Here is a 72,089-nt window from a genome sequence, read left to right as displayed (position 1 = left end):
TTTTTTACTTAGAAAATTCATCATAAGACTAAAAGCTCATGCATGGTACTTTGTTAGGAAAACTTCTTGAAAACTAGCTCAATAGTAAACCATGCGAGAGTTAGAGATTTACTGTGATGCGTCCAGACAAGGTCTAGGATGTGTATTGATGCAAGAAGGAAAAGTGGTAGCCTATGCTTCTAAACAGTTATAGAAGCATGAGTGCAACTATCTTACTCATGATCTGGAGTTGGCAGCGGTAGTGTTGCCCCTAAAAATATGAAGATATTATCTTTTTGGTGAGCGATACCACATATTTACTGATGATAAAAGTTTGAAATATGTCTTTAACCAGAAGGAGTTAAACTTCAGATAAAGAAGGTGGTTAGAGTTGATCAAAGACTATGACTGTACTATTGAATACCACCTAGGGAAAGCAAATGTAGTAGCTGATGCACTGAGTAGGAAGACGGGATCAATTAAAGCTACTCTTCATGAAGTTCGAGGGATATTGATATAGGAACTGAAAAGTAGTGACGTTTCTTTGGCAGTTGGCCAAGAAGGGAGTTTGATAGCTTCTTTTTAGGTTCGACCTAATTTATTAGATGATATTCTTCGAGAACAACTGGGAGACCTTAATCTCTAGAAGTTAATTGAGGAAGTGAGTAAGAATTGGAGGTCGGACTATGAGCTGAGATCAGACGGAGCCTTACTTAAAGAGGGAAGAGTTTATGTACCTAATGTTCTGACATTAAGAAATGCTATTCTAGAAGAAGCACATAATTTAACCTATGTTATGCATCCAAGCAGTACTAAAATGTTTAGAGCGTTAAGGAAATCTTATTGGTGGCTTGGAATGAAGTAGGAAATCCTATTGGTGGCTTGGAATGTAGTAGGAAATCACAGAAATTGAGACTGATGTTTGATATTCAATGGGTTAAGCCTGAATGTCAGAGGCCTGTGGAACTACTTAATCTACTTCAGTGTTGAAGTTGAGGTGGAAGCATGTCGCGATGGGTTTCTTATTTGGCTTACCCAGAACACCCACTAGTTACGATGATATTTCGGTGATCGTCGACAGGCTGACTAAAACAGCTAAATTTTTACCAGTTGAAATCACTTTTACCCTGGATAAATTATCTAAGTTATACATTGAAAAGATAGTGAGATAGTATGGAGCTTTTGTATCTATAGTATTTGACATGGATCAGAGGTTTACTTTGAAGTTCTGACCTAGTCTACAGAAAGCCCTATGTACTAAGTTACATTTTAGTACAACTTTTCTTTCCCAGACAGGTGACCAATCAAAATGAACGATTCAGGTGTTAGAAAATATGTTGAAAGTGTGTATTACAGCTTAAAGGTAGTTGGGATACGCACTTGCCATTGATAAAATTTACATATAATAATAGTTATCATTCTAGCATTAGAATGGCTCTATACGAAGCACTGTATAGAAGACCATGCAGAACGCCAGTATGTTGGATTGAAGTTAGAGAAAGAAAGCTGATATGGCCAGAATTGGTACAACTGACCTCAAATAGTGTTAAGCTTATCAGAGAAAATCTGAAAAATTGCTCGAGATAGACTGAAGACTTATGTAGATAAATGAAGAACAGAGTTCGGGTTTGAGGTTGAAGATCGAGTATTTCTTAGATAAACACCTTAGAAAGGAATGCCCATGTTTGGCAGGAAAGGTAAGTTGAGCCCAAGATATATAGAACCATATGAGATAGTAGAACAGGTCGGGCTAGCAGCTTATAGACTAGCACTACCATCAGAACTATCTAAGACACATGATATTTTCCATGTATCTATCCCGAGGATGTATGTACTAGATCCATCACATGCTCTACAAGAGCAACCAGTGCAATTAAAGGAAGATTTGACTAATGAGGAAAAGTCGTTCGGTGCAAATTCTCGATAGGAAGGCACAAGTGCTAAGGAATAAAACAATACGATTAGTAAAGGTATTATGGAGAAACCATGAGGTAGAAGAGGCTACCTGGGTAACTGAAGAACAAATGAAGAACAGATACCCCCACTTATTTGTTTATTTTAATTTGAAGCAAATTTCGAGGACAAATTTTTTCTAAGGGGAAGGTCAACTGTAAACCTTAAGCTTTATTTTCATATGTAAGCAAGTTTAAGTTAATGTATTGATGTGTGCTTAATTCTACTATATGAATGTTGTTTTTAGGAAAAGGGCTTAGAAGTTTTAAAGGGAAAATGTCCTAAGTATGGAAGCCTAGGCTCTCAAGTACAAAGGGTTGCAAGATGATGCCTAATAGCAAGAGGGAAAAATGGCTAAGTGTGAGGTTTTCATTGAGAGCCATGATGAGCCTGGTGAAGGCCAAGGTGTGGGGGACGCGACAGCCTAACTTACCTAAAGAGGCGCAGAAGGCACCAAGGCCATGGTTCGGCGGGCCGCAAGAAGCAAGGTATGTGCTGGTTAAGGGGTCGAGTCTGGGTGTGGGCTTGTGAAGTGATGATCGAGAGAGTGAGGCTCAAGCAGCAGGCACTAACTTGTGCATTAGTTAAGGGGACGCTTGTCACACCCCTTCCCAAATTACCCTCTTAATCTGGAAAGAGATGTGACGGTAGCAGTTACTAGCCCTACTGCTAGCACTTACCACCTAAGCCTTCTAACCTAAACACCAACCTGTTAAACATTATTAATGTACGCATACAGCATGCCTCCATAAGGTTCTACATAGGTTTAGAAAGTCACATGCAAACAGTCATGACACAACATCTATAGGTAAAATATTTACAGTTGGGCCCAAACATCACTAACAAAGCCCTAGTCCCTCTCAAAACATGTGTACATAGACAGACCATCAACCTAAGTTCTTTTTGACAAGCCGGGCCTTTCAGTGGTAAGCAGTAACAGGATCAACCTTGAGGAATCTAACCGCTACCTGGAAAAGGAAAACATAGAAAATCTGTGAGCTAGTAGCCCAGTGAGTAACTATAAAATCATATTACACCATGCATTACATCACTGTAAACATGTAAATATACCGATGAGCATCTCAAGCAACTTTCTTTAAACATAAACATTGATAACTACTCTTAAACATCATTATTCCTTAGTTGAGAACGAGCATACATCGCTCTAGCTCCCAACATCTGTTACCGATCAAGAGACCCACACTTCGGCCTTCCTTTCTTGGTATATGGCCTAAGAGACCCATACTTTGGCCTCTCATTCAGAACTACCAACGTGCACGTGGAGTTTTCTAAGTACCGTTAACTCTTTAGGTACTATTACCCAGATACCTTCTCTGTGTCCTTCCGTACTGGGTTATTTCCTAGCATCAAATTAAGTTTCATTGCATGCCATTTACACAAAGACTCATTCCATCATAGCCTTCCTCCAGAAAGCATGCTTCAACATAGGAACTTAACTTTTGTAATGAATTCTCAACATACCTTGGCATGCATTAAAACATATACAAGATGGAGAGGATACGCCATGCTATTCATTAAACATTTGTTGCTTGAGGAAGTATAAATTTATCATCCATATCACTGTAACTTACATGGTTTTTTATGCATAAGTATTGAAAGCATTAAGTTCATTCTAGTCACTCACAGCTTGTCGGTGCTCTTAACGGTTTATATGCTTCTCCTAGCTCTTCTTGGCCTGAAAAGACATAATTCCTGGTTAGATTCCTTAGAATTCTCAACAAAATGCATCAGATAGTTTGTTTACTAATGAAACTTTTGTCAATAAAATCAGCATTACTAGCGAGATGATCATCATGAGCGAGATTTACCATTCCCAGCGATATTTGGCACTTTCCAGCAAGATTCAGTGCAAAACCAGCGAGATTTTTGTCCTTAGCGAGATCCACCTCTCGCTCATTCTCTTATCTCACTCTTGTTCTCGCTCATTTTCCTATCTCGCTCTCGCTCTCGCTCTTGTTCTCTATAGTGAGCTGCCTGCTTAATCTTCCTAAGCAGCTGCTTGTTAACGCATAAATTTCCTATTTTAACTTCAAAAATTCATAACTCAAAATCCAGAACTCTTTTTAAGAAACTTACTTCTAAAAACTTGTTTAGAATTGAGCTAACTTTCTTACCTTAAAATAGTAGCCAAAAATTCCATGTAGTTTGGCCTGGAGCTTCCAATCTTCACCCTGGGCCTTGATTAGTTCGAGAATCTATCCCTTCTAAAAATTCTTCACTTTTAGTTATTCTCCTTCTGAGATCTCTCTTCGACAAAACAACCTCGAAAACTAGATTCTCCCCGCTTTCAAATGGCATCAATCTCACTTAATTTGCTCATGTCATTTGCCAAAATCGAGCTTCCGAAGTTCTGCTTTCTTTTATTCTTCTTGCCACCTCCCATGTTCATGGTCAAGTCGCCACCTCATCCCGCACTTAGTGTTTCCGACCAATTCCAATTAGTGAGCTTCTACAATTAATTTGTTTTTCCTTCCCTTCCTTTATAACCTCTGTAAGTAACCATGGATCTCCATTTATCAAATAATTAATATAACATTCCTTTGGCTAAACATGCTTATATAGGAAAATTAGAGTTTGGGGTTACAACGCTGAAGGGTGTAGTAGAGGCTTGGAAGTTGTTGATGGGCGACGAGTGTCAATGCAAGGGCTTAAACCGTGAAGTTAGGAACCAAAGGGTTGGAGTCGCATTGGCCGAGAGAGGGGTCAATGCGTTACAAACTAGCCTATGCGATGGTGTTGCAACTTATGCGTTGGTGAAGGATGGAATAGTTCAATTTAATCACCGAGCTTATGCGCTAGGTGTCATGTTTAGAACCTTTAACTATGTTTGGTGGGCTAGTTGTCACCCTAAGCAATAAGTTGAACATGCAGTCACAAGTATATAAGTGAGGAAAGAAAAAGAGAACGGTTTGACCAAAGCAATTATGCTAAGGGAGAAGGATTGCTGTGGAATTGAAGCTTAATTGATGCTGAAGAAGAGTTGAAGCTACTGAGTGGAATTATCCATGAATTCGGGTTGAAGCTTGAAGAATTTCCCAAGTGTTACAAGCTTCCAGATGTGCTCGGGTAGGATAGGAAGATTGGTGAATTCTAAGCTTGATAGGAGGAATCTGAGGGATAAGCAAGTAGCTGGCAGTCAAGACTAGACGTTGGCGAGCGCGCATGAGTATGCATGGGTGAGCACAAGGCGTTGACTGTGGGTGTGCAGGAGTGAATGCACAACTACAAAGGAGGAAGCCATTGGCTAAAGACGCTAAGGGACGCATAGGCGAGTGCACGGCGCATTGGCATTTGTGAGCGTATCCTGGCGCATATGTAAGCGTTTGTGGCCGCATACCACCCACTAACAAATTACAAGGTAATTTTGATAAAATATAGGATGTGTTGTGGTAGGTGATGCGATGATGAGTGTGGGAGATGTCCTAAGTTTGCTATTAAGCTTTATTGTTTAAGTTAAGCTCAAAAGGGAGCTAGAGGTATTAACCAAAAGTATTTTTCAATGTCACAAGGAAAACGCCAATAGGAGAAGCCTATCATTCATGAGAAAAAAGCCCAAGACTATGAGTGACAACGATTATAAATTATTTCCCTTATGAGTTGTTAACGCATGGTTTACTATTGAGCTAGTTTTCAAGATGTTTTCCTAACAAAATACCATGCATGAGCTTTTAGTCTTATGATGAATTTTCTAAGAAAAACATGATTTTTTTTAAAGCTCTACTTGACACATGCTCCAATATTAGAATAGATGTGTGGAAACGTGGCCTAATCTTTGCTTAAAACATTGAGGTTATGAGGCATGCGTTAACCAACATTCCTTCATTAATGCTAATCTTTATGATAAACATGTTAAAAACTTATTTTATTGGAATGCTTAATGTTAAAAGTTGAGTTATGATGATATAATGAGGAAAATCCAATACTAAAGGACTAGGAGAAGGTATTTAGGCCCTCTGGTACCTAAGGTATGACGGTATTCAGGGCATTACCACGTGCACGTAGGTATCATACTATCGACATTGATTGATTACTCTATATTAGCTAAGGATTGACGTTGAAGGATCAAGCAAAAAGGCTCTCTCTCAACTAAGGTTGAATGTTAATGATTTCCAAGGGAAATGTAGATATTTGAGTTTTAGGGTTGCATGTTACATGTTTTAATATATGAGTTTAATTGTTTTAAACCCTGGACCTTTTAAAGAGATTGATGTTTACTTGGTGCTCTATAAATATTATTTAAAATGGTCACTCACTCGGCTAGTAACTCACACTTTTCGATGTTTTTTTTTCTAGTAGCGGTTAACTCCCCAGAGGATAGTTGTTCTGCTAGTATGCCACTTGAGGTGTTAGTTGAAGTTAAAGGGAAAGGGAGGAAAAGTAGGTGGTTAAGTAGACTTGTTTATATTTTGGATATCATATACATATTAGGAACTAAGGGGGAAAACTATCGAGATCCATTGTCCTGTGTATATGTAGATAAGTTGCTATATATGTATAAACCTGCACACTTATTTAAATTCTTGTAGTTATGTGATGTCTGTGGAAAAGAATGTATCTTTATGTTTATCATGTACCAAAGGCTATTTATAAAAACGATGGAAATGGGGTTAGGTAGTTGTTGCCATAAGATGGTTGGTAACTGATGTCTTTACATCGTCTACTAGGATAGAAAGTATTCTAGGAGAGGGTGTGACAGAAATCAGTAGTATTTAAGGAGCTAGATATAACTGTAAAGGTAAAATGGTATTTTGACCCAGCTGTAGTTATGAGCATTTGTGAAAGATCATCATTCTGTTGATTGGTTATATCTATGGACACAGAAATATATCTACAATGTGAAGAGTGCAGCTATCGGTCTTTATTGAATTGATTGGTAGTTAATGAATATTTGATTCATTGGATTAAAAGAGTTTAATCAATTAATTTCATATCATTTGAGCTTCTAATCTGTAAGTCTATAAGGTCCCCTTATTAATTCACTAAAGGATAGTAATGAGAAATGATTTAAATTACTCAAATCAAATTTGGGAATTTTATATTAATGAGATTTCTTATTATGATGCATAAATGTTTTTGTTCCATAAATTTCAATTCTGTGTAAAATTGTAAAATTAGGACGATCCCTTTTTGCTACGAAACTTCACCGTTCCTTTAATTGGTATCAAAGCTAGATTTTTTGTTTTCCAATTATTAATTTTCCATAATTGCTTTAAATTTGGTGGGTTGCATTCTGTAAATTATTCATATGATGATGGATTTGTGAATGGTTTGCAATTTTTGGATGTTTCGAGATTGAACTTTTTAGATTTTTGCTTTAATTTTTGCAAATTGGTTTATAAGGGCCCATTGTTTGGGGCATTAATTATTGCAATAGAGTATGTAATTCATTGTTAGTGTCGTTCGTGATGTTTTTGATGACATACTGGTGAAAATGAGGCTCAAATCGGAGAAGAAACTATGCAGATCGCAACTGTACAGTGGCTAATGTATAGTAACGTTGCAACGCTGTGAAGGGTGGACAAAATAAAATTTTCCATAGCATTGCAACGCTGTCTGACACGGAAAAAATCGATCGGTTCATGAACAGTTCAGTTCTGGCTCAGCTGGTTTGCGTTTAGTTTGCTTGGTTCAAGCGATTCATGGACGGTTCAGATGCTGGACGATCCGGTTCGTGCGATTCAAGATCCGGTTCACCTATTTTAAACCGGTTTGACTTTTTTTATTATATTAGTTAATCTTTTGTTTAATTAATGGTTTAGGAGTCCAATTCTGGTCCATAAATTGCTTTTTAAATTATGCATTTGATATATGGTTTAATTTTATTATATATGTCATAATGTATGTCATATAGTAAAATCCCACCATAGGTTATGCATTTTTCGTGCATCATTTATATTATAAATGTTATAATACATAGTTGCATGATTTTATTTTATAGCATGATCATGCATCATATAATATAAGTGTTATACTATATGTTTGCACGCATTAATAACATGGTCATGCATCATTTATATTATAAGAGTTATAATATATAGTTTGGATGTATGGATATATGTATGTTATTAATTATTTCATTACTTTAATATATAAGTGTTATGTATGTTTTATAATGAAATGAGAATTGCATGATGCATGACACTACTTTAGATAATCTTGTAGTTGTTATAATTTTATTAAATATGACATTCAATGCAATGAATGGTTTTAATTTGTTTCATTTATTGTATAATCATTATAATTAAATGAAATTAGAAATTAAAATCAATAATTCAGAATGTCATGCAAACTTAGGTAAAATCATTTTTTTAAAATAGTTTTAAAATATTATTCACATTGAACTAAGATCACAAATTTATAATGAGATTAGAAATTAGTTTAATCTTTTTAATCAATATAATAGGATTAAATTGGTTTTATTAAAAGTTTAAATTTGTAGCAAAAGTATCTATAAGGGACCTTTTGTCTAAGACTAGTTCTGTCTAGGCTAGGGTATTTAAGCTGACGGAAACGGAACACCTTTACCTAGGAACTGACCAAAAAAGGTGAATTTGATAGATTTGCTACAAGTATGCAATTGTTGATTAAAGTTTGTTAAAGTGTTTCATGAACATTAATCAAAATTTTTTTAACTATTCAAGGTAAGTGTTACTGTTGGGCAAACTTAAATAATTATTTAGTAAAAATAAATAGTCGTATTTTTCGCAAGTTAATTAAACCTTATGTTTTTTAAAATACTCAGTGGGAGGAAAAAGATGTATACGATACGTCATATTTTCTCTCGTGTTTCTCTCTTAATGTTCACACTGTGAGACTCACACTTGGTCTCGAGGTGCCTTAGGAGCATCCCCCTTCGGATGGTGTTTGCATGGGTCAGTATCAAAGTAAATGGAGGTAGTGTTTATAGTAAGTGAGAAAGAGATGTGTGTCAACATGTCCTACGATCTCTTTCATCAGTTTGCAACATGAAATCCTTTTGCATGGCCTCGAGGCATCCTAGAAACGTTCCCCTTCAGATGGTTTGTGCATTAGGTCAATATCAAGGCAAACACCAGAAATGGATAGGATTGCTTTAGTTTTTTCCCCAATCTATTTTCCCCTTCGGTTGGCTCATTGGGCCAGAACTCTAGGGTCTAAAATGAAGGGTCACACTTACGAGAAATTGTTAAGCTAGTTAATGATTTCTTGACCAAAACAATAATGACTGATGGTTATAGAAATAAAAGTTATTCTGGTATAATAATTAGTTGAGAGCGACTCAGTTCAGTGAAGGGACAACTGACTACTCTTTGGTGGCTTTTGTCCTAAATCACTAAAGCATCATTGCAAAAGTCATATGTTAAATGGGATTCATTCAATTTTTGTTGAATTGGACTGGATGTTTTAGAGTTATGCTAAAATATAATGTAGATCAATTTGTTTCTTTTTCAGCAAAAATGTCAAATTATATTTTTCCGTTATTTACCTCTACTTGTTTGACCAATTTTATTTATACGATTTGGAAAGATTCAATTAAAACTTTTTCCGTGGTTAACGACCTCAACATCGTCTTGATTGAGGATTTTTCTCAAGTCCCAACCCTTGATGCAACACGAAATGTTCACTAGATTTTGGCAAAGGCTAATGATAAGGCCCGAATTTATATTTTGGCAAGCATACCTGATGTCTTAGCCAAAAGATTTGAGAGCATGGTCACTGTACATCATATCATGCAATCAATGCAAGAATTGTTTAAGCGAAAGTTCTCACAATTCATGCAAAGTGTGTTTAGTGACGATGAAATCAGTAATGTCAGCTCCCTCGATAAACGCCAGTCCGTATTGAATGTCAAGGGACAAATAAAGAAAGAGAATGTTGTCGAATCTAACGAAGTTAATCAACGAGGATTGTCCTCTGAGATGAAACATGGAGTTTATGATATGGGTTATGGAGCTGATCCCACTACTTTCCAGAAAAGGAAGAACTCCGAAGAAAATAAATCTGATTTATTTATCTTGGAGATGTACCTAGTAGAAAATGATAATTTTGTCTGGATAGTTGATTTAGGAGCTACTAATCACGTATGTTCTTTCTATCAAGGATTTAATTCCTGGAGACAATTGGTAGCTAGAGAGATGACTCTTAGAGTCGGTACTGGTGAGATCGTCTCAGTAGTTGTCGTAGGTAGGCTTAAGTTATTGGATGACGTATATGTAGTTCCTAATATCAAGAGTAACTTAATTTATGTTTCTTTTCTGATTAAACAAAAGTATTATCTATCCTTCTTTGAAAATAAAGTGTTTATTTTTAAGAATGGAATGAAGTTAGGCTTTGGTTCAATGGAAATTAACTTGTATGTACTAAGATCGTTAGTTACAAAAATCATGCTAAATATTGAAATGTTCAAAACAGAACTACAGTTAAAAGTGTTAAAAGACCGAGAATTTCTCCTAAAGAAAATGCCTACCTTTGGCATCTAAGGTTAGGTCACATTAATCTCAATATGATTGAGAGATTGGTGGAAAATGGACTTCTAAATCATTTAGAAGAAAACTCTTTACCTGTATGTGAGTCATGCCTTGAAGGCAAAATGACAAAACAACATCTTACTAAAAAAGATTATAGAGCCAAAGAGAGCTTGAAGCTTATACATTCAGATCTTTGTTGTCCGATGAATGTAAAAGCACGAGGAGGGTATGAATATTGCATCTCTTTCATAGATGATTATTCTAGATATGGGTATCTATACCTAATGCAACATAAGTCTGAAGCGCTTGAAAAGTTCAGGAAATACAAGACTGAGGTTGAAAACTTGTTAGGTAAAAAGATAAAAACACTACGATTTGATCGTGATGGAGAGTATATGGACTTAAGATTCCAGAACTATATGATAGAACATGGAACTACGTCCCAACTTTTAGCCCAGGTACACCTCAACAAAATGATGTATCGAAAAGGAGAAACATAACCTATGATGAGTTATGCTCAACTTCTTGACTCGTTTTGGGAGTATGCAGTAGAGACTTCTATTTACATTTTGAATGACATTCCCTCAAAAAGTGTTTGTGAAACACCTTTTGAGTTATGGAGATTTTGTAAAGGTAGTTTATGCCACTTCAGAACTTGGGGATGTCCAACCCATGTGCAAATGATAAATCCCAAAAAATTGGAACCTCGTTCAAAAGTATGCCTATTTATAGGTTACCCCAAGGAAACGAGAGGTAGGTACTTCTTTGATCTAAGTTAGAATAAAGTGGTTGTATCGACAAACGCTACCTTTTTGGAAGAAGACCACATGAGGGATCATAAACCATGAAGTAAAATTGTTTTAAGTGAAATTTCTAATGAAACTATTGAGACTTCAACAAGGGTTGTTGAATAGGTTGATACTGTTGGGGTTTGTGCCATAAAGTCTCATGTCCTGTAGTTTGTAAATAACTTTGTAAAAATGCTTGTGATGTATAATATATATGATATTTACTTCACTTCTTAACTTTACATATTTAGATGTTTTTTATTTTACCACAAACCAATAAACTTAATATCCTTGGTTGTCTTTATGTAACTTAAGCATGTATATAGTAACATACAAGTGGATTATGTCTTAAATGACAACAAAAATGGTTTGTAGTATATGGATATAGGAAGAAAACCTTATCCTAGTAACACTACGAACGCGGCCTGCTTTGTGGAATTGTTACAAGTGTTGTAACTTGTCACAGATGGTCTGATCCTGATCATTCGTGTAGGGGACATGCGAGTGGGGGTGTCCTATACAAAGAGTTTGTATAAGACCTGACCTCAAAGTATTAATGTTTTGCCATATAACTCTGTTCATGACTGAGACTTCACTTCACTAAGATGATCATTGGTAACATGACCTCAATCCTGAGTGAGTAAGGAACTTCTGCCATTGAGGGCGGTCCTTTGATTTGCATGGGTGCGAGTGGCCAGAGCGCTAACTCAAAGCTACCACTTTGAGGATTCGTCTGATTTGGGAGCTGGGAACTCAGCTTCACAAGATGGAGTTCACTCCTTCCCCGAAGTAGGGGTAAGTAGATAGATTGCTTTCTTAAGAGCTAATCCTAGGGCTTGAACAATTTGGCACCACACACCTTCTCATGGCCCGAGAGGTGTTCACACATAATAGGACTATGTTTTATTGTTCATTGGCCTGTTGTAATTACGAGCATCTGTGAAGGGTCATCGTATTAATGATTGGTTATATCCAATGGACATAGAAATATATCTATGGTAAGAAGAGTTCAATTGTCGGTCTTTAGTGGAATGTTTGGCAGTTAACGGATGGTGGATATCATGGCTAAAGAGTTTAGTCAGCTATACACATACCGTTGGAGCTTCGAGCCATAGGTTCATAAGGTCCCCTTGGTAGCTTGGATACAAGTTGAGAGTCAGTTTTTGGGTCAATTTGAAATGTTCAAATTGACAAGAGGGAGTTCGATTATATATGATAAAATTGAACTAGTTAATTATATATGATAATCAACTTTATGTATAAGATACATTAATTTGGAGGAAATTTGATATAAATATGATTTATATCTAATGGAGGAAAAATAGTATGATCAATATATGATATTAATTCATAAGTTATGAATATGATGCGATGATATTCATTGTCTATTAATTGGACGGTTAAAGGGGTAATAGGACGGCATCTCTTCTATTTTCATAACGGATGAGTAAGTTGAAAAATCACTTTGAGACGCTTAAATAGCTCACTGTGTGTTAAGCATGGTATGTGTGGACATTGTGTTGAAGAGTGTCATCGCTTAGAAAAACCTGTGCCTATACGATAATACTTGAACGATCGCTTGCCTATACGATAGTGTTGAGCAATCGCTAACGATTACAACCGCGCGTGCTATTTACTAAATGATCGTTTACCTTTTCCTAAGCGATCATTTAGCTCCTGATATTTACTAAACGATTGTATAGACGATCGCTTAGTTTTTCCTATACGATCGTTTAGACGATCGCTTACCTTTTCCTACACAATCGTATACTTTCACCTAAACGATCAAGTATTTTTCTATATGATAAACGAGCCTATCTCCCACTTGCTTGATCATTGTATACGATCTTCCTTCCTCCTTCCCTCTTCCAAATTCAAACAAAGCCCACCCTTTGGATTCTCACTCCAAGAATACTGAGGGCCCTGAGTGGTGGTGTCATCCTCATTTTCTTCTGTTCGTGTGGAGACTGTTCGAGATTGACGATTGAATTTTGCTTAGCAATAGCTTAACGTCTCAGCAAAAGCGAGATTTACTGTAAAGAATAAGTCTTCAACTGGTATGATCTCTCGATAGCTTATTTATTTTTCTTTTAAGCATGTTAATAATTTAGCATTATGAATGCATATTAGTATGTTTGAATGTATATGTAGAAATTTTGTCACAATAAATTGGAAAGATCTGCTTCCGCTCGTAGGTACTCTTGAATAAGAGTTCCTTTAGATACATCAACAAGAGTTGTTGATGTCGATTCATCTAGTCATTTACATCCATCTCAAGAGTTGAGATTGCCTCGACATAGTGGGAGGGTTATGAACCTACCTATACGTTACATGGGTTTCACAGAAGCCCAAGACATCATAGTTGATGATGGTGTTGAGGATCCATTGTCTTATAAACAAACAATAGAAGATGTTGATACGGATGAATGGATTAGAGCCATGAATCAAGAAATGGAGTCTATGTACTTCAATTCTGTTTGGGAGCTTGTAGTCAACCTGATGGGGTAAAACCTATAGGTTGTAAGTGGATCTACAAGAGAAAAAAAAAGTATAGATGGAAAGGTACAGATCTTTAAAGCTACACTTGTGGCAAAGGGTTATACCAAAGTTGAAGGAGTGGATTATGATGAAACTTTCTCACCTATTGTCATGTTAAAGTCTATTAGAATTTTCTTGTCCATAGCCACATACTATGACTATGAAATATGGCAAATAGACATCTAGACTATCTTTTTGAATGGTAATCTTGAAGAGATCATCTACATAAATCAACTAGAAGGATTTATTGAACAAGATCAAGAGCAAAAGGTTTGCAAGCTTAATTGGTCAATTTATGGGCTGAAACAAGCATTTCGATCTTGGAATATAAAATTTGATACTGCAATAAAATCCTATGGCTTTGATTAGAATGTTGATGAGCCTTGTGTTTACAAGAAAATCATCAACTCAATAGCTTTCCTCATGTTGTATTTGGATGATATTTTACTTATTAGGAATAATGTAGGTCTTCTGACTGATGTAAAGAAATGGTTGGTTGCCCAATTCCAAATGAAATATTTAGGAGAGATGCAGTTTATTCTAGGGATTGTAAGAATAAAAGATTGGCCTTGTCTCAAGCATCGTATATTGACAAGATGCTTGTCAGCTATTTGATGCACATTTCCAAGAAGAGCTTATTACCTTTCAAGAATGGAATTGTATCGTCTAAGGAGCAGTGTCCTAAGACTCCTCAAGAGGTTGAGGCAATGAGAAGAATTACCTATGCATCGACTGATAGTAGCCTTATGAATGTTATGGACCAGATTTGACATTTGCTATACAGTAGGGATTGTTAGTCGATATCAATCCAGTCTAGGATTAGATCACTAGACAACGGTAAAAAATAATCCTCAAGTACCTTTGGAGAACGAGGGACTATATGCTTGGGTGTGGAGATAAAGATTTGATCCTTACAAGATACATGGACTCTAACTTTCAAACTGATTAGGATTCTGGGAAATCCACATCAGGATTAGTGTTTACTCTAAATAGAGGAGCTATAGTTTGGCGAAACATCAAGTAAGGTTGCATCATAGACTCCACTATAGAAGTCGAATACGTAGCTACTTGTGAAGTTGTTCCAAATATGTCTTTACCCGTCACACTTTATTGTGATAACAATAGTGTTGTGAAAAAAATCTAAAGAACCTAGGAGTCATCAAAGAGGCAAACACATAGAGAGGAAATATCATATTCAGGAGATTGTGCATCGAGGTGATATGATTGTCATGAAGATTTCTTTGGAGCAAACATTGTTGATCCGTTTACAAAGGCTCTCACGACTTAAGTGTTCAATGGTCATCTAGAAAGTCTAGGTCTATGGGATATTGATGCTTGATTTTATGAAGTGGAAATGTGGATGCTATGCATTGATGGAATTGCGTTGTGCACTCAAGTTTCCCCAGCGGAATCCAAATGTAAATTTCTCTAAGTTTCCTGGTAAGTCCAGGGTCGAACACAGGGACTTTTGAAAACAAATTGTGTTGGTAATTTTTATGAAGAACTTTGCGGTAACTGGATAAATAATTTGTTGGTTTGTTGTTGATTGCGTTGATGAGAAAATAAATAAATGCGGCGGCTTTGAGAAAAGGCAGTTGTGTGATAGATGTAATGAGTATGCGATGAATGGGTTAAGAAAATCTTTAGCTAGCGTTACTTGGGAATGCGTCAGACTATGCGATCATGTTACAACCATACACAGAAAGTCATTTTCCAATGTAAATGCGATGCTCCTAAGTCTAGGACGCATGTGTTGAATGCAAAAGTTTCCATAGAGCTTATTCCTAAGTCTCTACTTTTGTCCTATGCGATGATGCAAAATGCATAAAGGCAAGCTGACTGCATACAATCATATCCTATCTTTAGGATGCATGCGATGCGTTAATAACAAATAATGCTCATTCCTAAGCGCATTCTCTTGTATTATGTGTTCTAATCTGACTCTCCCGAGCCTAGATTATAACTTGATCTTTCCAAGTCTAGATCCTGTCCTTAGACTACCCTCCCGAGCATCTCTAATGGACGAATGAAGCATGCATAATACAAGATAATCGCAAAGAATGAAGATTCCTTAGTTGTGCTAGCTAAATGCTTCTACACCCATTCAACTGATTTAGCTACTCATACGTGAATAACAGAGAGTGAACAGATATAGAGAAGGAAATTCCATTTTTATAAATGAGTTGAGTACAAAATGACAATGGAAGTTAAAGGTAGAGAGCCTGGTATCAATTCCTTGTTGACCGAGGCTTTTACACTGAAATCTCTATTCTGTTCTAAAGATGTTCCCGCTTCCGCAGGCATCGGCCCTCTATCTTTGAAGCTTCTGGCGCTCTCCCAAGCTTACCGGAACGATCTGTTGGTACAACTTCTTCCCTCGCGCCAGCCTTAAAATGAAAGAAAACTAAAAACAAAAGCGTGCGAACTGAAGTAAGAAATCTCTAACTGCTGAACCGGTTACCCCTTCTCTGAAGAATGCCCTTGGTATTTATAAAGTATCCATGGTGAAAGGCGGCTTCTCTCTCTTCATGGGATGGTATTAATTCCTGACTTATGTGCCAAATAATTGCCACCAAAAAGCTGAATGTACTTTGTGACCGTTATCGGCTGTCAATTTAATTCGGATGTGACTATCATCAGCTTTCTGTCCCATCGCGATTGATTAGCCTTTCACCCGGATGTGTCCACCATATTGCGCTGACCAAGTTGCGGCGATTCTTCTTAGGCGAGTGTTTGCGAGCTCGATCAACGTAAAGCCTTGCAATGAAGTTGCGCTCGATCAATGATTTCTTATGATCACAATTTTTGCATTGCGTTAACGCATATTCTACACAAAAATACAAAAATCAACGGTTCTAATATGATGAATGCATGTGACCGCAATATTATGAAAATGATGCTTAATGGACGCAAGTTAACATATTTCATCAACGCAATCCAACATTGTTTAAGAACTTAGCACAATGATAACGTGCATTTCTTCCTGTTATCAGATATGCAGCATATTGTCTAGGGCAAGTGGAAGATATTACTGAGGTATAGTGTATGCCCTAGTTTATTGTATTTTGTACATTTGTCTCCTTAAGCGCTTTAGGACAAGTGGGAGATTTTTGTGATTAGTGTCCTAAATCTCTCTTGTATTCTCGTAGTTTGTAAACTCTATATAAACAAATTGTTATTAATAAAATAATTGTTATTTTATGAGATACTCACAATCTAATGAACTAAGATCCTAGGTTATTTTATGTAATTTAAACATGTATCTAGAGACATACAAGCGGATCATGTTTAAATGATAACCTAAACAGTCTGTAGTAGATGGATAAGGATGGGCACCTTACCTTGGTGACACTATGGATACGGTCCACTTTGTAGATGTTACAAGTGTTGTAAAGTGCTACAAATGACATGTGAGCGGAGGTATCCAATACAAAGAATTTGTATAAGACGGTACCACAAAATATTTAGTCTCATTGTATAACGTCGTTAATCGTAGAGACTTACTTTTCACCAGGATGACCATAGGTGACTATTGGGATTGGTGTCCTAATTCTCCCAGAGTCTCGTTGTTTTATAAAGATACATATTGATTAATGAATAAAATAAGTGTTATTTAATTCTAGCATTTACTCATATCCAATAAACAAAGCTCTTTGGTTATCTTATGTGAACTTAAGCATGTATATGTGATATACAAGTGGATCATGCCTTAAGTGATAACCTAAATAGGTCTGTAGTATAAAAATTAAGGTGGGATACCTGATCTGAACAAAATCTGATTCAAGATTTCAGTGAGCAGCGGAAAAAAGATAATTCCAAATTACAATCATGAATGAAAAATACGTTTACAGTCGACTTAAACAAGCGGTTATATGATTCTTACAGAAATTACAGCATGAAAAACTACAAATGCTCAAAGGGAAAATTGTACGAACATTTGTAGATGCGTCTCCACGCTCCGTTGCGCAACTGCTCGAACAACAGCAACTTCGAACACTCGATCTACATGACCGCAACACAGCAACGAACACAGCACGAACACTTCGTGCTCGTCCTCAACGATCGCCTCGATCACGGACTCCTCATTGACACAAACGGCCTCCACAGAACCTCGATGGTGTCGAGTTGAGTCTGACACCACCAACAAGGCTACCTTGGTATTCTCGGTGTGAGAATCCAAAGGGTGGGCTTTGTTCGGACTTGGTATGAGACAAACGAAGGAGGAAACACCGATTGTGTACACGACTGAGCAAGTGAGAGATGGTAGAGACCTATCACATAGGTCAATGCCCAATCGTTTAGATAAAACTAGGCGATCGTCTAGCAAAAGCTATGTGGTCGTTTAGCTCAGTCTGTCGCCTACAGACACTATACAATCGTTTACTTAGGGCAAGCGATCGTGTAGCAAAACTATGAGATCGTTTAGTAAATACTGCACGATCGTTTAGCTCGCCACTGCACGATCGATTTGCTCACCCAGCCGTCATTTAGTAAATCCGAATTTACTTGACGACCCCGTGAGTTTCTTTTGCGCAAGAGAGAAAACTCAAAAAACGTTTTAGCGTTTTGTAAAACTTTTTTTCAAAATAGGAAAACCACTTTCCTTTTAAACTCACGATTACCATGAATCTAATAACCACCCACTAATTTTGTTATTAAAAGAAAAAGAATTAATTATCCAATAATTAATATTATTATAAATATAAATGATAACCAACTTATCATACTATATTTATAATCTATAATTTTAATATTTCATCTCATGAAACATATAAACCATAGTTCTTTTTCTATTCCATGGTACTTAATGTAAATCTCATTTACATCAATCCTCCACTAGATGTATCTCATACATCAGACCGATTATATCATATATAACAAAATACCTCTTGTCAATTTGAACATTTCAAATCAACACCAAGAACTGATCCTTAACTGAATCCATTGAACTACCAAGGGGACCTTATGGACCTATAGCTCGAAGCTCCAACGGTACGTGAATAACTGACTAAACTCTTTAGTCACGGGATCTACCATCTGTTAACTGACAAACACTCCACTAAAGACCGACAACAGAACTCTCCTTACCACAGATATATTATTTGTCCATCTTAACCAATCAGTAGTGCGACAACCCTTCACATATCGCTCGAAAGTACAGCTGGGTCAATAACCGTTATGCCCCTATAGTTACATCTATTTCCTTAAGTACCATTGATCCTTCTAATGAACATAAGTCATATGTCCTACTATGACTGAGTCTTCTCTTCCAAAGAGAAGTTGTGGCCACTATGTTCAAGCCCCAGAATCAGCCCTTAAGGGAGTAATCTCTTTACTTATCCCTGCTTCGGGAAAGAAGTGAATTCCTTCTTGTGGATTGAGTTCCAAGCTCCTAGATCATACAAGTCCCCAAAAAGGCATGTTGAGTTCGCAATCTAACCACTCTCACCCATACTAATCAAAGGACCGCCCTCAAAGGTAGGAGTTCCCAAAACACTCAGGATTGAGGTCGTGTCACCTATGGTCGTTTAGGTGAGATGCAAGTCTCTAGTATCAATGGCATTATATACAGAGTTTAGTCATCTCGTGGTCTAGATCTTATACAAACTCTTTGTATAGGACACCCCGCTCGCATGTCTTCACATGAATGGTTAGGATCTACCATCTATAGTAGTTTACAACACTTGTAAACCTCTACAAAGCGGGTCGTATCCGTAGTGTCATCAGGATCAGGTATCCCACCTTAATCCTTATACTACAGACCTATTTAGGTTATCACTTAAGGCGTGATCCACTTGTATATCACATATACATGCTTAAGTTCACATAAGATAACCAAGGAGCTTTTTTTATTGGATATGAGTAAATGCCAGAATTAAATAACACTTATTTTATTCATTAAACAATGTGTATCTTTACAAAACAACGAGACTCTGGGAGAATTAGGACACCAATCCCAACATGATCCTGGTAACACTACGGATACGACCCACTTTGTAGAGGTTTGCAAGTGTTGTAAACTACTACAGATGGTTAATCCTGCCCATTCATGTGGAGACGTGCGAGCGAGGGTGTCCTATACAAAGAGTTTGTATAATACCTGGACCACGAGATGACTAGACTCTGTATATAACACCATTGATACTAGAGACTTGCATCTCACCTAAACGACCATAGGTGACACGACCTCAATCTTGAGTGTTTTGGGAACTCTTGCCTTTAAGGGCGGTCCTTTGATTAGTATGGGTGAGAGTGGCCTATTGCCAACTCAACATGCCTACCTTTTTGGGGACTTATCTGATCTAGAAGCTGGGAACTCAATCCACGAGATGGAATTCACCTCTTTCACGAAGCAGGGATAAGTAGAGAGATTTCTCCCTTAAGGGCTGATTCTGGGGCTTGAACATAGTGGTCACGGCTTCTCTTTGGAAGAGAAGACTCAGTCATAGGACTATGAATTATGTTCATTAGAGGGATCAGTGGTACTTAAGGAAATAGATGTAACTATAGGGGCATAACGGTTATTGGCCCAGCTGTACTTACGAGCGATCTGTGAAAGGTTGTTGCACTGCTGATTGGTTAAGATGGACACATTATATATCTGTGGTAAGGAAAGTTCGGTTGTCGGTCTTTAGTGGAGTGTCTGGCAATTAACAAATGGTGGATCCCGTGACTAAAGAGTTTAGTCAGTTATTCACGTACCGTTGGAGCTTCGAGCTACAGGTCCATAAGGTCACCTTGGTAGTTCAATGGATTCAGTTGAGGATCAGTTCTTGGTGTTGATTTGAAACGTTCAAATTGACAAGAGATATTTTGGTTATATATGATATAATCGGTATGATGTATGAGATACATCTAGTGGAGGATTGATGTAAATGAGATTTACATTAAGTACCATGGAATAGAAAAAGAACTATGGTTTATATGTTTTATGAGATGAAATATTAAAATTATAGGTTATAAATATAGTATGATAAGTTGGTTATCATTTATATTTATAATAATATTAATTATTGGATAATTAATTCTTTTTCTTTAATAACTAATTGAGTGGGTGGTTATTGGATTCATGGTAACTGTGAGATAAAAAGAAAATGGTTTTCCTAATTTTAGTAAGATTTACAAACTGTTGAAAAGTTTTCATAAATTTTTTTTGAGATTTCTCTCGGCGAAAAAGGATCTCACAGAGTTGTCAGGTAAATATGGATTTACTAAACGACAGCTTGGGCGAGCTAAACGATCATGCAATGGGAGTTAAATGATCGTACAATATTTACCAAACGATTACATAGTTTTTGCTAGATGATCACTTGCCCAAAGTAAACGATCATGTAGTGTCTGTAGACGACAGACCAAGCTAAGTGATGAGTTAAATGATCGCATAGCTTTTGCTAGACGATCGTTTAGTTTTAGCTAAACGATTGGGCATCGACCTATACGATAGGTCTCCGCCATCTCCCACTTGCCCAGTCGTGTACACGATTGGTGTTTCTTCCTTCATCTGCCTCATACCAGGTCCGATCAGTGCCCACCCTCTAGATTATCACACCAAGAATACCAAGGTAGCTTTGTTGGTGGTATCATACTCAACTCGACATCGTCGAGGTGCTGTGGAGGTCGTTTGTGTTGTTGCTGAGGACTTTATGGTCGATGCGATCGTTGAGGACGAACGCGAAGTGTTTGTGCTGTGTTGCGGTCGTGTAGATCGAGCGTTCGAGGTTGCTGTTGTTCGAGCAGTCGTGCACAAAGGAGCGTGGAGACGCATCTTCAAATGTTCGTAGAGTATTCTCTTTGTTCATTTGAGTTTTCATGTTGTAATTTCTATATCAATTGCATAACCGCTTGTTTTGTAGACGACTGTAATATGTGATGTTCATTCATGATTGTGATTTGGAATAATCTTATTTCCGCTGCTCAAGGAAATCTTGAATCCGATTTCTTTCAGTGACATGACTTAAATCCTGAGTGAGATGTGAACTCCTACCTATGAAGGCAGTCCTTTGATTTGTATGGGTGAGAGTGGCCAGATCATCAACTTAATATGCCTACTATTTTGGGGATTTGTTTGATTAGGGAGTTGGGAACACAACTACACAAGATGGAATTCGCTCCTTCCCTAATGTTGGGGTAAGTAGATAAATTGCTCCCTTAAGGGCTGATTCTGGGGCTTGAACAATGTAGTCACACCCTCTCTTGACCCGAGAGAAATTTGGTTATAGTTGGACTATGACTTATTGTTCATTAGAGGAATCAGTGGTACTTAAGGAGTTAAATGTAACTATAGGGGTAAAATGGTACTTTTAGCCCAACTACACTTACGAGCAATTTGTGAAGGGTCATCGCGTTGTTGACTAGTTATATCTAATGGACACAGAAATATATCTGTAGTGCGAAGAGTGTAGTTGTCAGTCTTTAGTGGAGTGACCGGTAATTAATGGATGTTTGGGTAATTTAATTAAAGAGTATAATTAATTATTCAAGTACCATTGGAGCTTCAATCTATAGGTCCATAAGGTCTCTTCTATAGCTCAACAAGGATTATTGATAATTAATTTTGGATTAATTTGAATTGTTCAAATTAATTGAGGGAATTAATTATATGTGATATAATTAATTAAATTAATTATATGTTATATAATTAATATAATGTATTCGATACATTATAATATAAAATTTATTTTGAGAGGAATTAAATATTTGAATGTGATTCAAATTTTAATTATATGGATGAGATTCATATAATTATATTTATTATAAATATGATTTATATTAAATGTCATGTATTATTGAGAGAAATAAAACTATAGGTTATATTATATTTGATACAATATAATAATTATAGGTTATATATTATATTTGATATAATATATAGTTATATACATAATAAATTAATTATTATTAATTAAATTAAATTTATTTATTATTATTAATTTAATTTAATTTATTTATTATTATTAATTTATTTTAATTTATTTTAATTTTAATTTTAATTTCATTTTAAAATTAAAGGGAGGGAGATACAACTCCCTCCCCTTAATTTCCTCTCCATCAATCATCTGGCAGAAGAGATGGGGAGTTCGGTTTTTGGGGTATCCATCGTCTTCTTCACGGTTAGGAAGCTCTCCGTGTTTTTTTCTCTGAAAAATCTCCTAAGAACACATAGAAGGAAAAAGGGTTTTCTTCTCCCTCTCAAATTCTCTCCCTTTTCCCAAAATTCAGAGCCCACAACTCTTGGATTCTTATTCCAAGAGATTACAGAGGTTGACCTCTTGGTAGTGGCCATTTGGTATTTCATCTTTGGAGATTAAAGTGTCCGTGATCGGATTGAGGGATTGCATGAAGAATTTTTTGGCTTCAAGGGTAAGTTGTTCTTCTTTCTAATTCCCTTCTTAGCATGTTGTAATTTTCTTATTATAATGCATAAATGTTTTATTCTGTAAATTTCAATTCTGTGTAAAATTATAAAATTGGGACGATCCCCTTCTGTTGCGAAATTTCACCATTCCTTCAAGAGGTTAGTATAAATATATGATATTTATGATAATTAATTAAATGTATATTAAATAGGATTTAATATATGGTCATTTGACTAATGTGTCAATTAATCAAATAATAGTTATTTAATTAATTAGCACTAAGCCCATGTTTGGTTGGTGGGCTTTGTTTATGGGTTGTTTTGTTGGAGGAAAAAAAGGATGGGAATGGGAATAGGCTTACAAAGCCCATGTTTGGTTGGTGGGCTTTGTTTATTTATCTTGGAAAGGGCATTTCCCAGGCATCTTTTAGCCACACAAGTGAAGGAATTACATATACAGTGTGGGTTTTCACTTCTTCTTCCCCTTCCTACTACCATATAAATGCTTATTTTGTCTATGTTTAGTATTTGTACTTTGATATTGGTTATATTTGATTTTTGGAATAAAATATAGTGCAGCGACTTAAGGTTGTTTTTAATAATTGCATAATAAAAATAAAACTACACAAATTAATTATTTAAAATCAATTAAGGCAAGTTTTTTTTATTAGTTATATGCTTTATAATTGCACAAAATTTTGAAAGTGATCACACAATTTAAACAAAAATAACATTTACTTGGGTGATCTAATAATATTTCCATGCAACACAAAACATATGTATTACTTATTCTCAGGAAAAGTTGATAACATTTCCTACACAACCAAACATAATTATCCTTAATTCCCACACATACTATTCCCAGACATTGTTTTACCATACACAACCAAACATAGTCATCCTTGATTCCCAGTAATTTTATTCCCAAACATATAATTCCCAAGTATCCGTAATTCCTCGTCATTGAGAAAACTTCAATCCAAATGACCCCTAAGGGTATAAAGGGATTAACCATTCTCCATATAAATATATCCTTATAGCCTATTTAGGGCAAGGGTTTTTGTTCACACACATAAAAATAAAATTAAAAAAAAAGCTTTCAAGCCTCCACCTTCTCTCTAACTTCTCTCTAAAATTTTCTATCATTTTTCCTCCTCAAAAATTCTTGAAGACCATTTTTCCTAATTCTTTGGAATCCTACAGAATAACAAGGTAACTTTGTTAGTAGTGTCTTTCATTGGAGAAGTACGAGATCGTCAATAAAGGTGGAAGATGAAAGCTAGAAGAATCAACAAAGGTGAGTTTTGATTTCTTCTTTTCTTCCTCTTTTCTAGCATGCTTATAGTTTTGTTTGATAGTTTATCCTACAAATGCATGTTTCATTTTACTCTTTTTGTTTCCATAAAAATTGAATGTCTAAATGCAAGTCATTCACACGCTTCCACCGGAAATCTCCTTCATATAAGTGATAGTGCAACTTTCAATTTAACAAAATCAAAAGGAGAAGCATGAAATGATGGGCTACGTGTGGCCGTTTTAGTCATTTATCAATATTACTATCACTGATAGTTGTTATAAGTGATATCTAGCACTAATCTTAGGTCATATCCCTAATATATTTATTTTTATACTAATTTTTAATTATTTTAGACCCAATTGCTATTTGTATAGCCAATCCTTATGATTTCAATTCTAACTTAATATTCACTACTCAAAACTCCTATATAGGCCTTTAAAGTTTTTTTCACCACATCTCTATAATGTTACTCCTCTCTTTATCAAAGATTCTAAGTATCTTTGATAAAAGAGAAATATTTTTTATCAATGCCCCGCGTTAAAAATTTGTCTACATCAAATGTAAAAAGTTAATTAATAAATAAATAAGTGAACAAAGATATTGTCTTCAAAAATAGATTTCTAACTTCTTTGAGTACCATGGATACAATAATCACTTAATTTTATTTAGAGAACTCAATTAACATGGAGAATCAAACAAAAATAAGAAATTAAGGCCTCCTTCGTTAACCACATTTTTTATTTTTTATTTTTGAAAATTAAATCGATTACTCTCCATTTCTTATAGTGATTTGCATACTTTTTAAAAGCTAGGTTTTTAGGCCTTATTTGATAATCATTTGGTTTTTTTTGTTTTTGTTTTTAAAAATTAAATCTATTTCATCAACATTTCTTACAATGATATGCATATTTCTTAAGTACAATAGTTGAATTCTTAACCAAATTCCAAATTCCAAAAACAACTTGTCGAAAGCTATTTTTTCTAGTTCTCAAAATTTGACTTGGTTTTTAATCCATTGGTGAAGAGTAGATAATAAAGAAGAAATTTGGAAGTTAAAGTAGTGTCCATAGGCTTAATTTTCAAAAATAAAAAACAAAATGGTTATCAAATGGGTCTTAGCTTTCAAATTTTGGCTTGATTTTTTAAACTATTGGCAAAAAATAGATAACAAAGGAAGAAATTTGGAGGAAAAATGGTTGTTTATAGGCTTAATTTTTAAAAATAAAAAATAAAAACAAAATAGTTACCGAATCGGGACGTAAGTTAATGAGAAAATCTATGGAAGAACGGTCACAACTGGTACTTGATTTCACCAACTAAAATTATGAATCAATTAAGTAATTATTAGAGATTGAACGAACTATCAACTCTATATATGTCGGCTTTATTCATGGTTTCTTTATGATCTTCATTCATTGATAAATAGCCTGATAATTTCTCTCCAAATATCTCATAACATCTTTTACTTTGTCTCCATTGTTATAATTCTTGCAAAATAACTATCCATGGGCATAATCTTTGTATAATTAACACAAAATTAAGCTAACAAAAATCAATTGAATTATACCATAACCCAAAAAAGGGTGCTATTCAGGACATCATATGGAAATTTAGACCTCTAACCTCTCATAAGCCCAATTTTGTTTGTGTTCACTAAAAGATCACTTTATACCATTTGAGATGGTTATCTTACCTATTTACTTGTGATACTTTCATCATCTAACTAAATGAGACTTTGATTATATTCTCAATGATCCTCTCCTTGAACAAAGTGTACCATCGAGCCTCCTTCAAATAGTCATCTATGATCTCCACCAGGATTCTACTGATCGATATGGTGAAGTCAGAGATACATGACTCCTAATACCATTTGATAGCTAGGGATAACGATCATCCAATTATCTCTACAATTATATGATGTTGTCCACTTTAGACATATATAAGACCTTCATGATTTTGTTTTTGGGTTCACCAAAAAGACCTGATCATATCATTGGAAAGAATTGACGTCACTTATCCATATGATCTTCCGCTTATATCTTGTCAATGGGGTAAGTTAATTTTGGTCACATTTCTAACAAGGTAGTGCTTTAATTTGTTATAGTGATTTAATTAGGTGAGTGATTATGTTCATAATGTATGTGTATATATATGAAAGAATATATATATAACATTTACTTAGACCAAGTACAGAACATGCATGTTTTGTTAATCATATTTGTCCATGTTTTCATGCTTCTAATTAGGTTTATTTGCATGCTTACCCAAACACAATCTTTATTGTATCTTAGAAAATTTACCACAAAAAATGCACCAAATAGCATATCCCAAAGCTTCTTCAAGAGTCAACAAAATTGTGCACTCAAGTGTGGGTACATCTTCAAATTTGCTGCACAAAATCAACTTTCACATATGGCCAACCCTTTCTTGTCAAAGGACATGGCCAAAAAAGTTTAATATTCTTATATGGTTGCACCAAGCACATTGAACTTTGTAACCATAATTTTGTCAGTGAAAACATCTTTATTTTGTCAACTTTTTCACATTATGAAAGTTTCTTTCTTCAACTTCCTTAATTTTTGCAATTTTTTAAAGAAAGAAAAAACTAAGTGAGAGTTCACTCACAAGATAAAACCCCACTTTTAGTTTAGAGAACTAATAAGCAAATTAAACCAACACTCATCAAAATGGTCAAGTGGTTGGTTTTTTTGTAATTTACACCTCATCAGCTTGGTTTAAATCACAACAGGTTGCCTTATTAAGCTTCATATTTGTATATTTTAGCATTATACCCCAAAACAAATACTACATTTTACACTATTATTAAGAAAAAAATACACATATATATTAACAAAATATATATAGCAATATAAAGCCCTTCATTCAAACTTAAAAGATATGTTTCTCTAATTTTATGGTTAAAAAAATCAAATATTTATATTAAAAAAACAAATATTTGTTAAATATCATGTTGACTATCCTTTTATATATACATCAAAGTAATGTTAATATGTAACTATAGAATCTAAATTTTTTTAAAAAAATCATTAATATATTTATATATGTTATAATAAAATTGAAGCCCACACATAGAAAAAACAAACTATGGAATTTGATGAATGTGAAACTTTTGGTGTAAAATCCTTTTATTATTATTATTATTATTAATTTTTCTGTTTGATTTTGCAAGTCAAGTTCCCAAGTCCCCATCGGTGAAGATTCGTATAAAACTCCCGCCCCTAAAGAAATTAAAAAAAATAAATAAATAAAAAATATCTGAAATGGCTCAATCTATAAGCAAGAGCCACATTTATATATACATTTAAAAGCTTTGCTTGCAATACCAAACATGCTTCAAAATACCCTCCAACTCTTTGGGGTCGATATTCCGATACTATAACCCTGTTAAATAATATATGTATCAAATATTATATCTATATCGTAACTAATCTTTCAACTAGTTCTAAAAAAGCTACATTTTTTAGGTTCCTTTGTGACTTAACATGCAACCTATGACATACAAAACTTTATATTTTAACCTTTTAAATTCAAAATTTTCGATGAGGATAAGAGATGGAACGACTTTAAGTGTTGTATTTCGTTGCTGTTTCATATATAATATTATGTCATTTTTCCTTCGAGTTTTTAATATTGCAATGGAAGAAGAAAAACCCTAACCCTAAAGTTGAAATGGATGCATGATGTGAAGTAGTCAGAGTGAATGAAAGGAAAGGATGAAGAATATTGAGCTAAAACGACATGATCATATTATATTATCCCATAATAGACAACTTGGTTTTAATATGCTAATTAAGATTATTTTACAAAGAATATAATAATATAACTCATTAATAAAGCACAGCTAATACTAATATAATCCATCTTTAAAACGCTTGAAAGAGAGAAAGCGCTTCATAATCATGAGATGACGAATCTACTCAAAAAAAAAAAAACGATGGAAAATGGCTGATTCTGAATTCTTAATTTAAACGTACCAAAATTAAGAGAGAATTAATTCAAATAATTCATCCATTTTGCTCATCTTTTGGTTCCTTCCTCATTTGCAATGGCACCAAGTCTTGGAGAAGCCCATGGTCTCGGACCAAGGAAGCTTGAGACGACGGTGGCGGTGATGGTGGTGTGAAGGAAGTAGGAGGAGGAGGATGGGGACTCACAGCCGCCACCGACGAGTTGATTGTTAGAAATGGCGGTGGTGGAGAGCTATACATGAATGGTTGTTGGGGAGTGTTGTGTTGGAATAAAAGTCTGGTGGCGGTGGTGTCGTGATCGACGATGAGGCTGTTGTTGGTGGATTCCGGTAGAACTCTGATACTCCCTCGCGGCATTACCGGACTTTGATGAGTGTGTTGGCCTTCATACGTCGTAACGACTATCGAATGGTCGTCCGACGATCGCTCTACTCTCTTCTTCACAACGCACCCTGCTGTTGTACAACGATAATAGCTTCTGTTTTACAAGTATAACATTTTCATTAGTACAATACTCAAATCGTTTAAAGTGAAAAATATCATATTATTGTGAAAATATGAAGAAGATAGACCTGGGATAAGGGCTGTTCTTCACGGCTTTTTGACCGTACTTTCGCCACCGGTAACCATCATCGAGATGATCAATATCACTCTTTGTCATGAAAGCAAATCTGGGTTCTCTTTTCTTCTTCTGGTTCTTCTTGTTTGGCTTCAACCTAAACCCAAGACAACAACACTATTTAATTTTTTTTAAAAAAAAAAAAATCCACTTTTTCCATTTCTTTTTGTCCAAAAAGAGAGAAAGAAAGAGGAAAGAATCATGAAGCTCAAATTTACACCAATAATTCAAATCAACAAAAATCATATGCCTTTTCCCCATAATTTCCTCATCATCAACCAAACAAAGATCTAAAAATATATAGAATATAAGTACAACCAATATCTTTCCATTAAAATAAACTCAGATCCAAAGCAGCCAATATCATATCATTCTAAAATATCTAAATCCAAAATTCAAAATGGAATCAATAATAATAATTAATCACTTACACTTTAGAAGAAGAAGACTTATCAGTGTTGTTGTTGATCTTGTCAACTTCTTCAATGGCAGCAGCAGCTTCATTGGAGGAGGAAGAAACAGAGGAAGAATTAGGAGTGGTCGGAGCATTGACGACCTCGGAGGATTCCGGCACAGTGGAGGCCGGTGAGGAAAGTGGCGGAGCCGCCGTAGAAAGCAAATCGAAGAAAGAAGAAGAATAAGTATTATTGTTGTTGTTGTAAAAATCATGGATTTCAACTCCACTACTAAATAAGTCAAAGGAATTAGAAGAACAAGAAGCAGCAGCAACAGCAGCTTTATGGTCATGATCATCACATGACATGTCGAAAATACTAGAAAAAGAATCAAAACTAGACGCCGGAAACTCATCGGAAAACACCGCCGGAGAGTAAAGTCCGGCAGAATTATAATCAAACCCCATCATTGAGTCTTCTTCAAATTTCTTTTCCATTGGGATGGATCGGAGGATTTTTTTTTTCTTTTTTCACACATAACAAATATATTCTTTTGTTGTTGAGAGAGTGTAAGGAAAAAAAAAAAAAAAAGAAAGTGAAATTGGGATTTTGGAGAACAGCTTGGGGTGTAAGTTTTCCCACCTAGGATGGTGACCGACAGGTGCCGGTAAACGATGGGCATAGAAACAAGAGTGATTGGATCGGTGTTCGCAATAAATGACAGAGGACTGGCGAAAAGGGTGACTTCTGAAACGCGGAGTTTTGACCGGTTAACCGGTTCCAGTGTAAACGAGATTCTTAATGGCCGCGTACACGTAGGCAAACAAAAAAACAATGGACTTTTTTATTCTTTATTTTTTTTTTTCTTAAATATATCTAATTTACGATCATGTTATTTCGTGTGTGGGTTGATCCATGCTGTAAAATATTTATATTTATTTATTATACTTTTTTAAATAATTATGTATTACTTATCGATCCATGTATATTCTTTTTCATTTTCTTGTTTTAGGAAAGTTTTGGTTGCATTAACTATTAAACTATTCTTATAAAAAAAATAAAAACAAAAACTATTAAACTATGTTTTTTAAAGGGGTCTTTTTAAATATAAAAAAATATTTAAAAATATTTACATTTTATAGTAAAATGTTTTAAAAGGATAAACACTTTTGGAACATTTTTCAATAAAGTGTAAATATTATTATGATTTTTCTATTTAAAAGAATTTTCTTTTTCTAAAATATCGTTTTGGCCACTTATTTAATTTTAATAAATATATTCTTAAATAGTTAATTTTAGAATCTACATATTAGTTAACCACTTATTTGGGATATTTTAAACGAATTGTTTCTATTTTTATTTAAAAGTCGCATCACATGATGTATAAATTCACTATGAAATTGTTTTAAAAAATTCACTTGGAAAAATATTCTAACAAGTAGGAGGGAAAACAAAATTGTAGATGTTAGTTTAATAGTGGATTTGAAATAACTTGAAAAAAGTACTTTCTAAATTAAATTTACCTTTTTAGAAGTGTTTTTGGGAAAATTAATAACTTCTAGAGTGTTTAGTATGATTTAAAATAAGCAAAAGTGTTCCTTTAAAAAAAAAAAAAAAAAAAAAAAATCTAACTAAATAAAAAAGCACTTGAATTAAATTAAAACTCATTTTTTGACCATCTATATCTTTACAAAAAAGTTTCTTATAAAATAGTTTTAAAATTCACCAAAGTTCTTGAAGTGCTTTTCATTATTAATATTTGTGAAAATAAAACACAATTCTGATTATTTAAAAACATTCATAAGCTACTAACCACACTTGAAAACATTAACGTTTCCATTGATACTCATACAAAAATTGATTTTGTTTAAAATGAATTTTTATTTTTCAAAAAAACCTTATTAATGTAACACAATAACGAAAAACGTGCATATGCACATAAATCATTAAAACATAATTTTATTATTTTAAAAAAAAAATGATTACAACATAATTTATAATCAATCGGAGTGACTTACCGTATTGTCACACCACCAAAATGAGGTTAGGATGTAGGGTAGTTAAAAAAAAATTATATCTAAACTTATAGAATAATTATGGAAATGAGGATCGAGCTTTCGATTTTAAGAGATGGAATATTTTTTAATTACCACTGGATTAATCTTAAATTAACGATCTAACTATGGTTATGTTTATATAATAATTTAGGATTTTGAACTAATATATATCTAAGTTATGAATAAAAACAAACAACCGTTGAAAATTTTCGAAAAATTATATCGAGAGATGGTATAAATACTCAAATAAATTCTTTTTAACCTAATCTTATTTCAGAAAGTGTACAAAATACAATTGGAAGACCCAATTAATTGATAATCCATAAACCAATAATGGGGAAAATAGTGTAATTAATAAAGTGTAATAACTTTTTTGTTATAGTCTAAAATAATTGTGATAACCTAGTAATAGGGTGATTTAACTTTATTTTGAATAGTCTTGTAGATTCTACCTAATCTATTTCAATCATTTTTATTCTTTACTCAACCTAAAAATGCTTCCCCGTAGAATGAGCTTTCTAAATCATGTATTTATTCCTTAATTAAAAAAAATTAAATACGCTCTCCCACTTAAATAAGAAAACGATAATATGGAATCGAAAATTTTGATTCGTATTCCAATTTTTGTGAACCATACGTATACTTAAAATTTAAGAATAAAAATCAATTATTTTTTATTTTAAAAAATAAGTTATATATGGACACAATAACTTGTGTTATTTTTTAAAAGAATCAAATAATTGATATTACATTGTCGACTCAAGAATTAAAAGTTTAAATTCTCATCTTCAAATACTATTGAAATAAATAAAGTTTGTATTTTAATTCTAATATTTTAGTTCTATTATATTTTATGATTTTTTTAAAGTTGTGTGGATTTTGGGATTAGAATAAAATTGAATTTATTTAGATAAATAGAAAAGAACAAAGAAAAATCACAATAATAATCGAAAGATTTTCAAAAATAAAAAAATTATTTAAAATTTAATCAGTGTATACTTTTATCATTTTTATCACTGATAGACATTGATAGTTTTCTATTAGTCTCTATCAATGATAACATTCTATTAGTTTCTATATTAATAGATGTTGACAGAAGTTTGTCATTTTTTTTTTTTTTAATTTCTATAAATAGGTTGACATAAGTGAAAATTTCTTAATTTTCATATTAAAAAGGACTTGGAGGGCCATAACCATAGGGGGAGAGGATTTGGCACGTGCGGTGTGGCTCTATGGAGGTGTTTCTTTCAGTGCCATTTGAAAAAAGTAAAAATAATAATTTCAAAAAAGGAAAGATAATTAATATATTTGGTAACTAATTAAAGGGTGTTAATTAGATGGTCCTGTTCCGAGGAAGTGGGCCTTTGCCTAAAAATCCATGGCCCACAACTTTTCCACTAGGTTTTAGTGCCTAAAATTACATTTATACCCCCATCAAATAGGATTGTATTACATCTTTTCTAAAAGAGAAAAGAAATTAACAATTCAGCTATATTTTTATTTAAACTTTTAGAATTTTTTAAATTGGAAAAAGAAATGTCAATGTGAAATGTTTTTCTTCGTAATAAAGTTGCTGAGCGCAACCTTTTTCTTGACAATTTCTTGTTCAAAATTATGAATATCCGTAATTGAAAATTATGATTTTTTTCTCGCTTTTTTTGTCACTATTTTTAAAAAACAATTATATTAAAATTTTCAAGAATTTTAGATGTAGGAAATTATGATTAATTAATATTCATTATATTCAATATCATTCTAGTCTAAAAACTTTCAAAACGTCTATTCTAATACTTAAAACTTTTAAAAAATTTACTACTTTAGTCCTTGTTATATTATTATTTTCATCTAATATCCATTTGCAAATGCATATTTATTAAACCACCGATTGACTCAAAAGCGTCAATACAGTACTCCTTGATCACCTACTCTGATATTATATTAAATCATCAAATTGACTAAAAACTTAGGTTGTGGATAAATGTAAATTTAATATTATAATATCTAACATCTTTAATATATAATAGTTTGAAACTATACTCACTAATATGCAGTGCACGTACTCAAAGGTATATAATTAATATATTAAAAAAAAAAAAAGAACGACCATTTTCTATCCATATAAATTATAACTTATGCGTGAATTTAAATATTAAACTTTTTAACCTAATAAGTTTGAATCCTTCAAAAGGGAGTAGTTAATATATCCTTAAAACCGACTTATCACACAAAAGTCATCCAAAACACACAAAAAAATATGCCATTAAAACAAATTAATACTAAAAAAAAGAGAGGAAAAAAATTAAATCCACCTCCAAAAAAAGCTCAAATCTAGCCTAAAAAATTATATTAATAAATAAATAAAACTCCCAAACTCATTACTACATTGCTCTAATTAACTTTGTTAGAAAAGTATCTTACTCACAAAAAAATCAAAAACAAAAATACCTAAAAAAGAGTATTTAGTCCTAAGAATGTTCATAGATTGCCTAAGCATTAAGCAAGATATAAAATAATAATAATAATAATAAATTAAATTTAAATTAAATTAAAACCCACCTAAAGTGAGACTAAGCATAAATTTTACTACGGTTTAATTTAAAAACAATTAAAACTTTGAGATCCAATTTGACTCACTCAACTAGCTATAAAATTTAGTCCTCAAATTAACACAATATTATTACCAAAAGAATATAAAAGACGAAGAATAATAATTATAGTATAGTAATATGAAAGCATTATTGGAAAAGAAAAAGCACCATTCCACCGCAGGAATAAAAGAATAACAAATAAATTAAAAGAAATCAATAAAACTAGGAAAAACAAGAATTTACGTGAAAAATGATGAACTCGGAGAAAAGCTACGATCCACAAGAAAGAAATCCACTATGCAAAAATTGTTATAATTACACAGAGTAATTCTCTTCTTGATCCTAATTACAAGAGTACAATCTCAAAACTTTTATACTACTCACACCATTTAATCTCACTTTCAAACTAGAATACAAAAGGAAATTTAACTAGAGTTAATACACCTAAACTTAAAGTGTTTCTAATCGGAAAAAATTGAATAAAAAAACATAAGCTCTTTTTATAGTGTTTGGAGTCCATCACTTTTTTTAACCTTTTTCGAAATGGGACGACTGTATTTTTAATATTTTGTCAAAATTCAACAAACATTTAATAGAACATGCATGTGTATGTGTAAGGAACACTCCAACTTTTTGCTTAGAACACAACATTGGCCAACCAAAAAAACAAACAAACAACTATAAAAGAACACAACTTTCTACTCAAACCAAACACAAACAAAATCTTGGGAATTGTTTATCTCATAAATTTTATTAGATTATAGTAATAATAATAACAAGTTTTGAAAAGAAATTTGGAGTCACATGCAAGATTTGAGTGAAAGATAGATTATCTAAATGTTTTATCTTTTAGTGACAACTTTACATCATCCTTCATCAAATCACTTCATTTGGAGAGTCAATGCTTTTTTTTTAAAAAAAAAAAATTATTATTATTATTTTTTGTCCAATCTTTACCTCTTTATCTATTTTATGTGTTTTCAAAGAAAGCCGAGATGAACTAAACTTCTTTCACTTTATTTTACAAATTTGTTAATGGTTGACATTCTTTATAAAAACATATATACATTTGCTCTTTATCGTTATGATCTTCTCGTTCTCTCTTTATTTGATAAAATTTTCGTCCTTTTGAGAAAATAAATAAAAATAAAAACATATAAATACAATTTTTAACTCAATATTCAATAAATCCATATATCTATCATATATATCACAATTTTCTCTCATTCACATAATATGACAATACCAATAAACAAGAAAATCACACTATCCTAATTACATAGAACTTTAAAAAAATCAATTTATTTCCCTAAATATTGAGAATTGTGTTAACTAAAATTTCAAACTAATCGTTGTGTCAATTTAAACTTCAAACTTATATAATTGTATCAATGTACCCAAAAGTTAATTCCATTTAAAATCAACTTAAAATCACTTAAATAAATTATTCATCATCCAAACTTCTACTAAAATCTAGAAAAAAAAAAAAAAGAGTTATGATGGTTTTTTTTTTTTTAATTAAGTAGAGATAAGAATAGAGGAATACATGAATTACGATAAAAAACAACTCTCAATTGAACGAAACCCACTACTATTTCAATTAGTCAATATTTCTTCAACATTACATTAATACTTATATTGCAAGAAGCCTAGTACATATATAAAATTATGTAGTAACGATTTTAAAACAAAATCAAATTATCATAAGTAATTCATTTATGAAAATAGATTGTCTTAAGTGATTCAGAAAAAATTTAGAATTTTAATTAATAGAATTATTAGATTTGTGATTTAAGTGATACAATTTCTAAAATTTAAGAATATAAATTGATTTTTGATATATATATATATATAAACTCTAGTTTTAAAACTCTATATAATGGGTTAGTTGAGTAGTTATATCATTTCATATATTAAACTCTTGAGAGAGAGATTTTAATAATTAATAGAGTGGGAACCTAACCCGTTGACCCTAATTAATTTTCAGAAGTATGTTCAATTATTTATTTATTTAAAAAAAACAGCGATAATTGCGGCATTTGGAAGCTATCCAAATAAATAAATAAGAATAATAATCTACTGCCAAATTTCCTTTTTATAATAATGAAAAATCAATTTATTTATCAATTTCAAGACTCGACTTTCAAAATTCATTTCAACAGACAAAATTCTTTTTATTTGAAAGAGAGAGAGAAAGTCAAAGTCAACAAAATTAATTCTATATAGTTGAGTTGCTTCGAATGGAACGTTGAAATTAAATAATATTTTTTTTTTTTATAAAAAATAAATAAATAAACGGTAGTGGGCAGTGCTTAAAAAGTATAAAACAAAAAGAAACTCAAAAAAGAAAAGAAAAAGGAAAAGAAAAACGCGTATGGAGTTCACAAAACGACACCGTCTACTAATAACAAATACGACAAGTAGGAAAAGAGAGAGAGAAACGGCGAATGTGAAGAGTGAAGACGACATCTCGTTTTCCTTTTAGGTTCCTCCGACATCCCTCAAAAAATATTGTCCTTCTCATCAATCACTTTTATATATGAGCGTAAAGTGTACGTTATTTGATACCCGATTTTGTGTTTGTATTATCAATTTCGAAATCAAATGTTTGATTTTTTACTATATATATATATATTATTTTATTAATATTACTCTACGTCAACTGCATGAGAGTTTTAGAGGAAAAATGATTTGTCGGTCCCTAGATTTTGGATATAATGTTTATTTGATTATTAAGTTTCAAAATATATTTATTTTAACTCGAATTTGATTTCAATTTAGATCTTAGGCTTCAAAATGTTATGATTGTATCCCTCGAATTTTAGTTTTGCTTCAATTTCGTCTCTAGCTCAAAATTTTACATCTGAATAGAAATTGCTAGAAATAATATTATTAAATTTTCACTTTTCTAAACTAACATCATTTTTTAAAACTTTTTAGAATAATTTTTTTTTTTTGTTCATCTCGGACGAGATCAACTACTAATATTTAGTTAAATTTAACGTTTCTAACTTATGGATTGTTATCTCGGACAGATTACACATCGAGATTCTGCTAATTTTTTCAAATGTCATGTAATCTTCCCAAATATTATACTAAATCTTATATATTTTCAAATTTTCTTCCAATTAAGTTTTCTTTACCAAATATTATATCAAATCATTACATAATTTTTCAAATCTTTAGTTCAGTTTTTGTTTCATAATTATATGAATTTCTAAACTTTCAAATGAATTTACCAATAATCAAATAGATCTTAAATGATTGCATTTTGACTTTGAAGTTTTGAAAAAGATTAAATTTTGCAGAAAAAACAAGATAAGATATGAAAAGTATATAAAATCTCGGTATTAATCTTGGGCAGATTAACACTTAGATTCTATATATTTGAAGTTTCTCGATATTAATTTCGGACAAATTAACACTAATATTCTATATATTTGGTCTTTCTCGGTGAATTCTCGAGCAAATTAATACCAAAATTCTATATATTTGGACTATATATTTGAAAATTTATGTAAGTATTTAATATAAAATTTAATTAGGAGAAAATTTGAAATATATACAATTTGGTATAGTATTTGGGAAGATTACGTAATATTTGGAAAAATTAAAGAAAATTTGCCTGAGATGTACTAAGAAAGCCCAAAACAATCTATAAGTTAGAAAAAGTTAATTTTTTAACTAAATCTCGGTGGTCAATCTTGCTCGAGATGGACCAAGAAAAACTATTAACAAGTTTTTAAAAAGGATGTTGATACATGCCATAAAATGTATGTTTTAGGCCTTTATTTGCATACTTTTTCTAGAAAAATGGATTATTGTATGTGTTTCCCCCTAAATTTAGTATTAATTAGCTAAAATGAGGTCTTAATGAGCTTAAAAGATTTTATTTATTGATTTGGAGGTGATTTTGTGAATTTTGACCAATGATTTAGGCCAGATTGCATATTTTTGTTCAATGCGACCACATCGCCACAGTCGCATCAATGAGCCCCAATTTTCCAGAATTTAACCCAGTCAAATATGGTTGCAATTTTCATGCTCCAAATAGTTGTCCAATCCCAACTTCGTCGGGTAAACCCTCACAACATGGATTTCAACCCTTCTTTATAGGATCAATATAACAATCCCTGAGGGGGCGAACATGGTTTAATCAAACTAATTAATTTTTTTTACTAATGTGAGCCCTATTAAACAAATTAAGAAACTTTTTACTCACAAGTAATTTTAACAATAAATTCATGCAAATAAATTCAACCCAAAATAGCCAAGAAATTAAAACTATTACTAAACACTCGATTTAATTTTAATAAAAAGATTTGTATGAGATATGTAAAGATAAATTCAACCAACCTAAACAAACATAGGAATTAATTTAAGGAACAAACGTTGCAATTAATTTTATGTAATAAAATATAACAATAAATTAATTACAAAATTAAAGTAGGAGAGGGATAGAGAAATTAAAACAAAAATTTTTATAGTGGTTCGGTACAACCTACCTACATTCACTTTTTAAGGTTCTCTTGGGTATTTCACTAGAAGTCTTTGACTCTTTCTACGACTAAGAGTTGAACCACTATAACATTCTTTTTTCGGGTGTAAGAACAAACTCGATCCTTTCCACGGTTGAGGATCAAACCGTTACAACAACTCTTTTTCCAGGATGAAGAGTCAACCCATACAAAAATTTGGAAAAATGAAGAGTAATACAATATTTCTCTCTCAAGAATAAGAAAAAAAAATGAGAGCTTCGAGAGAATAACAATGGCGGCTTTGAGGATGGTAAAAATGTGTAATTATTATTGAAAATTGGAGAAGAATATGAGTTTAAACAAAGAGAGAAGTAGGTGAAAACTAGGTTCAATTTGGGCCACTTGATGTTGGTAAAAGAAAATTGGATGGTAGAAATTTAAATTCAATTAGCCGTTAGATACGAACAAAGAAATAATATAATAATGTATATCTTTTAAAATTATTTCTTTTAAAACACAACAAAAAGCAATTTCCACCATGAGTCCAAAACTAGTTATTAGACACAAACATAAAATAATATTAAATTCATTTTCTTTTAAAATTTATTTTCTTTCTGAAACCAATCCAAAAATCAAAAGCCTGTCATGTGTCCCTCTTCCATTACTCCAAATGGTACTTTCAATTGGTCCACTTTGATGAATAAAATCTGCTAGGTTATCAACTCGGGATTTTTTTGTTAAGCTCGCTTCGACTTATATTTTTTCATTTAAACTCCGATTTGAGTTATTTAAATTTATTGGAATCATTGTTTCGAGCTCTATGCAATGAATCTTCAAAACACTAAAATTGTTAATAAATAAGAGCAGGTTTGTTATAATTAAAATATTAACTAATTAATTTGAGATTAAGAGCAAAAAAGTCAACGTCCTTAACTGATTTGGGGCTTATAAAATGAGGAGAAACTCTCTCTTTAAACAACTAATTTGATGGCATACAGAAATGCATGTCATCTTAGGTCTTTTACTTAGAAGCGTGAAGGTTGTTAAGTAGAATATGCGGCAATTGTGCTAGGAATTCATGAGAAAAAGAGTTTACGTCGATCAGCAAGTCGAATCTGAGCTAACCCATTACTTTGCATTAATTATGCGTTCAATGTTCTATTTTTGTAGCCAATGTAAGAAATGAACACAAACGTGGAAACCGAACCATCGCATAGACGACCGCATGCAGAGAAACACTTCATCGCAAAGGCAAACACATCAATCAATGCATGGATGTTACGGTAATCAACCGTATCCGTCCATCGCATGGGAGTTGCGTTCGTCAAGCGATTGCAGTCATCATGTAGAGTTGCGGTGTTAAGCGAATGTGGCCATTGAATGATTGCGGCTACGCGACAACGCAAACTAATGGGATCAACGCAAGGTAGGTGTAATGAACGCATCAACGCATCTACCTCGAGAAAATCCAAAGCTGATGCTGACATTTCACCTACCGCGCCGTTGGTTGCAGAGGTTCAGAAAGAACTGATGCACCGAACGTCAAACTCAGAGCAGTCCAATTAATGCTGTTGGCGGTCCAAACTCTATAAATAGAAGTCGATGAGCAAAATTCCAAATCATTCGGGGAGGATTCTATCATCCGGAGATTATCCCTCAACCAGGGGTTTTTCCTGTGATCCAGACAAAATGCGTGAGAAGACGCTTGAGAGTTCTTCACCTCCTTCATCCATTCCGAGTGACGACCAGAGCTAGATCTCGAGAGAGTCAGTTCCTCCACCCATCCATGGCACCACCAGCAGCCTTGATGCACATCCACTAGAAGCAAAGTTTTGCTTTCAGCCAATCATTTCTTTTTCCTTTCTTTTCCTATATTGTATTGTATGAAATTTTGAATTAAGAAATTAATACAATGTGTTTTCAATGCATTTCTCTGTTCCTTCGACTTTATCTTCATCTTCTTGCTTAGCATCTTTACTTTTATTGCAACACTTAGTGAGATTGCTTGGGTATTGCATACTTAGTCATGTGGATTAGGGATATGAAGCATGTAGCAACCTACCAAGAGGTATGCATTGCGTGAGTGTGTGAGTAACCTTATTTGCTTAGTGTGAAGTTGCGGCAACGCCTATCTATAGGCTAACACAATGCTTGTCTATGAGTAAAGTTAGCAACAACCAACTGCCCGGGAGGGTAAGTGGTTGGTCGCATTAAGCAATGTATGCGTTGTTCACTAGGGATAGTAACAACCTTGTGTCAACCAAGTTCATACAGTTACCTTGTCCTCTGAGCGCATCATTCATCATTTAGGCATACTTGAGAGAGTAGTCTAAAACCCAAATCTAAGACTCGAGAGAGCGGATTGGAACGCATAGGCAAGAATGGGGATCTTAAAGATAAGCTCTGTTTGTCAACACTGCATCGCATGCACCCTAGGAATAGGAATGATATTATGTGGTCGTATATTTGTGTGGATGTCATTTTGTCATTGTATAAATAGGAATAGAGGCTTATGTGTAGGTCCTGTAGACTTAGCACATATATCGCATGCGTTCTAGCATTAGAAGCTGTAGCATTCACATCGAGAGGTGATTTACTATTGTATGTGGATTACATGATCGCATGGCTTGTGTTGACTAGGGTTGCCCTTGGGGTCACTCTTAAGGATTGCAATGAAAACATCTCTGCATTTTATCTATTTTTTCATTCATTTATTTCATGTCAAGGTTTGTAGTATCTCTACTTCTCATGCATATTCTCATTGCATTGTCTGTTAGATAGAAGTAGGAGTAGGATTAACATAGCAATATCCCCTCCATTCTTTTATTCAATCGCCGCATGCACATCACCGCAAACATATAGTTACAAGTCCCTGTGTTTGAATTCGGATTACCCGAGAAACTTGCGTTGGAATTATACTTGGTTCCAATGCAAGAAAACTTGTGGCAGGACGCATGGTCATCGCATACATTTGTTGGCGCATTTTCATTCCAACGCATGACCATCGACGCATGACTATCAATGCATATCTTAGGAACATGCATCGCATACTGCGTCCACGGAATTTTGGTTGTCAAGTAAAATTGACTTCCAATTTTCGCGCAACATAAATCTACACCTTCGAATTTATCATGTTCTTTCCACAATTCCTGTCACTTGCGCCAGTCCCTTTCGACATTTTCTTAACTTCTCTAGTTAGTAGCCTCAAGAACGAAACTTCCTCTTATGTACAGTGGCTCTAAGTTCTCTCATCCTATAAAAGTGTATGGTTAGGAATGCTTCATTCTTGAAAGGGAGAATCAACTCAGGGAAAGAAGGGGAAATTGAGGACTTGTCCCAAGATTGCTTGAGTTGTAATTTCCAACATTTTCCATTCGTTTATTCCTTGTAATTGCTTTTATTTTCTTTTCAACATCGAACTCTATATCGTAGCTATGATTTATGATTCAATAAAGTTCAATATTTTATCATTTGTCATGAGCTAAATCTTTCTAGGGATTCAGTAATGTGGATGCCCTGGGGTTATTATGGCTTAAGCAATATTGCACTTTATACCAATTTATTTTACATATTCCCTTTGTTTAATTTAAAGATAAAATTGGTAAGTTAAACTTTTCACTTAATTTAATGATCTAGTGGAGCTTTAATGCTAGAAGATTAAGGTGTAAATGGATGTCACAAAGGGATAGAACTTCGAGCCTAGAATTAGAACTATCATGTCACCTTAGAGATAAGTGTTGGAATTAATGTCCTAAATCGAGTGTATCTTATAGTTTGTAAAGACAAATATATATCTAATAAAATAAGAGGTATTTTTATTAATGTTTAAATTGCATTAAATTAATCCAATAAACTAAGATCCAAGGTTATTTTATGAAACTTAAACATGTATGTGGAGACATATAGGTGGATCAAGTTTAAGCGATAACCTAAACGGTCTGTAGTAGATGGATAAGGCTGGGTACCTTATCCTGGTGACATTACGAATACGGCCTGCTTTGTAGATGTTACAATTGTTGTAAAGTGCTACAAATGACCTGATCCTGATTTTTTACGTGGAGACATGCGAGCGCAGATATTCTATACAAAGAGTTTGTATAAGACCAGGCCATGAAATGAATAGTTTCTCTATATAACACCATTGTTAGAAGAGACTCACGTTTCACTAGGATGACCATAGGTGATTTGACTTTAATGCTGAGTGAGTTGTGAACTCTTGCCTATGAAGGCAATCCTTTGACTTGTATGGGTGAGAGTGACCTTGTAGCCGACTCAACAAGCCTACTATTTTGTGGACTTGTCCGAGTAGGGAGCTGGAAAACAACTACACAAGATGAAATTCACTCATTTCCCGACCTTAGGAAAAGTAGATAAATTGCTCCCTTAATAGCTAATTTTGGGTCTTGAACATTGAGGCCTCAACCTCTCATTGGCCCGAGAGGTGTTAGTTTATAGTTGGACTATAAACTGTTAGTTCATTAGAGGGATCAGTGGTATTTAAGGAGTTAGATGTACCTACAAGAGTAAAATGGTATTTTGAGCCAGCTATAGTTATAAGCAATTTGTGAAGGGTTTGTTGGGGTTGATGCCCTAAATCTCGTAAGGTCCTATAGTTTGTAATTCTACAAACATCTTATTTATCTAATAAAATATGTGATGTTTTATTTGACATTTAGTTGCATCCAATAAACTAACATCCAAGGTTATCTTATAGCTTAAATTGTATCTAAAGATATATGAGTGGATCATGTTTAAGTGATAACCTAAATGGTTTATAGTAGATGATAAGGTTGGATACCTTATCCTGGTGACACTACGAATATGACCCACTTTGTAGATGTTACAATTGTCATTGATGAAGCCACTCATGTTGGAATCTTTACTTGAAAGTTTCCATTAATTTTGTAGTAATGTTATGAACAAGATTGACTACAACCTGACCACCTTGCTCAATGAGCTTCAGCCTTTTCAGTCTTTGATGAAAAGCAAGGAACAAAAGGGAGGGAAAATGTTGCCTCATCCTCAAAGAAGTTTTACAAAGGATCGTCCTTAGGAACTAAGTCAGGGCCTTCTTCTTCTGATGTCAAAAATGTGGAAGAAGAAGAAAAGGGGAAAGGGGAAAGTTAACCCACCAACTGTTGTCCAAAAGGGCAAGAAAGCCAAGGTTGCAAAGGGAATCTGTTTCCATTGCAACCAGGAGGGACATTAGAAGAGGAACTATCCCAAATACTTTGCGGAAAAGAAGAAGGCTAAGCAAGGTAAATATGATTTGCTTGGTTTGGAAACTTATTTAGTCGAGAATGATGATTCGACCTAAATAATTGATTTGAACGCCACTAACTATGTTTGTTCTTCATTTCAAGGAATTAGTTTCTGACGACAACTAGAAGTTGGAAAGATGACGATGCGGGTTGGAACTGGACACATTGTCTCAGCTACAACAGTAGGAGAGCTTCGACTTTGTTTACAGAAATCATATGTTATATTAGATAATGTATTTTTTATTCCAAGTTCATAAAGGAACCTTGTTTTTATAAAATGCCTTTTAGAACAAAATTATACTAAAAATGGCGTATATATTTGCTCTGAAAATCTCGAAGATAATCTTTATGTGCTAATACTATTAGCAATTAAACTCCTCATTAACATTGAAATGTTTAAAACTGCAGTAACTTAAAATAAAAGACTTAGAATTTCTCCTAAAGAAAATGCCCAACATTGGCACCTGAGATTAGGACACATCAATTTCAATAGGATTGAGAGATTGATAAATAATGGACTTCTAAGCGAGTTAGAAGAAAATTCTTTACCTGTGTGTGAGTCATGCCTTGAAGGAAAAATGACTAAAAGATCTTTTACTAGAAAAGGTCACAGAGCTAAAGAACCCTTAGAGCTAGTACATTCAAACCTTTGTGGTCTGATGAATGTAAAAGCAAGAGGATGGTTTGAATATTTCATCACCTTTACTGATAATTATTCAAGGTATGTGTATGTTTATTTAATGCAACATAAGTCTAAATCCTTTGAAAAGTTAAAAGAGTTTAAGACCGAAGTTGAAGATGCAGTAAATAGAACAATTAATACATTTCTATCTAATCGAGGTAGAGATTTTTTGGATCTTACATTCCAGAACTATTTGATAGAACATGGAATAGTATCTCAATTCTCAGCACCTGGTACAATCAACAGAATTGCGTATCAAAAAGAAGAAATTGAACCTTGTTGGACATAGTTTGGTCTATGATGAGTTGCGCTTCCTTACCTGATTCGTTTTGGGATTTTGCAGTACAGACTGTAATGTATATTTTGAACTGTGTTCCATCTAAGAGTGTTACGAAAACACCTTTGGAGTTATGAAATAGTCGTAAAGCTAGTTTACATCATTTCAGAATCTGGGGTTTCCCAGCATATGTGCTTGAGGCAAATTCTAAGAAACTGGAACCCCGTTCAAAATTGTGCCTATTTGTAGGCTATCCCAAGGGAACAAGAGGCAGTTACTTCTTTGACCCTAAGGAAAATAGAATGTTTTTATTGATAAACGCCACGTTTCTAGAAGAAGACCATATAAGGGAACACACGTCTCACAATAAGATTGTGTTCAATAAACTTTCCAAGGAATCTACAGAACTTTCAACAAGAGTTGTTGAAGAACCTGATACCTCAACAAGAGTTGTTGAAGTTAGATCATCTAGTAGGGCAAATCCACCTCAAGTGTTAATAGAGCCTCGACATAGTGGGAGTGTTATGAACTTGCCTATCCATTATATGAGTTTAACAGAAAACCTAGCTATGGTAGCTAATGGAGATATTGAGGATTCATTGTCTTATAAGAAGGCAATGGAGGATGTTGACAAAGATGAGTGGATCAAAGCTATGGATATCGAAATGGAGTCGATGTACTTTAATTTGGTTTAGGATCTTGTAGATCAACCTGATGGGGTTAAAACTATAGGTTGCAAATAGATTTACAAGAGAAAACATTGGTGTTGATGGGAAGGCGAAAACCTTCAAGGCTAGACTAGTGGCAAATGGTTATACCCAAGTTGAGGGAGTCGACTATGAGGAGACTTTCTCACCTGTTGCCATGTTAAAGTCTATTCAGATCCTCATGTCCATTGCCTTATATTATGACTATGAGATTTGGCAAATGGATGTCAAGACTGCCTTCCAGAATTACAATTTTGAGGAGACCATTTATATGTAGCAACCTGAAGGATTCATAACCCAAGGTCAAGAGCAAAAGGTTTGCAGACTTACGGTCCATCTATAGATTAAATCAAGCTTCTCGATCTTGGAATATAAGATTTAATACTGCGATCAAATCTTATGGCTTTAATTAGAATGTTGATGAGCCTTGTGTATATAAGAGGATCAACAACAATTTAATAGCTTTTCTAGTGTTGTATGTAGACGATATCCTACTCATTAGGAATGATTTAGGTCTACTGACTGAAGTTAAGAACTGGCTAGCGACCCAATCCAAATGAAAGATTTAGGAGAGGCTCAGTTTGTTCTGGGAATTCAGATCTTTAGAGATAGAAAGAATAAGTGGCTAGCGACCCAATCCAAATGAAAGATTTGGGAGAAACTCAGTTTGTTTTGGGAATTCAGATCTTTAGAGATCGAAAGAACAAAATGCTAGCTTCTTCTCAAGCAACGTACATTAATAAAATACTTGTTAAGTATTCGATGTAGAACTCCAAAAGAGGTTTACTACCTTTCAGGCATGAAGTTATATTATCTAAGGAACAGTGTCATAAGACACCTCAAGAAGTTGAACAAATTAGATGGATCCCCAATGCATTGGTTGTTGGCAGCCTGATGTTTGCGATGTTATGTACTAGACCTGACATCTGCTATGCGATGGTGATAGTCAATAGATATCAGTCTAATCTAGGATATAATCACTAGATTACCATTAAGAATATCCTCAAATATCTACGGAGAACAAGTGACTACATGCTCGTGTATGGTTATAAAGATCTGATCCTTACAAGATACACGTACTCTGATTTTCAGACTAATAAGGATTCTAAGAAATCCACATCAAGGTCAGTGTTCACTCTTAACGGAGAGGCAGTAATCTGAAGAAGCACCATGTAGGGGTGCATTGCTGACTCCACCATGGAGGTTAAGTATGTAATAGCTTGTGAAGATACTAAAAAAGTTATGTAGCTCAACAAATTCCTGACTGATCTGAAAGTGGTTTCAAACATGTTAAAGCCTATCACCCTTTATTGTGATAATAATGGTGTTGTGGCTAATTCCTGAGAGCCTCAGAGTCACAAACGTAGGAAGCATATAGAACAGAAGTATCATTTCATCCGAGAGATTGTGCATCAAGGGGACATGATCGTCATACAGACAGCTTCGGAGCACAATGTTGCTGATCCATTTACAAAGGCGCTCACGATTAAGGTATTAAAGGTCACATGTAGAGTATGGGTATATGGGACATGCCACGTTTAGACTAGGGCAAGTGGAAGATTTGTATTGGGCGTATTATGCCCTAGTTTATTGTTTTGTATACTTTGTATATTAGTTTGACTTTTATATTGTACACTCCACTAATTTTAGGTCAAGTGAAAAATTGTTGGGGTTGATGCCCTAAATCTCATAGGGTTCTATAGTTTGTAATTGTATTGTACAAACATCTTATTTATCTAATAAAATATATGATGTTTTATTTGACATTTAGTTGCATCCAATAAACTAACAATAAGAGAAAGAAAATTTTAGGATTGATCTCCACGCTTCCATTCAAGGACCTTCAAAAGTTCCTTCAGGGTCGACTCACTGTTGATTGGATATATCCATGGACAGAAAAATAAATCTATAATGCAAAGAGTGCAATTATCGGTCTTTAGTGGATTGATCGGTAGTTAATGAAAATTGATTAGTTTAATTAAAGCGTTTAATTAATTAATCTTATATCGTTGGAGCTTTTAATCTGTAGGTCCATAAAATCTCTTGTTGGCTCACTAAAGGATATATAAGAGGAATGGTTTGAATTGTTCAAATCAAATGCATATCAATGAGATTAATATAATATGGTTAATTATAGATGTAATCTATAATAAAGAGAGAACAAATATAATTTGTAGGTCCATAAGGTCCACTTGTTAGCTCACTAAAGGATATATAAAAGGAATTATTTGAATTGTTCAAATCAATTGCATATTAATGAGATTAATATAATATGGTTCATTATAAATGTGATCTATAATTAAGAGAGAAAAATATTTGAATAAGATTCAAATATAAAGAGTTGTATACATATAAATATGTAATAATTATATGTGGATTAATTCTATATTAAATACGATTTAATATAGTCGTTTAATAGATTAATCAATGGTTAATTAATTAATGAATTAATTTTTGAGAAATAGAGATAAATAATCATGTGATGCTTATTTTTTTTATTAATTAATTTTATATATTAAATTAGATTTAATATATATGGTTATTTAATTATTAGACTAATTAATTAAATAAAAGTGATTTAATTAAATTAGAACTAGAATAGGAATAAGAAAGACTAGGAGAAGGGGGTCACCTTTCTTCTCTATAAATAGGTCTTCATGGATACAATTGAATTGAGAGTTCTAAATCTTAGTCTCTTACTACCTCTCTTAAAATCTTTCTTTTTTTCTCTATTACTTCTTCTTCCTCTTCCAAGTCTTGGAGACCATGCACCCAATTCTTGGAATCTTAAAGAATAATAAGATTTCACCCGGTGGTGTTCCTTGATCATGAAGAGATATTTCGGAGAAGACATGGAGGGAATAGTGAAGAATTTGGAAATCTACAAAGGTAAGGTTTAGCTCTTCCCTCTTTTCTTCTCTTAGATGCATGCTAATCTTGATAATTTTTCTATTATGTTATCATTTTACCATATTTTGTTTATGTAAATTCGAAAACAAAATTTCAAAGCAATCACACGCTTCTGCTTGAGATTTGAACTCCTTAATAAAGAGCACCATTGGATAAAGAAACTAAACTTGAATTAATCTAAGATCCAGTTAATCATGGAACATTAGGCATTAGCTACTTAGATCTCCTATATGAATTTGATACAAAATCGAATAGGAGTAAATTTTTGTTCATGTGTAATTCACTGTCCTGGTATGATGCAGCTACATCACTTAAGGCATAGCACCCGAAAGGTTAAAGCATTGTCTGCCCCCATTCGATCATCATTGTTATTGTTTGTAAGTTTTCTCCTCGCTTATTGATGCGTTATTTTATGCAGTGAAATAATGGAAGGAATTGCGATGATGGAAAATGCGTTGTGCAACAAGTTTTCTCAGCATAACCTAAGTATAAATCCTGCTAAGTTTGCGGTAACCAATAAATCAAATAGTTGTTGGGTTGTTGTTTACGGCATAAAATGTATGCAGCGGAGTTAAGAAAAGATTGGTTATGCGACAAATACACTGACTATGCGGAGGAACGGGTTGAGAAGGTCTTTAGCTAGCATTTCTCGAGAATGTGTTCAAACTAAGAGATCATGCTACACTCATGCGACAGAAAATCATTTTCCAATGCAAATGCGATAACTCCTAATTCTAGGACGCATGCGATGAATGCGATAATGTCCATAGAGCTTATTCCTAAGTCTCTACTTCGTGCGTATGCAATGATGCAATATGCACACAAAGACAAGTTGACTGCATACAATCATAACCTATCTCTAGGATGCATGCAATGCGTTAATAGCAAACAATGCTTATTACTAAGCTCCTATCTCTTGATTATGCGTTTCTAATCTGACTCTCCCGAGCCTAGATTCTAACCTGACATTTTCAAGCCTAGATTTTATCCTTAGACTACCCTCCCGAGTATCTCTAATGGACGAATGACAAATACATAATAGAAGATAATCGCACAGAATGAAGATCCCCAGTTATGCTAACTAAGTGCTTCTCAACCCATTCGACAGATTTAGCTACTCATGCGTAATGTACAGAGAGTGAACAGATATAAAGATGTAAATTCCATTTTTATAGATAAGTTCAGAGTACAAAATGACAATGGAAGATAAGGGTAGAGAGCCTGGTAGCAATTCTTTGCTTCCCAAAGCTTTTACACTGTTAACTCTATTCTGCTCAAAAGATGTTCCTGCTTCCGCAGGAGTTGGCCCTCTCTCTGATCTCGGCACTTCTGGCACTCTTCCAAGTTCACCGGAACGATCTCTCGGTACAATCTCACTTCCCTTGCTTTCGCCTTCTAAGTAAAAGAAAACTAAGAATAAGGCTACTTCTATCTAAGGGAAAATTCTCTAACTGTCGAACTCCTTCGCTGAAGGTGACCTTTGATATTTATAGAGCTTCGGGGTGAAAGGCTTATTCTCTCTTATGATTGCACTGATGGGATGACATTCATTCTCTGTCTAAAGCGCCGAATATTTGTTACCGAAAAGTTGAGTGTACTTGCTACAGTAGATCGTTAACGACTTGTCAATTTAATTCGGAATTAACCGTCATCAGCTTTCTGTCCCATCGTGATTTATTATACTTTTCACACAGATGCGCCCACCAAGTTGCATCGGCTCTATGCGGCAACCTTCTTAAGTAGATATTCGCGAGCGCAAATGATCGCATAGCCTTGCGTTAACGCAATCTCTTAATGCGCAGATATAGCCTTGCGTTAACGCAATCTCTTGATGCGCTCGACCGTTGATTTCTTTGGATCGTATTTTCCCCCTTGCGTCAACGCATATTCTGCACAAAATAACATAAGTTAACTATTTTAATGCGATTGATGCATGCGACCGCAATATTGTGAACTTAATGCTTTCGACGTAATCTTGTATATTTTTATCAACGCAAACCTGCATTATTTAATAACTTAGCAATGTAATAACGTGTATTTCTACTCGTTATCACTTACCTCAATATAAACTTTTCAATTGTTACCTTGGTTTCATTGATTCATAGTCATAATCAATTCAAAATTCAATCTAGTCCTATGGAATTCGACACTTGGAATACTCTAAGTTTATTACTTCATCGACAGTGTATACTTGCACTAAGACTTCATTTATCCATAACTTATTGTCACTCATACATTTGGTCGATCAGATGTTGGTTTTAAAAGTGGAAATTCGAATAGGCTATTTTTGACGATTTCTCCTTAAACGCGGTTTTTACTAAATACTCACTTTCTAACTTTAATTTAATGTTTATTACTTAATTTTTAAAAATTAAAAAATATATATAATTAATTATGTTTCTCTATTTTTCATCACTATTAAAACTAATTTTAGATATTTGAGTTTATAATTATTTAAAAATTAATTAATAGGCATTGACACAAAAGATTGAAAGTGGGTATTTAATAAGAAAATGAGGCTAAAAGTGTAAATTTGAAAATTAAGGACCAACTTAAAACAAAACTCAAATCCCAACAATATAATTGTAATCTTTTGAAACTTGGAAACAAAATTGAAATCAAACTCAAAACTTAAGGACTAAAAGTTTGAAACTTGAGGTCCAAATGAAAATTTAAAATCTAGAGACTAAAAATGTATTTTTCCAAATTTTTTTATCCACTCCGAGGATTTAATTCTCCCCCATACATATGGTAAATAAGAAAAAGGTATACTTTATTTCTTTGTGGTTTTTATTTAAAAACTGTACGGATTTCGTAGTCCAAATAATACAATTTCTAAAAATAGTATATCAATTTTGAATTCTAAATTTTAACCTGCAGAGTTATACTTAAAAAAAATAAAAAAGTTAACGAATATAGTATTTCACGATATAAACTCAGTTTCTGTCAAATTAAAATACGTATTATATAATGTATTATAAATCTTCAACCTAATATTAGTTTAAGGTAAATACAACTAATTTTATAATTTATCAAACACATTTTGAACAAATGTTCAAACTAAAATCCAATTTAAGAAATTCTATCAATATACATATTGAAAACATGAACTCTAACTCTATTTTCATTGAATTCTGTGTTTTTAAATTAAGTATTTAGATTATCGACCAAATTTGTCCTTAGTTCATAGATTAAACTTGTATGGTAACCTTTCTTTTTATTTTCAATATCTTTCTTCTTTTTGGTTAAATTTGAGCTTGTACAAAATAATTATCATTATTATAACAATTTTGTTTTACCAAATTTTGATATCGTTCGGTACATATAAAATAATTGTTGCATTTTTTAAAGTTGAAGGTTTGACCTTGACTCTTATATTTATTAAACTAAAATATTATAATAATAACTCAATTTTAAATATACTCCCTATTGCGCGCTGAGTTATTTATTGTTCATATCAATAATATAATTGGCTAGGGGAGTTTAAACCCATGAATTTGGAATATATTATCAATACATTCTCAAAGCAGATAAATATCTACATTCATAACGTGTGATGGTATTAACTTTCATTCTCAACCAAGTCGAATCCACTTATACTGATCGATTAAATTAACATAAAGTGTCGTTCTTTTTTTATATCTCAAAGAGTTGATACGACTCATCAAATTACATTCTGTCACACTTACATGTGTATGTGCTATTCAATCCAACAATTTAAATTATTTTAAAGACTAAATTAGCTTCAGTGTTTGACGATTGTTGTACAGTGATATACATATGTAATGCCGTTGGGTTGAATTTGACCCAACATGTATTAAAATTGATTTTAAAAAAATGACAAAATCCTTATTAATAAATTGATAAGACTTGGTCAACGTAAAATATAAAATTAATTGTAATACTTTAAATTAATTAATACAATTCTTTTTTCATTGTGCAACTCTCATAATTAAAATATTTGATATTGAAAGGGAAGAATGAGTCAAAACTAAGCTACTAGATTTGAAGAATCTAAATTAATCAAAACATTAGGAAGACACATACAGTCCAATACATATATTTCTTTATTTATTTACTTATTCATAAAAAATATATAAAAAAGAACAAAATTATATTTTTTTTTTATATGGCATAGAAAAATACAATAACCCGTGACCTTAATAACTTAAATTGGATTCCAACCATTGAAACCTAAGTTAATAATAAACTATGTACTAAAAAAAATTATTATTATTATTGTTATTATTATATATTGATTGAGATTGGATAGTGTCAACGTGGAGCAGGTAGCTTGAAAAAAAAAAAACTATTTTAGCTACCATAATAATTAAAAAAAATTGACGTTCTATATGAACCGAAATGCTATCATATACTTAAACTTCAAAGATCGTAACGCCGAGTTTCAAAATTTTGTGACAAATTATATTAAACTCATATTTTAGAGATTAAAAATATATTTTCTTCGCTCTATTTTATTTTAGTTTTTACCATTATAAAATCTTAATGATATCTCTTAAGTTATAAAACAAAACAAAAAAAAAAATTATTTTTATTTCGTCATTAATTTCCCCTACTTAATAATACTCACCCCACCCAACTACATCAATACATTAATACACATATTATTCAAAGCTCTATCTTTATTAAACAATTAAATAGAAAATAGCAATAAAAGAAAGATGAGTATAACTCAATTGCCATAAAATTTGTGTTATCAACTTCGAAGTCAAGATTTCGATTTTTTCAATTCACATGTTATAAAAATAATAATAATAATAATAATTTCAAAAAAAGTAAATATAATTCAATTGTAATTGAAATATTCTTTTTTCTTTAAATCAAAGGTTCAATTTTCATCCTACCACATGTCGTGGTGGACATTTTAAAAAAAAAATATATGAAAAAGTAAAGATAAAAGAAGGGTATTGACTTTATGAGGGTTTGAATAAGAAAAAAAGAAAAGAGTATTTAAAAATAAAATGATGTGTCAAAGACATGTGACAAAGAAAAAAAGCCTGAAATTGAAACATCCATTTAATTTAGAAACATCATCTTCTTCACAATGTCAATGAGGTCGGTTCCTATTTTTATTTGGTTGCCTTTCTCTTTATTATCCAATTTTTGTGGGACACAAATTACTAAAAACACCCGCTTTTTATTTATTAGGACAACAAAATTTCTTATATATATATATTTATATATCCACGTCATTATAATATTATTGTTGATATTAATATTTGTAATTTTGATAAATCTTAAAATTCGTCGCTTGTTGGTTTTATAAAATAAAAAACATGGTCTATTAGCATTATATTTTTATACTATAAATTTTGAAAAATATATTCACATATTGTATTTTATTGTATGAAAATTATTGTTATTATTTAGATAAAAGTTAATCTCGAATGACTAAATTGAAGATATTAAAAGTTTAAAGATTAAATTGGATATAAGAATGTTCATGGACAAAAATTAAATTAACTCCAAAATATAGGGATTAAAATGGTATTTTAATTTTTTTAAATTGATGTTAGGTGATATTACCCATTTAGAAAGATAGCTCAATAGAGAAGACACTAATTACCATCTTAAAGGTTGACGATCTCCCACTCCTAAAATGCACGATGTTGGATTGGACTAGATAAAATGAATGAAATTACATTCTTAACCTTTATACTTGGATCTTCATTTTTGTTTAGTCATATTTGATTGAAAGTTCCTATTATAACTTTTATGTATTATTTATTCATGAAATAGAGGCATAGAAATCAAATGGTACATTTAAAAAACAGTATTAGGCTTAGCTTTCTTTTCTTTATTTTTTTTCTTTTTATTTCTCATTTTTATGATAAATTGCACCATATGTTAATGAAATAAAATGTCCCATCATAGAGTTTATATTAAAAATTTATAAAATAACTTATCACATTGAATTTCGATCACTTTTTTATTAATATGCACCTTTGGTAAAGTTTAGTTAAAGGAAAATGACCATGCTAAAACTTTCAAAAGTATAGAATTCAAATTTAATTATGTTAAAGTATAAGGATGTATATAAAACTATTTTTGAACTATCTTAAAGAAAAATTAGTGGGTAAAAACTTGATAGATGTTAAACTTTGATAAAAGAAAATTAATTAATTAATAAAGTGGGATTGTAATCAAAGAGTTCTTTTTAATTCTATCCAAAAGTGTGAAATTTTCAATGCTCAATTTCTAAGAAAAGAAAAATAACAATAATTTAGTATATGAATCAACCATTACAAAGAATATCCAATGAACACTTTTGTAAGTTTCTTTGATCTTTCACTTTTTCTTTTGCTTTTTTCCTTTTCCTTTTTCTTTTATTATTTTTCTTTTCTTTCTTGTCTTTTTTAAAAAAGAAATAAACAAGTATGAATTCAAAAGCTTTTTCTTTTCATTCATAATCTAAAAAGTTCCCTCTTTCCCCCAAAAAAAAAATGGAAGAAAAACAACTATGGGTTAAAATAGAGAAACAAGTCAAACATAAATTAGAGTCTATTGAAATAATTGAGTCAATAAAAATAATAGTGGAAACATATCGATTCGACTTAATTGAATTGTATTCAATTGATTAAGATATATGTTTTGATCAAAATGTTAGAAATTTATTTCTAGTAAGATAAATTAAAAAATGGTTGATTTATTTAACATTTTTTTAGTCAAACTTGCATGGGTACAATTAAGTTTGACTTTGAAGAGTAAATTTTTTTTTAATAAAAGGACAACTTACCTTTATGGAAAGTCTTTGATGAAAAATACTAAATTTGATTTGAAAGTACACAAATAAAAATGGAATGAAATCCATAGTACATTGACCAAAATACTAAATTTTATCAGGTTTATATCACATTTTAGTTTTGAACGTTTATATTTGTTTCATTTTGATCTCTATTTGGATCAAAGTGTCTATTTTGATCTTTAAACTTTTAAAATATTTGTTTTAGTAGTTAAACTTTCAAAAAGAGAAGGAAAAAAAAAAAAAAAAAAAAAAAGCTATCACTTTGATAATTTTTTTAATTTTTTTTTTTAACAAAATGATGATATACCTTACCATTAGGTATGTGCAATAATGTTAATATGAGTGTGATTGCAAGTCACATAAATTAGACACACGTATATGCAAGCGAAACATTATATTAAAAAAAGGAAACGTAACCAAAACCAAAATGGTGGTTTTTTAAAAAGTCCAAGTACTAAAATAGAATTATAGGAAAAATTCAAAGATCAATATAGAACAAACATGGAAATCTAAACCAAAATGGAATAAACATGGAAGTTTAAGGATCAAAAGAAGATTTAAATCTTATTAATATTATGTCCACATTAATAATTATCTTTTAATACATTTCATTTTTTTTCACATCACAAGAGATTCGTTGATTCATTCATCTCGATTTCCACATTCAGTAACACATATCTAAAAAGAATAATAATAATAATAGCATCATGGCCGGTTCTAGAATTTTTTTTTTTTTTTTAATTAAACAACGTATGGAGATAATAATTCAAAACTCTAACCTCTAGATCGAAAATATGTGTGTTAATTAGTTGAGCTATGGTTAGTTTGTTGTAACTAAAATTTTGTGAATGTAATTAATATAATATTCTAAAAAGCAACCATGGTAAGAACTCACTTACACTGCTTTCTTGACTCACATAAGAGAAATCTCTTTCCCTATCTTTTAGAAAAGAACTTAAAACTCTGTTTCTGAAAAAGAAGTCTCTCCTCTCTTTCCCAAAAAGAAAAAAGAACTCTCTCTACCTATCTGAAAAGAAAAAGGTCCATTTATTTACAATGGGTTTTGTCCACAAACCCAGGTTTTCCTTCTCAAGGTCTTTTTCTTTCCCCTAGAAACACCAACACACAAAGGAAAAGTAAATTTCAATGGTTTGAAAAAGAAATATCTATATTGAATCCCAAAAAAAATAAAAAAGAAGAAGAAGAAAAAAGAACTTGGTCATAGTACAAGTCCAAATGGTTAACAAAGCATTTGGAGCAAAAAGTGGATTGTTAAGTCAAAAAAGTTGCGAAATCGTAAAACTCACAATGTAAGGAGTTAATAAAATAAAATTGATAGTTTCTATTTGGATAGAACAAGGAATCGAGTTAACAACTGCACTCCTTCCACTCAACTCTTTAGGTAAACACCGTGTAAAGATATGTTTAGTCCATTAAATAAGGAGTGAAGTGGTTACTGATGTAAGATTATTTGGCCAAAAGAGTTCTTAAATCCATCGGTCCAATAACTAAAAGAATATCAATTTCATGATTTATTAAATTCCTTCTAGTTCAATTTTCGACTAAACAACATCACTCACTCTTTGTCATGTACATCTCTTCAAAAAAAAAAGAAAGAAAGAAAAAGTAAGGCAACTTCTTTACCACTTCTTTATACTTTTTTAACAAACATGAACACAAGTTTAAGCTAGTTTGAATAATTCCAACACAAATCCTCTTTTTAGTTCTCCTCGTCTGAAAACAAACCCTGCCGAATTGCATATTCAATCACACTGTTCAACGCGAAAATCATAATTACAAAAAAAACAAGGTAAAAGAAGAATGAATTAATATAAACTTTAGATTTCAAAAGTGGAATCATTTTTTTTTCTTTTGGGTTTGTTGATGATTTTAAGACGATCTGCTTCTAAGGTGTCAAAAAGTTGAATAATTTTCACACTGACCCATCAACCATCATACATAAAACAACACATAACATTGCCATTAGCTTCCAGATCTTACAACCCTTTTTAGGAACCCTTAAATCAATTTTTTATTCGGTTTAAATGCTACTTTGATCCTTGTACTTTTGATTTTTGTTCATTTTCGTCTCTTTACTTTCAAAATATTTATTTTAATTCCTTTACTTTTAACTTTTGTTCATTTTGGTCCATGTATTTTTAAAATGTTCGTTTTAGTATTGTACTTCCAAAAAGTGACCATTTTGGTCTTTTTATTTTTATTTTTACTGCCATTTTAAGGGAGCAAATCAATCATTTTTTGAAAGTTCAAGAAACAAAATGGTCATTTTTTTAAAATATGAACTAAAATGAACCAAAATTAAGAGTATAAGAATTAAAATAAATATTTTAAAAATACAGAACCAAAATGAACAAAAATCAAAAGTACAACGACCGAAGTAGTATTTAAACCTTAATTTAATTGGACTTACATCACCAATCCACTATTGTTCAGATATCTTTATCTCACTTCATTCTCTTCTCTTCTTCCCTTGTTCCAACACTCACATTTGATCTTTCAATTTTAAATTTCAAATTTTTGTTTGGATCCTTGATTTACATCTCAATATAACAGGAAAAGGATAACCCGTCGTTTCCGTTTGAGGAGATCTAACTATAAGTTTAGTGTTTTGAATTCTCTAAATTTTGAAAAATACAGTATGCTAAAATGTTTATTTATACCAGTTTTATATTTAATAACTAAACCATAGATAAAAATGCGCAAATGTCAACTAGTTAAGACATGTACCATAGATTAAAAGGTTAAAAATTCAAATCTCACCAATCTCATATTTTTTAAATAAAAGAAGCTATATAGTATGCACAGATATTTATTAGGATTATTGGCTAATTTGGTAATTGTAATAAAAACAATAGTCAAAAGGAAGAAAAAAAAAAAACAGAACAAAAAGGGAAAACGGAAAGGGGGGAAAAAAAGGCAGAGAAGTAGACAAAATTGGAGGATCCATGAAAAGGATCATATTCATTGCTTCTAAGACAGTATATCAAAATGTGTGTGTGCGTGGGATATCAATATTTAAAAGTACATTATGAATTACATATTTTACCAAGTAATATTGTAATTCAACCAACCATGCTACTTTTTCAATGAACAATCAGATTTTTACCCCACACAAAAGCACATCTTATTATGACATATTTGAGGACTAAATCACTTCTAATCATGTCTTTCCTCATTCATAATCAATTTACTGTTATTTTTTGTGTAAATTAAATTGATTTTGACTCCTTATTTTAAAGTAACTTAGAATACCACAAAAATGATTTTAACAATTTCAACATACACAGAAAGTTATGAAGTCCCTAAACCAAGGGACGCAACCGGGACACCCATCATCCTGAAACTTAAAGCAATAGAATCTAACAACTGTAACAGGACAGGCAAGGCACAAAAAAGCTTCCTAATATATATATTAAAAAAAAAATTTTAAAAAAAACTCATCCTAGATATAGGCATCGCTTCTCTTCTACAATGGCTTTTTTTTGTTGGTTATGGGGAGTATTATCTCAAAGTGTAGGTGTGATCAGAACCCACGAATGAAAAGGTTCAAATTTTTTTTGACAATGACAACCAAATGGAAAATTTGAACGGCCTAAATTCAAAAGGTATGGATCAAGATGGAACTGCCAATCAGGAAATGGATTCTCTGCCAACAATGGAATTTTTTTAGGGCTGGCCATGAAAACCTTATGAGTCTTCTACACTGCTGCCAGCTAGCTGAACTCGACGCTGATGAACGTCCCAGTTGTAAACACGGGCTATCGTCACCTGCTTACGACAGAATTGTAACAAACTAATGATTCATTAAACATGACACACCTCATTATCAACAACAATTACCTATATAATATGTACTTGAAAGTTGTGTTCATTGTGGATTGTATCAGAAAGAGTAGTGAAAGACTTATTATACACATATTAAACGTTAAAACCTTTTAGACAGTAGACAGTTTGGAGATTAAACTTGTAGTTTAACTCTTTAGCTTGATATAAATTCAAGAAAACAATTGTACAACCTATAGAACAGATCCTATTCAAGTATGATCGTCCCTTAGCTCCATATGAATATATTTTATCTTAAAATTATTTAGTATGATTGGCTACCTACAACAAAAGGTTAAGAATTGAGACAATATCGAGTCTCGGATAATATGGCATCCAAATCAGAAAAAACTAAAACTTCATTTAGTAATCATTTGGTTTTTTTTTTTATTTTTGAAAATTAAGCCTATAAACATCTCTCTCACCATCAAGTTTCTTTCTTTTGTTATCTACTTTCTACCAATATTTCAAAAAACTAAGTCAAGTTTTGAAAACTTAAAACATGCCGTTTTTAAGAACTTGTTTTGTTTTTGAAATTTGGCTAAGAATTCAACTCCTTTACATAAGAAAGATGAAAACCATGGTAAGAATTTGAGTGAAAACAAACACAATTTTCAAAAACTCAAAACCAAGTGGTTACCAAATAAGTCTAAGATATATGAATGTCTTCCTAATTCACATTCATTTCCAATGGTTTATACTGCCTTATCTTTCAAAAGGAAGCTTTCACAGTATTACGACTTCCCCAGCAGAAAATTTTCACCCGCCGACTAGTTTGCAATAGAAAGGGGTGCTAACCTGAGTTATTGTCACCTGGTCCCTCAAAAACTGTAGATCGGCAACAAGAACTTCTAAGCTTGCTTTAGCATTATCCAGATTCTTCTGTAGGAGGGCTGTCGCCTGCACCAGCAAACGTGAAAACAGCCATAACTAGTGTCCTTTATTCCAAAATTGGATAAGAAATGGAGAAAATACTTGAAGGGAATTTTCTTTATAATTATCTGTAACCTCTTCACATGAATAATCCAGCATGACATTTGCACCAAGCCACAGACAAACTGATTCAGTTTCCTCGATGCGAGCTCGAGAATATATGCCTTCAGAGATCTCAAAATCTGCTACAAGTGGCTGTGCATGATAGCAAAAGATAAACAGATCTCGAGAAAATTCTAGTTTAAGCTGGTACAAAAAAAAAAAAGGGAATCCCAAAACTCGATGCTGCCTAGAACTTTAAAAGTTGAAGCTTATACTCTGAGAGCATAACAACAAATCCCCAAGCCACCTGCTAGCTAAGGCTATTCAACGGCAAACCATAGTTCTATACTTTTATTTTAGCAATTAATAATCGTCCAGTAATCAGGCCTATCAGATTCTTATGTTATAGCCTGTGATCTTCAATTTTATCATCTCAAATTCTGAGCACTGCGTATAAACTACAATTTCATTGAAAAAGTTGGATGAATATACAATAAAATAACGGTTATCCAGAGTATAATAGATTAATATAACTTGTGCAACTAGCTTCTTTTTTTCCTTTCCTCTCTCTATTCATCTTTTTCAGCAGGAAATCATACGGGAGTAGCACTCAAAAAAGTTGGTTTTTTCATTAAAAAAAAAAAAAAAAAAAAAAAAGATTAGAAGAGGGAAAAAAAAAAAAAAGAAGAAAGAGTAGCATATCCAATGGGAGCAAATGGTATAGAATTAGAAGTTGAATATCAAATTGCAAATAATGTTTTAAAAACTTTAGGCACATAAAATTGCAGGAACTGTTTGGGCCTTGATTGCAAAGGCAGAAGAAAGATAAAAACAGGACCCTTTGTTTTAGTCAGGTGCATGATAGATAAACATAAATAAAAATTTGAATGTGTAAGAAAATAGGATTATGGAAAATTAAGAAGAGAATGCATGTTAAAGAGAATGTTTGAAGATATAGGCTTTTAGATCCGTTGTGAAGAGGGAAAAAAATGATAAACACAAATATCAATTTATACCCTTGAATTTGAATGTTGTATCAATTAAAATCCTAAACTAATAATTGTATTAATTTAAATCCTAAACAATCATAAGTATACCAACATATAAATTTTGAAAGTTGTATCAATTGAAACCCTAAACTAATAATTATATTAATTTAAATCCTAAACAATCATAAGTGTACCAACATACACCCTTCATTACATTTTTTTTTTTGGATAAACATCGTGGGAGAGTTATAATTTTTTCGATTAAATAATTTAAATCCCTAGACTTTTCATACACAAATCAATTTAGACTCCCAATTAGAATTTCTTAAGAAAATCCTTCTAGTATCAATTCTAATTGTGCATTTTGTTAGTCCGATACTTGAAAAAGTCTACACACGTGTAAGAATTAATGCATGGATGATTTTCAATCATAATCTTAATAAATAGTCTAAATTAATCTAATCGTGACAATTTAGGAATTTAATTAATACATTTATAAGTCTTACACAATGTTTTCCAAATAGAATTTGGAGGAGAGTGTAAATTAATACACTTACGAAAGTTCAAGGTTTTAATTGATACAACCCCAAACGTTTAGGTCCCGTTTGGTAACCACTTGGTTTTTGAGTTCTTGTTTTTCAAAATTAAGTCTATAGACACTACTTCCACCTCCAAATTTCTTACTTTTTTATCGACTTTTTACCAATGGTTTAAAAAACATGCCAAAATTTAAAAACTAAAAAAAGTAGCCTTTAAAAATTTATTTTTGGAATTTGGAATTTGGTAAGAATTCACCATTGAACTTAAGAAAGATGCAAATCATGGTAAGAAATTGGGAGGAAATAGACTTTAATTTTTAAAAACCAAAAACAAAAAACAAAACGGTTACCAAACGTGGCCTTTAAGGATATAAATTGACTTTTTTTCCAGTCTATATAGCTTTTTAGGCAATTATATTTATGTCTTTAAAAAATAAGTTGAGGTAAAAAAATTGGCACATGCATCTCCCTTCAGGAAAGCAAGCACCCATAGGAAATTATTTTAAATTGTCGCTTCAAAAATAAATTTTAATGTGAGATAATAATAGTATTATTATTAATATTATTTTGAACAAAAGACAACTTTTCATTGATGAAATGAAAAGAGACTAATGCTAAATGGAAAAAAAAAACAATATGAAATAACATTATAATGCAATTCATTTACTCAATTTGAAAACCACACATCTATGACATGGTATAAATAACCAAAGCTATCGAAGACAAAAGGACGAACCTCACCAGTTGCTGCATCCTTCTTTGCTTGTAAAGTAGCAACTATATCCAAACACTTCTTTATGTCTGGGATCTTTGCCTAACAAAAAAGGATCGAAGGGTAACAACAAAGGATGACAGTTAGGCCACGAGCAATATTAATTTATGATTACATAAGACTAAGTAGCTACAAATTAAATATTGCCTTGACCATATAATCAAATACAAGCTACACATTTTCTAAGATTGAGTCCCAGTTATTCTAAGGAATTTGCCTAACTATAATGCTAAGAGCCTAAGGCTAAGGCACATAACTACTTCATTAAATCAAACACATAACAGCTACACACACAAGACGTACATGTACCTTAGATTAGCCCAGATATTATTGGATATTAATAATCTAATTTCAGGGCTCACAAATGTAATCGTGTTCTCTGCCAATGATCATAAAAGAACTTGTAATTTCTCAAACTCCATCCTCCTTTGTTTAGAATAATCTTGATGCCTAATACCATTTATTGTTTAACTTATACCCTGATTAGATTGAATAATGGACTAAATTATAGAAAATACCCATGAACTTTGACCTTCATTTCAACTTCATGGTTCACTTCACAATCCAGGGTTCAATTCTTTTTTTGATGAGAACAATCGAGGGTTCTATTCTTTTAGCTCCAAAAACCAAAATCCTGGGTTCAAAAAATCTCCCTCTCTCTTCCCTTCCGACTAAAATTTTCACTTTGGACTTCCCTCATCCAAATTCCCAACTTCATGGTTCACTTCACAATCCAGGGTTCAATTATTTTTTTTATGAGAACAATCAAGGGTTCTATTCTTTTGGCTCCAAAAAAATCAAAAACCCTGGGTTCAAAAAATCTCCCTCTTTCTCTTCCCTTCCGACTAAAATTTTCACACTTTGGACTTCCCTCATCCAAATTCCCAACTTCATGGTTCACTTCACAATCCAGGGTTCAATTCTTTTTTTTATGAGAACAATCAAGGGTTCTATTCTTTTGGCTCCAAAAATCAAAACCCTGGGTTCAAAAAATCTCCTTCTTTCTCTTCCCTTCGACCAAAATTTTCCCACTTTGGACTTCCCTCATCCAAATTCCCAACTTCACTAAAATTTCAGATCAGAATTCCACTTTAATTACCATTAAATAAAATAAATAAATCAATAATATCTCCCCAACTACCCAACATTCAGATTCATATTCCCCTCTCCTCAACCACTTCAAATCTCAATCTCAATAGTCAATCCTTCATCATCTTCAGTCTGATAGCTCTCGGAAAGAGCTATTTTTACATTCTTAGTTTCCTTTGCTTGTTATGTTTTAAATGATTAAAAATATACATTTTTGTGGAATTTGAACAAATCATTCATTTTAGAGTGTACATGCTGTTCGGGGTATATTTGGAGCTATCGGATGTGAAATCAGGCACCCGAAGCTTCAAGGGAGCGAAATTACGAAAATGCCCCTAGAGGGAGTGCAAGACTACTCTTGCTCGGCACCCTGCGCTGCGCGCAAAGGCAGAAGCATGTGAATGAGGGAGCGCTGCAGTGCTCCAGATTTTGACGGAAGCACGCAACGCACACACGGGGCATGAAAGGATGGGGCACAACAATGGGCGATGCTGTGTGCGAGGCAGGCCTACGGCATCAAAGGCCAGAGCGTAGCTGGGCTCGACAGCAGCACCACGACGCTCGGCTAACCTCTATATATATCTCTTCATTTTTTGGGGTTTTGCATGGAATAATAATGCTAAAATCGATGGAGGCCGAGGAGAGACAAAATTTCCTTCTACTTCCTGCTTCATTTAGCATCTTTTTTTTAAAAAAAAGGAAACAAGTCTCTTTATTCATTAAGAAAATGAAGTGAGACTAATGCTCAATTTACAAGGAATTCATAAGGATCAGCAGGTGCACCCGGGCATCTCAACTAGGTTGACACCCCCTTAACACCCCTCATCACATCCTAACTCTAGAAAAGCCTTTAAATTAAGCGATACAATGGGAAACAATACTTGAAATGATAACGAGAGAAACTGGAAAATCGTAACAAGAGACAACAAAAGACAACTAAAAACAAAGCAATGAGAACTTCAGAAAGCTGGAGAAAGGAATGAATGCCAATTTAGACTGATTTCCTGGCTAGAGTATGTTGCAAAGGATTTTGAGAGGGAGCACAAAGAGAGGCTTTCAACTTGGCAGCTTCAAATCTTGAGAACCACGGGGTTTCCTTGTCTTGGAAGACTCTTTGGTTCCGTTCAAACCATAATTCAATTAACACAGCCTTGACAGCATTGACCCATAGAATCTGGTGCGATTTCTTGACAGCCAGCCCTATCAACAGCTGCTGCACATTTAGGCTAAAATCTACTCCAAAGGACCAGCTCAAATTGAAGATATTGAAGAGCGAAAACCAGCAACTTTGTGCATAAAAGCAGGTAAACAAATAGGTGTTGTTGGTCTTCCCCATTCTTCTTACACAAAACACACATATTGGAGGAGAGGTAGTGGGAGGCAAGCTTCTTTTGCAGCACACTTGAGCAGTTTAGGGATCCAAAGGACTATGTTTACTCTCCTTGGACTTTTTGATTTCCAAAGAGCTTCATAAAGTTGAGGATCAATTCGGAGGGCTTTGCGAAGGAAGTTGGTTAAGGATTTAACCGAGAAGGCTCCATTGGGTTCCAAAGACCAAACCTTTGAGTCCGGGCGATCTTGCACCTTTAGGTTAGAAATGAGACTTAACAAATCTTGAAATTCAGTAATCTCTTCATCTTTTAAGTACTTCCTAAAAGAGATGCTCCAAGAGTTTGTGGTGTGATCCCAATGCTCTCTCACAGAGCCGTTTGGATGAGTGGCCAGTCTAAATAATATGGAAAATTTGGATGAAAGTGGAAGATTGCCCATCCAAACATCAATATTCTTTCTAAGATATGCAACAGTTTATTAGGAATCAAGAAGGAAGACATGTAGTAAGTGGGGAGGAATCTTTTTAGAAGCAATCTTTTTGAGGAATCCCCTAAACCTCTTGTGTTTCAAGTAACTATCTTCATTAAGGCCCACCGAGGATTCTTCAACACTTTTCCCTTTGATCAAGCTAAGATGAAATCACACTCTTTTATAATGGAATGTAGGGTCTGTGGTACAACTGACAAATTTAGAGGGGGGGTCGGGAAAATGCTTTCACTAACCTGTGAATGTTCATCCGGGAGGAGGAAGAGCTGACTTAGGGAGAAGTCCATGCCTTCTTGATTGTCATCGAGTTCTTTTTTATCTTCAACATCATTAATATCCGACTCCTCACTGCTCACACTAGCCAACAAGTCATCATCTGAGTCTTGGGAGAATGGAGAGGGGAAAATAAACTTGTTACGGCTGGGAAATTGGCTATCTGTACAGGTTTTATCACTTCGGGTGCAGTGTAGAGAAGGTTGGATAGGACTCTCCCTATCAGGCCTCAAAGTTTGAGGATTGGCTTGTAGGTTAGCACAACTTACTTCAAGAATATCCAGGTTGGAGATGGCTGACTAAGGGTTTTGAAAGGATGTGTGCTTTCTGATGAAGTGTCTGGGGAAAGGTCGCAGCCCAAATGAATTCGTTTTTGCAGAATTGTGATGCTTGAATGGCTTAATCCTTTTCACCTTTTGGAGTCGTCTGTGGGAGGAAGGAATAGAGACCGAGGCCTTCGGCTTCTCTGTGATAAAATCTTGAGTAACAGACTTCTCAAACTTGGTTGGAGACGAACCGGCTTTCTGAGTAGGAAGGATCGGACCGGATTTCCCCGAGTCAATTTTGGCGCCTTTGTGAGAAGAATTTGAAGGGTCACGACCCTCTGACTTATTTCCAATCAATAAATCATTTTTGGCGCCTTTTTTAGGGGAAGTTGAAGGGTCACGACCCTCTGTAATTATTCCTTTAATTAAATCTTTGTCCTCTGCAGACGGCTCTGAAGGTCGTTGCTCGGGAAGATCAAAAGGCTGAGGCGTGAGGTATGAATGGGGGGGCGGCTCAGAGGTCGAGTGGCCTCTTGACTTCTTGGCCTTGGATTCAATCTCTCTCATCTTGCTTTCTTTATTATCCACAAAGACTCCTGGACTTCTAGAGAACTTAATGTTGTAGTTGGAGGGAAGTAGGAAGTTGAATTTTGAATTTAATGGATCACAATAAATGCCTTCGTCACATTTAACTTCATTTATCCGAATTAAATCAATGGGATTTGTAAAGTCAGATTCAAATAAATCACCCCTGACCTTACTAGGAGGGTTGGTTATTGAGATATCTCCGAAATTCAAGTAGATTGATCCTCTTTTTTCATTTGATATTTCAATTGTTGCTAGGATAAAACCACAAAGATTCTCCTTTACTTTAATTTTGGCCTCTGAAACATTGATCAAATTAAGTGTTTCCATAGCAATGCTTTCTAATCCCCCAAAGTATTTTCCAATGGCCTCAAAAGTCCGCTTGCACCAATAATCGAGGGGTAAGTTCTTGATAAAGATCCAACCCCCATAACCCCTGACATAAGCTGGTCTACCATGGGTGGAGTTGTTCCATCTTTCGAATTTCAGATGGAAGGAGCCAAATTTCTGCCACTTGCCTGAGAAATTATCTAGTTCATCCAATGAGTCTCGATCCATTGTTACCAGGGCATTTTCTGCAAATAGAGGATTGATAATAACATTAGATTGAAAGTGGTCTTTGAGTGCCTTACATATATCAAGCCAATTATCGAATTCAAAAGACGTGAGACAATCCAAAGGTTAGAGAAGTCAGGTTGGAGCACATCAGCTTGCTTGATCACCCATTGATGCTGCCTATTCTGTTTTTTGACCACCGAAACAGGGGAGACAGGGGAACTCTGGTTCCTTGGGGAAGTCTGCGGCTGAAGAGGGGAGCTCAGTGATGGCTTGTCTACAGCTGAAGGGGGGGATTTGTTCTCAAAAGAACACAAGTTTGATGAGGAATTCTTGAGGCAGCCGCTGACCATATCATTGAATACTTGCCAGCCTAAGGTGCCATCCCCAAAAGGGATGTGAATGTTTTTCCTTCCTCCCATTGAGGGCCAGACTGCACATTCTATGAACCAGCCCCTACTTTCCTGGAATTTGGAGAGGCGAATGACACACTGATCAACCCTTTCTTTAAGGAGGAAAAATTCGAAGGATGAACCATACAATAATCTCTTCAAGTTACCCTCTAGCCATTGTGCCATTAGTAGAGAGAAAAGAACTTTTTGTCCTTTTTTCAAGTCTTCTATGAAAAATCTGTTGCTCACTTTCCACATACAGAAGAAATGAACACCTATTTTGCAACTCTTCACCTCCATGGAGTCTGGGGCTGACTGTAGAGCTAAAATACCAGCGTGGTTTGGTATGGCAAGAGTTAAAAGCCAAGGCTAGAAAGCAAGGCTGAAACAAGGGAGGAAAGGAGGTCAGGGGAAGGGAGGGAGTCGGAGGGAGAACAGAAGGGGAGGGGAGGGAGAGGCGATCAGAGGGAGGGAAGGCTGAGGAAGGCATGGTGGGCTCCGGTGGGGTGGTCGGAAGGGGGGATGCAGGGGAAGGGAGAAAAGGAGGAGAGAGGGGAGAGCATTTTGTTTTTTGACCACTCCTCTTCAATTTGCATATTGCTTCATTTAGCATCTTAACTTAGGATTAGCTTAGAGTTTTTGGGTTGTAATCATGGATTGGAGCTCTTTCCCTCTTCTTTCTTTGTCTATGGAGAAGTTGAGGTAAGTATTCTTGTTCTTGGGAGTAGACCTATGTAAATTCTTTGAGGACTATTTTGTGTTAATTATGATCTGATTTATGCCTCTTTGAATCCGTTTAAAATCTTTGACGTATGTTTCTTGGATGGCTTGACGCCCCTACATCAAATGTATGTCGTATGCTAAAGATATTAGGTTTGCACGATGTCTCCATTCTTCATCTAGCGTAAGTTGATAAGTAGCAAATATTGAATCTTGTATACTAGGGTTTACAGCCTAATCTCGAATCTTAGGATGCATGATTTGATTAGGTTCAAAGAGAACTTGGTTATTTAGTTTGGGCTTTCCGATTAATTAACCACACGATAGAAACCTAAGACTTAATACAAGAGTAAATCGATTCGTCATAACCGCTCAGGATTTTGTAGGATTGATTGCATTTAAATTAATTAAAGCTTTGTTTGAGGTTTTAATTATTAATCAAGTCGCTTGCATGATTCGGTTCTAGCTAGTTGTCCGCCATTGTAGAGACTAGTTAGGTCGAGTCAAACAAGTTGTGCAAAACATGATTGATCATGAGGTTAATCAAAATAATCCAATGATAGGAAATTGTATAGGAACTCAATTTACTACCAAGACTAAAATCTATGATCCTTAATTACATTTACCCGCTTTATCTTTACTTTTCTTGCACACCTTTAACAACCCCCCCCCCCCCCCCCCCAAAACCACCATAACTATAAAATTGACTCAATGAAATAAAGATCGCGCCTCCCTTGGATCGACCCGGCTTACCACTATTGCTATGTCTTTGTAGTAATAGGAGTAGAATCGGTATTATAAATTTCTTTTGATTTTTAGTCTTTTGGGAGCAAGGTCCCCACCATTCAATGCCATACGAATAAGGAAAATCTTTCATTAGTTTCCCAGAAGCACTTTTCCCCAAATCCCATGAAACCTACTGTTAGGAGCCTGAATTGAAATCAACGGATATAACCAATTCCTTTGAAAGTACCGTTCGACTTGGTTTCCTTCAAGATCCCTTGAGCTCGGTTAATTCGAGGAAGAGGAACACTTCTAGTGAAGATTGTTATGGAAGTGCTCAACCGCTCATAATGGGATTCATATAACTGATATAACCACCTTCATCATATTCAATGGAGGTCCCACCATTTGTTTCACTCCAATAAGGAAAATCTTCCATTATTTTCCCAGAAGCACTTTCCCACAAATCCCATGAAAACTACCATTAGGAGCCTGAATTGAAATCAACGGATATAACCAATTCCTTTGAAACACTGTTCAACTTGGTTTGGTTCAAGATCCATTGAGCTCGGTTAATTTGAGGATGAGGAACGCTTCTAGTGCAGTTTCTTATGGAAGCGCCAAACCACTCATAATTGGATTCAATTAACTACTTGAATTTCATCTGCCATTCTTTAATTCTTTTATAGAAATTCATCTCCCAGTTGTTTTGTTTCAAGTCAGATAATAGATTTATAGAAATTACGGTCTTATATTTTGCCATCTCTTTGGTTCCGGAATTAGAGCAAATGTGATCTATGATTGGTGTTTGTGTTCTGAAAAAAAGTCGACTGATCAGCCTCAGATGGTGAGATTTTGGTTAATCTTCGGATTTGAGGGTGGATTTGTTTGATCTAAGTTGATAAAAGATATTAGAAATAAAACCCCAAATTTTGAATCGATTCTTGAAGTTGATGTTGGTGGCTTAGGTTGAGGAATTCCATTTTGTTTCATATTGTCTACGTATTTGTCTTAACAATTAAAGCGGCCAAGCCTTCTAGCACTGGTGTTCCATTTGTTTCATGGAGGAAGAATTTGCAGAAAGAGAGAGAGGAAGAAGAAGAACAAAAGTTTTCCATCTAGCTAATAACAGTAAGGGTTTTCTTTTTTTTTCTTCTTTTTTCTTTAAAGGCCAAGGGAAATATTAAAAGTTCATGGGTATTATTAAAATGATACAAAGTTCAAGGATAGTTTCTATAATTTCAATTTTAGTAATATGATGAATAGAAAACTGACAACGTTATTTCAAAACTACATAGAAGAGGAACATATACAACCAAAATCCATAAAAACAGAAAGCAAGTACCCAAAAATTAAAAAATTAAAAGAAAAGGGAAAAAAACATGAAAACCTGCAGGTCTCTTTGTTGAGCAAGGAGCTTCATCTCAACTAATTTGTATTGCTGAAGTCTGCATAAGATATTTGCAGAGGATCATAAAATGCAAAACTGTACGCGGGGGGTGGGGTAGGAAAGAAGTTGAATAAAGCAATATTCATTCGCTACAATCAACACACGATTTTTACGTGTTCAAGATTAAATGCTACTTTAAGCGCAGAAAATGTTCGAGATTAACATCAATTGCACAATAACAAAAATCTAAGACCTAACTAGGGATTATAGAGTCGATATGAAGTTGAGAAGCTCAAAAAGAGGGCTCCAAATTACGCAACGTGAATCACCCAACAACTGGTTAAACACCAAGAAAACAACAAAAGAAAAGATTCTAGAAAGTCTAATAAACTCTCAGCCACTAGAAACTCGTAAGGCTCCATAAAAGTAAAGCTGCAATACAACGACTAGTATCGATAAACAAAAAAATCGAGTTCACTAACACATATATCGACTCCTCAATATCTTGATTGCAACCTACAACTTAGAAAAGGACTTCAAAGTACCAGAAAACAATAATCAAGAGCACATCAACACATGCCAGCAAATCACTGCATATTACAGAAAGCGAAACACAGATTCAAAAGCATCAAGTAGACGCGAACTACACCGCCATTTCGAGATTTGAATCAAGCCGGAAAAAAAACGAGGAGAGTACCGCTCTTGAAGAAAAGCAAGGGCGGATTGAACATCGAGTTCTAATTGAGAGAGATAGGTACGAACGTCCTCCACGAACTGAGCTGCCGGAATTCCTCTTCTGTCGGTGACGACGGCGCCGGAAGGAGAAGAAGACGATGCGGAAGCCATTTCCGATTGGGGGAAAAACCCAAAACCTCCACAAAAATCAAAACGACCAGTAAATTGCTCTGAGTTTGTTTACAGGGAAATGAGATTCAACGCCGCAGTTGAGCGAGAATAATGATGACGAAACGACGTCGTACATAGATCATTACCGTGATTTGAATGTCTGGCCCAATATTTAAATGGGCCGAAAATCTGGGCTTGGGCTGCCAGTACAAAATTATTGGTTTTGGGCTGAAGGCCTAATGGATTGGATTTTGAGCTCGAAATAACTCAAACTATTGAGCTTTCCGGGTTTATTCCATTGAGCAGGCTGCATCTGGTTCCATGCTTTCATTCTTCTATATACAAAAGAAAAAAATTATAAAAAATAAATTATCACCTGCCAATTTTTAGTTGGATGCAATCTAGTTTTTTCCTATTCCATATCCAACTTAATTTTAAAATATATCTTCCAAAGAAATTTAGAAATTATTATGAGATTAATATGAATTTTACTCTCTCGAGTTTCTTTTATTTTTATTTTTAGAGTATGTGGTAAGAGAGATTGGCTTTCAAATCTTGAAGTTGATAGTACACGTCTATTTTATTTGAATTATATTCATGTTGTTATCTCACATTTCATACACACATATATATGGAGTGTAAAATGCGAGTAATGATTGGTTGAAATACATTTTATTGTTGTTATTGTTGTTGTTAACACTATATTATTGAGTTTAACAACACATGTAATGAAAAAAATTAAACATCTAATTTCCTAATTGATGATATATATCTTAATCGATTGAATTATTCTCGATTTGAAAGGGTCTCGTGACTTTGTAAGTTAAACTTGTGCTGATAAATAACTTAATTGCAATTAAAAAAAAAAAAAAAAAAAAAACTAAAGACATAATATTGAATACATGAAACAATTGAAGGAGAAGAAAGAATGTGATGAAAGGGAGGAGAGACATCGGTGTCAATAGGGATGATAATGGGACTAGGACGAGGCGGGGATGCACTCCCCATCCCCGTCTCCATGGGGATTTTTAATCCATATCCCTACATCATTCCCCGTTTTGGGGAGTCAGGGTCGGGATTGGGGAATCTCCAAGTCTCTCGAGAAAAAATCCCCGTTTTTTATTTTATTATTTAAAATTAACTATATTTTATATTTTATATTGAAATTATTATTATTATTATTATTATATATTAACATCGGGGCAAA

At 33.4% G+C, this 72,089-nt stretch overlaps 2 protein-coding genes across 2 annotated transcripts; both read right to left on the bottom strand.

Annotated features, from left to right (window-relative positions):
* Positions 1-28,122: 28,122 nt before the first annotated feature.
* WRKY48 (WRKY DNA-binding protein 48) lies at positions 28,123-30,069 on the bottom strand. Its single transcript, XM_039045031.2, has 3 exons — positions 29,418-30,069; positions 28,940-29,083; positions 28,123-28,845 (listed from the first exon to the last, which is right to left on the bottom strand). The coding sequence occupies exons 1-3, from the start codon at positions 29,876-29,878 to the stop codon at positions 28,404-28,406; spliced, it is 1,047 nt and encodes a 348-aa protein (XP_038900959.1). The 5' UTR covers positions 29,879-30,069; the 3' UTR covers positions 28,123-28,403.
* A 28,290-nt stretch (positions 30,070-58,359) lies between these two features.
* Positions 58,360-71,009, bottom strand: PFD3 (prefoldin 3). The gene is made up of 6 exons (XM_039046225.2): positions 70,734-71,009; positions 70,037-70,094; positions 62,190-62,267; positions 59,959-60,078; positions 59,749-59,850; positions 58,360-58,896 (listed from the first exon to the last, which is right to left on the bottom strand). Exons 1-6 carry the CDS (start codon positions 70,880-70,882, stop codon positions 58,816-58,818), a joined length of 588 nt encoding a protein of 195 aa, XP_038902153.1. The 5' UTR covers positions 70,883-71,009; the 3' UTR covers positions 58,360-58,815.
* Positions 71,010-72,089: the final 1,080 nt, after the last annotated feature.

The sequence above is a fragment of the Benincasa hispida genome, chromosome 1, assembly GCF_027475165.1.
Source record: "Benincasa hispida cultivar pf3 chromosome 1, pf3_genome.v1.1, whole genome shotgun sequence".
Taxonomy (NCBI): Eukaryota; Viridiplantae; Streptophyta; class Magnoliopsida; order Cucurbitales; family Cucurbitaceae; genus Benincasa; species Benincasa hispida.
This window is presented reverse-complemented; position numbering and strand designations above follow the sequence as displayed.

What these genes read in the sequence shown, in the direction of transcription:
- PFD3 (XM_039046225.2), bottom strand. Translation starts at nt 70,882, where the DNA reads ATGGCTTCCGCATCGTCTTCTTCTCCTTCCGGCGCCGTCGTCACCGAC. An exon ending in CTCAACAAAGAGACCTGCAG is followed by an intron (nt 62,268 to 70,036) that starts GTTTTCATGTTT and finishes CTTTTTTGTTAG; the next exon opens with GCAAAGATCCCAGACATAAA. An exon ending in TGGATTATTCATGTGAAGAG is followed by an intron (nt 59,851 to 59,958) that starts GTTACAGATAAT and finishes TTGCTGGTGCAG; the next exon opens with GCGACAGCCCTCCTACAGAA.
- WRKY48 (XM_039045031.2), bottom strand. Translation starts at nt 29,878, where the DNA reads ATGGAAAAGAAATTTGAAGAAGACTCAATGATGGGGTTTGATTATAAT. An exon ending in AAGTCTTCTTCTTCTAAAGT is followed by an intron (nt 29,084 to 29,417) that starts GTAAGTGATTAA and finishes TCTTGGGTTTAG; the next exon opens with GTTGAAGCCAAACAAGAAGA. An exon ending in AAGAACAGCCCTTATCCCAG is followed by an intron (nt 28,846 to 28,939) that starts GTCTATCTTCTT and finishes CTTGTAAAACAG; the next exon opens with AAGCTATTATCGTTGTACAA.